This window comes from Fonsecaea nubica, assembly GCF_001646965.1.
Source record: "Fonsecaea nubica strain CBS 269.64 chromosome Unknown Scaff137, whole genome shotgun sequence".
In the NCBI taxonomy this organism is placed as follows: domain Eukaryota; kingdom Fungi; phylum Ascomycota; class Eurotiomycetes; order Chaetothyriales; family Herpotrichiellaceae; genus Fonsecaea; species Fonsecaea nubica.
The window spans coordinates 1-53,082 of NW_019173810.1; the positions used below are offsets into that span (position 1 = coordinate 1).

Here is a 53,082-nt window from a genome sequence, read left to right on the forward strand (position 1 = left end):
TCCCTGCTTCTCCCACGATTAACCACCTTTTCAACCCTCATCTTCGACAAGACAAGCCAAAAAACGGGACTTTCCCCGTCTTACTGTACCTCTCCACCCCTTCTCCCCTCGTTGAATTCTCTTCGCCACCCACGCTATCTTCTTTTTCCCAAAACTGCCAACTCTGTACTACAGGATCCACCAACCTCCCATTCCCAACCCCTTAACTTAGATCCCCCCTCCCTTGGACCGGTCCCTCAACCCCATCTTCCTCCTCCCACCCCCCACCCCCGTCGTCCTCCGGTGAATGGAAATGCAATATAGCCTCTTCTTTCCCTCTTTCCCTTCCTCTTCTCTCTGCACCGTGGTCTCGTAAAGGCATAATATACACAAACCAGTTTCTGAAAAGATGTACAGCATCCGGCGCCCATCGACTGAGAAATACTCCCCACAAAACCCGGATGGCTTCGAGCCAACCCTCTCAGGCAGTCTCGCCTGCGATCTGGCCGTACCATTTCTCATGACACTTCCAGTCCACTAAGCGCACTCTGTCGAGGGTATCCACAAGTCGGTTGACCTCCTCCAGGAACTCGGGCATCCCAGCGCGTGCCAGAACTTCCCCTGCACTCGTCGTACTCCGGGCTCTCTCAGCCGTGCTAGCAGCCGAGAGCCTAGCAAAGACATGTTCTCGCAGTGTCTTTAGAAGGAAACTCGCAATTTGTTCGCTGAACACATCTGCGCTTGTGGTCCCAGTTGGCTCGTCTATTGTTCCGCCATTGACCCCGACCTGCCGTGCTTGCTCTGCTGCCTCGAGGTTTTTGGACGCAGCTGCGGCAGTGGGTAGAACTCGCCCAACGAAGTTGAGCAGTCCTTCTTTGGTTGATTCTGGCATCATGTGGGATGATTCAATGAGGGAGACGATCCGGTTGGCATTGACTTTCGAAAGGTCCAATGCCATCAGACGTTCCGCATCTTTTGCCCACAAAGACTCCCTGTTGCGCCTGAGCCGGATCTTGGTGGTAAGTAGGATTGAGGAAATGGCCACTATTTGGAACACTCGCGCCCGTAATCTGAGCAGGCGTATGTAGTCAAGGTGTAGCGGCTCGGGAATGTCCCGGTTGCTAAGATGTGAGTTGCGCAAGACGAGGTCGGTCAGGCCTCTGGCATATACCGCAGATGCGCTCGCGGATAGAGATCCCACGTTTGACCTCGCATTTATCCACCAGTCCTTGGCTTTTGCGAGTGTATGGACACCTTGCTCGAGGTCCCGTTCAAATGATGCAATTTCGTGTTCGTGGCCGTGTTCAAGCACCGCCTGAGAGGCCAGTCTGAATTGAAAGTTGATGTGATCCAAGCTCATCAAGTCAATAATATTGATGAGTTCAAAAAGACGATCGACTGTGTCGCTGGTCGTATTGCCGCTAAAAGCATTCACGATTTCGTCCCGGCCAGGAGAGCAGATCTGTGCGATCAAGCCCGCGACGGTCCTGAAAAACGAATCATACGAGAACATACCATTTCGGCACTGTTGACTGATCAATACTGGATCCAGAAAGCCGTCCATCCTGCTATGAAGTGGATGCCGTGGGCTGATCAACAGCATCAGCTTCTCTCGGATGAGGACTGCCATGGAGTGAGTCCACCTCGCCGTGGCTTCTCTGTCTCCATTCTGAAGATCTGCGCGCATTCTGTTTCGTAGCGAGTCTGTCAAGCCCTTACGGGCGTCTGTCCAAGGTTGCTGTTGCACCTCAAAGCTACCGCTGACCAGTATTTCGTGCGCAATCTCCCGATTGGTTGGTAGTAGAGTCATCATCTGTGAGAGACTGTCCGTGAAAGACGTTACCCCCGCCACTTGATCTTGTCGATCGGCCCGTGGTGTTGGAGGAGGTGTCATCAGGGTTCCTTCTGTCACATTCGACTCTGTCGCAGCAGGCGTCGAGGCTCGTGGGACTTGCTCTGCTCCATTCTGTCGCTTTTCTGCTGCCCTTTGCTTCCGTGCCTTCCTTACAGCTGTACGAACTCTTGACAAAGCCTCCTCTGGCCCTGCCAGCCGCTTCAGACGAGCCAGTAGCCTGATCTGCTCCTGTCGGACAGCATCAAGATAGTCATCAGCAACGCGGCCCCGATGGTCGTCTTTGGTGGCCTGCAGAATCAAGTCCAGATTAACAAATGAATTGACCATGACATCCACAAGAACACCCAAGTCCTGACTTTTCCACGCCTCAAAAGTCGAGGTAAAGTCGTTGAGGGCAAAGGAAAAGGCTTCGACCTGGGGCTGCGATAAAATCGGCTGCGGCGCAGTTGTCATGGTCTTGATGTTAGACTCGAAGGCCTCAACCAGCGCACGGGATTTCGTCATGAGCTCTTGCTCCTGAGGCTGTCTCCCACCATGGCTGAAAGCTTGCATGGGATGTGTTAGGACAAGGTATGCACTCAGGAACACCCGCACAACGCCCGAATTTTCTTGGCCATTGTCAAGAACGCCCAGGTGTCTGAGAATAGACGTCGTGGCAGCAGTAGTTCGTTGATCCGAAATGAATTGAGTCAATTGCTCGAAAGAGAGCGACTTGGCTCGCTGCAGGTCGAGTCCCAGAGCCGAAAAGTCGGAGAGCACCTTGCTCGCGTGGTAACGTCGCCACGATCGCTGAATGACTTTTGCAGCATAGACGCGATTCGAGCGCTTCAATGCTGCTGGAGCGACCTTTTTCTCCTCGACGGCTGCGAGCGACGTTGTTCGGGATCGTCGCGTGCCTTGTTGGTACATAGACCTGCGTCTATCTGCCTCTGCATACTTCTCCGCCATCTCTTCCTTCAGCCTGGCCAATTCCGCGGCCCTTTTCTCCTTCGTCTCCTCGGCGATCTTTTTGGCTCGTTTTACTTCTTCCTCACAGCGGGCTGCAATTTCAGCGAGCAATTTCTCCCGGGCAGCCTGCGCCGCCAAAGCCTTCTCCTCGCTGTAAGATGCCCTTTGCGCCGCCTTCGCAGCGGCGGCTCGGAGCCTGACCTGTTCAGCATGAGCGGCACGGTCGGCCAGGCGCGCTTTCCGACTCTCAATGATGGATGCTCGTCGAAGGTGTTGTGCAATATGGGTGCTCCGGGGTCCGCCATGACTAGACAGCGCGGAGGAATGGGAATGGATCGACGACAGTGAACTGCGGCGGGACGAGTTCGCAGAGGACTTCCGCCGCACAGAGGACTTGCGGTGAAAGCGATCAGCTATGCGAGCCGGTGGTTCGGTGTACGACTGCGATTCATCGATGCTCAAGTTCATCTCGACATCTTCGAAAGCTGGGGTCGTCGGCGCCATGCTGAACTTCCGGTAGGAATTGGTACGGCTCGAGAGGAGGATCAACTGAGATCAGCGGCTTCTCTGAACTGAAATGAAACAAGGTTGAGGGCTGAACGAAAAGCACTTCTCGGAGTTCAGTCGAGAAGCGCGCAAGGCGTGGTGTAACACCGGCTGACTCTCAAAGCCGCCGGAAACGTCACACGAACGACGCGCAACAAAGAAGGTCTGTACAAGAAGGAAATGTTCGCAAAAGAGAGCGTCGAAACAAGATGAGTCAAGGAAATGCTCAAGAGGGGACGGGGCGGGAGGCTGGGAGGGGGAGAATGGGAAAATTGGAAAGTTTGTGCCATTTGGGAATGACGAAGCCATGGTTGTTGTTTGCCGCAGGCTGTGGCTGCTGGAACCTGCCAGCATCGATGGATCACAGCCACCCGTCAGCCAGTCGGGATTCCGTCGGCACAAGAGCCACTAGTGTCCCAAGAACCCAGGCGCCCACCCAGCGCCTGCCTACCTATCAGCCCCTAAATTCCACCAGCCTCGCCTAAAGGTCTCCGGAGCTCGGCAAGCAGCCACTAAGCAAAACAACACCACCGCACCTGACAAACTGCGGTTCATTGTTCGTTGTACCTCGTGTGCTTGTATATGCTGCGCTCGGATGACACCAGTCAATGTCCCCAACTTCCTCGATGGTCGGAATTTTGCATTGAACTACATCCCTGATATCTCTATCTAGCAGCCTTCTGTTGATGTACGGCTTCTCAACTCGATCGGACTGTATCACACCTCGCTCTAACCGAGACGAACCCTTGCCATGCTTGCTACTTCCAGCCTTCCCCCGATGTCGAAATACCTCAGGCATCCATAGTCTCAGGATTTTCAAGTGTCTCCTACAATACCTGCTCGATAGTGTGCGAGCCACACGGGATATACAGGATCGGCAATTCTAGAAGACGATGCGTGCGTTGATGGTCTTTTCAGACGTGTCCAGAACCAAAAAGAGGCAGGAAGTGCTACTCAGTCACGGCCAGTGTTGCCTGTCTACATGATAATACCCGTGGAATTCTTTTAGTTGGAGGCTGTGGCATTCACGATAAGTCGACGCACCATGTGCCCAAACCAAATTCTCTGTCTGGTGCTTCTCTCGTATGGTTTCCTTGAGCCGAAGTTTCGTCCCCTTATGTGGCCAGGTATCACCGGATTCGCAAGCCTGTGGCCAGCCGAGAACCGGATCCGATGTTGATATACACTCTTGTAAGTTCAGAGCTTGCAGTCCAGGGACGGCTTGATCCGCTACGCGGAGATTTTTTTGTTTGAGAACTGGTAAGGGAAACGACAAGAAACACTTGCAAAAAGGTATTCAACCTGCAATGTCTCCTCGAGGCCTTTACTACATTCCTTCCGCATTTGATGTTGCATACTCTCGCATTGAGAACAAGCAGGCTCAAAAGCGCTATCATCATCGTGCGGTGTGGTAGAAGCCACAACGAACTGATAAAGACATATCCAAAGCCCAGGGCGTGCTGGCTGCTGTCCACGAGAACAGACCGGACGTCAAGTATCAGGTTGGATAGGGAAACACAGCAGCTGGTGAGTAGCCTCAGATGAGGACTAACCATAGATCCTGTGGCAGTTACGACTGAAGTACTCTAAATAGACATCTTAGCACACCAGAGCCTATACGGATGCCAGAACAACTGAGCGAGGCCGTGGGACGTGTCCTCTCAGAAGGTTTGCTTTATTGCAGAGGTCAGTCCCTTTCGGAAGTTGAGGAGAATTTTAGACAGGCCCGAGACCCGACGAAGAGCTCTATTTAGCACTCATCTCCAGGGCAGGAGAGCTCTTGGAGATGCCATTGTGCGCTGTATCAGGCTGTCTTGCTGGTTTCGCAACGCGGTGCGACGAGTGGCATGCCGGGATGATAGCGACATTATCAGGGGAATCTGCTATGATATTGCTTGGTCTGCCCACATATTCCTATCGCAAGAGGTTCCACACGACAAAGCACAAGCAGAGGTAAGTCATAGCATTCCGTGATGGATTTATGCTGACAGCACGAGGCCAAAGACTATGAGAGGAACTGGACTTTTGGGAACAATCAGCCCGAGGCCAGTCGAACAGATGAACTACGAGACAACTTCGTATGCTGCTGCTGGAGCACAAATCGACTGTCTCAAAGACGACAAGGCTTTCCTGCCTCTGTTCACACGATTTGTGCTTGTACGCATTACACTCAATTACAAACAATCATTGGATGGACGGAAACGCCAGCGACACAGTATCTAGGACGCATGAACGCCTAGAATGCAGGCAAACTTCTACATCCAAGGCCTGAGATGTTTCCTGAGCAGTGTCTGCCCTCTGACGAGGTTCTCGCTGTCCAGGCTAGCCACACTGTCACCTTCGTTACAGTCTCTTCCCTGTCAGCGCCGACGGCCGGGTCGGACTGAGCCTACGTTGCGGAATATAGAGTTTCTCATACCCCTCCTGACTGCACGAAGGGACTGCACTATTGCGCCAATGCCGGTGGATGCCAATCAATTTGGCGAAGAGACGATCTTTCTCGACTCTCCCACGTCCAATGCCAATTCTACGATGTATGGGCCCAGCCCTTTTCTTGAGTCCGACATGTCAGAGGGAAAGTTCAGACAGAAAGAACACATGTGATGCTGGGAATGGACCTGACCATGGGTGGACTTGTTGCCAGCTGCTGAATCAAACTTCCTGCTAGTGATGAAAGCATATGACTACAACCAGGTCTGGGGTTCGACCTGCTGAATACGACTTTGGAACTACTTGGGGCCAAAACTTAATCTATCTGCGCTAAGTGCACATCCCATAGCTCCGGCCTCTGCCTCCTTCATCATCAACGATCGACAACTTGTGCTAGCGTGGTGCAGGAGAACTACCCTGGTCGCATTGGGAAGTCTCCTTTTCAGAACACGAGGGTATTGCCTCTCTAAGACGACGGGTCCAAATACCAGATCTCTCATGTTTGCCGCCTTCCCTTTCACGCCAGGGATGTTCCACTCCTACATGCCTTTATTGGACGGGGAAAGAAGCTGTGCTTGACCAGGACACCCCAATCTTGCGCACGGAAAGGTTGTGCTTAACAGATGAGCATGCTGGTCCAGGAGCTCCAGTCCCACTTCCATGCGGCAGGAAACGTCAGCATTGGCTTATTTGGGACAATGAGGCCAAAGACTTGAGTTGATTGTTGGCGGCAAACCACTGACCATGTGCTAGCGCCGGCGTTCGAACTCCTGTGCTTGCGCACAGACCCATTTCTCGACATCCTGGAACCTCCTGATTCACCGTCTCTTCTCTCTCCACTCTTGCTGGTGTCAATCGGGGTCATGGCAGGCGACGGCGGACCCACGTTCACCAGAATCACCCTCGACAATCCATGGCTCTGAGGAGAGAAGCAGTGTCTGGATACGCATTGAGGTTGACTCCCACCTCTTCCCGCCTTGCAGCCGGCACCAATTGCCCTACACCAAAGGTCAACGCAATACGGGACGAAACACCTGCCACCTAGCAAGTGGGGAAATGTCAAAAAGGGATCTCGACGCCTGGCCGTCGGATTTTGACCATCCGCTGATACCATTACTCTCCGCACAAATTTTGACATGGCCCGTGCAGCGATACTGTTAGCTGAACCTGTTAAAGTTTTCCCGTCAATCTCTGGCAAGTGCATTGTCTCGTGCTATCTACACGCCGCCACCAACCAGAAGACTTGCGGCTGGACATTTGGCCGTGCGAGTCACCAGTGCCATTTTCGCGGTGCTTGCATTCCAGCTACATCATCCGACAAGGATTAGCTGAGATCCTGCTGGGAAGAACTCCGATCTTGAGTGATATTCAGATGGGCACGATTTCCACATCTTGTCTGGAGATCGGCCACCTCGATGGGAAGCATCTCGGCAAGTGACGGCGTCCTTGGTCACTAAAGGAGTAACGGCTGCAAATGCCGGACTTGCCCAAATCGCTCTTTGAGATCTCCACAAGACGGGAACAGTGCTGGGAATGAAGAGGCAAAGCTCGATCAAGTCGCCACAGCAGTTTCCAGTTCAACCCGATGCGGCATGGCTTTAGGGGAACAACAAGCGAGATCTCCACGCTCCTGCTTCAATGATCCCCTCCCAGAATATTACCTGTCACATTGAGGTCAGCCTCAGGGAGGAGACCTTCAGACGCCGCTCGTTATTGGCCAGTTATTTTTTGCCAGCTTCAAATTTCCTACATCTTCACGAGTCTGAATTGTTGGATGATCGGCGCCCGTTTGACACCATGGGCCAAGCTTACAGCCTTCCAAGCCTGATCACAGCGAGCATGGCAGACAATACCTTCTCCAAGTGTCTGTACTCCGGGGAAGCTCGAGTTACATCCGCGCGTCAATGAGCGAAGGTCGACCACCCATGCAAAGCTTCGTCCCAAGATTTAGCGTCGTCTCCCTTCGTATCTTGAGCGAAAAGTCCCCCTTGGCCCTGATCAAAACTCACATTGCAAACTATGGGGAAGTCAAGCGGCCGGGGGTTGAGGACGCGAACCCATGTCGACTGGATGGGTCGGTGGCTTTCCTGCAAAACTCCCTCCCTTTTTCCTGTTGTCCATGGTTCCCGCTCTCACGAGACGGTCGGTGGTTGGATCTTCTGGCAGCCTGCCAACAGCCCCCCGCGCCAAGTTGACGCGGACCTTTTGACGAATGATTGAAGCCATACGAGAAGCCACCACCGTTCGAGATCCAACTTGCAGCCGGTTCACCCTTGCCGGCCCCCACGATCCGAGATTTACAGGGCTGTCGTGAGACTAAATGCTCTGCCTCAGTCTTTGAATGAAAAGCGGATACCTTTGACCCTTTAGCGACTCGCCATCGCACTAGGCGGTTCCCTAGTTTCCCTCTGAAAGCGCGTGCTGCCCACCATCACGACCACCAAGCCTAACTTTGGCAATCGGAATGATTGCGTCTGCAGACCTGCCAGGCGGAGACTGACTATTGAACGCCCTCCTGAGATGTTTCTTGGACTCACCATCTGTCTAGTCCTCGTTGCTTTACGGTCAAGCTGTGCTCATCGCGGGGCTCAACCCACTCCTGATTGGCGTAAAGCAATGGCAGGTCCATCCTAGACGTTCGCCTTTGCTCGTCAACGAATCAGAGCTGCGTCCGGGCTAAGCTGGTATACAGCTTGATATGAATTTCGGGTCAGTCTTCATGTCAAGATCGAATTCTCAGGGCAGGTTGTGCTCGAGTGGATCGCACTTGAAATGAACGACGACCATTTCGACGCTGTTATAAACCTTGGTGTGCCCCCGTCCCGTGCTGACTCCTTTCCCCATGCTTTTTCCGTGGTGAGGCTTCCGCTACTGGTTGCTTCCGCCCTCTTCCATGTCACTAATGGCAGCACCTGCCATCCAGTCTTCGGAATACCTCGGAGGTCAAGAGTCGGGAAAGAAAAGAGAGCGCGAGGTCACTGACACCGAAGCTCAACAGGAGACGAAACGAAGGTCTGACAAATCCAGGAAGCAAGTTCACTGGGATCTGGCTCCGATGCCTCCGTCTTCGGCTTATTCGCAACCTCCTTCCTATGTCTATTCTAAACTCCCCAAGTAGGTTTTGTCCACGTCGTTCGACACATGCCACTGACAGAGAGGATCAACAGCTTCATAGAGCCTCGTATCCCAGATGCGTCCTACGATCAAGCTTCTTTCAAATCAGGTAGCTCCCGTGGCACTTGGTCTACGGAAAGCGCCTCAAGCCGCACGGCGCAACCTGTTCATCACCCAGGCGCCCCTTGTCATTGCAGTCATGGTGTCAATACATGGTGGGCAACTTCCACAGGGCCCGTGCCATCAATACCATGGCTCACAACGAGTCTTCCCCAACTTCAACTTGGGAATGTACCAATCATCCCTTTGGAAGTTGCACTGCCAGTCTCTGATAGTGGGGGCCGGTCCAATCCATTTCAACTGGCTCCATTCCTCTGGGCTGGTACCGAAGAACCTCAGAGCTTGAATGTCAATGAGGACGCATCGATTGCACCAAACGGCACTGTACCACGGGCAGAGTGTGCAGACCAATTCCGGCCCGATACCACGGCCAATACCTCGTTCATTGCGCAGGCACTGGAAAGCGCGGACGTGATACCCGCTGGGTGTCCGATTAGCCAAGGTCCGGGATACACTGAGCCCCCATATCCTTCTTACGCTGGGGACAACACGGGCCCAGGTTATACGGCAGCAACTCTACCAACGGACGCTGGGCCCCCACCAATCGCAGTCGACGTGTTCACCAGCAGCACGGTTGACTCAGGTGCAGGATACAGTTTTGCTCCCCCTCCAAATGTCAACCTGGAGGGGAACTACTCTGTTTCCTACTCGGCGACCGGCCCATCCCCCGCCATGGCTTGCCCAGTGATGGCTCCTACGTTCGACAATCAAGCCGTCGAGCAAGTGACGGCCCAGAGCTATTCTCTTCCATCTCCACCAGAGGGCTATATCCCACCTGGGAACACCGCACAACAACCAGCTGTGCGCTGGCTTCCACCACTGACGGGACAGTCCTACAACCTCCCGGTACAGCAAACATCGGTACGTATCTACTCGTCTCTTGGATTGGTGCTCTGAATTGACGACTAACACTCTGCGTGGTACAGGATCCCTTCAACTGGCAGTCTAGCCAGCAGTGGGCGGCGTGGCCAGCAAGCTGCTGATTGGCATTGGCCGAAAGCAGACCTGCCTGAGGAGACGTGCCAGGTACCACGTTGTTCTTCCTCTGGGACGGGAGCGACATTGACAAATGGCGCGTTCCCCTATATCTGCTATATCTGAGACGGGAGATATGACTTTGTGCCTGAAATGCCCGCGCATGAGAGCAACAGGACGGAAGAAGGCGCGGAAGAAAGGAAGTGTTTATCCAAGACCCCCAAAAGTTATATGCCATTGGCATCTGATCTTTGGCACTCGCCCCACTGACACAGAAAGGAGGCATGTGTCCCGAATCCTTATCTTCGTTGTGGCTTTCTACGGTTTTATCCATTTTTCAAACGATACTGAGGACAATAAGAGCTCAACCACTTGCTCCGTCTGACACCATCTTTGGGGTGATATGGTTCTTTCTCACCAGGCACTGCTGCTTGTCGCTCTCCCGGTCTTTCCCCGATTTTAATGATTCATGTTTGCGGTTGTGGTTGTGATTGTGGCTTTTGCGCCGTGCTTACGGCATGGCAATGGTGTTTAGCCGCACAGGGGACCAGAGAGAGAGAGAGAGAATAGCTACTTGGCTGAGTATCTAGATAGCTATGTACCTACAGACAAGGACGGCACAGGCCAAGACTGTCTATGATAATGAGATGAGATGAGATGAGAGATGACGAATGATTCACTATCTGAGTGATTGGCTGACCTAGTCACCTAACTGAGATCTGTATTGATATTTGATATTGATACATGCACGTGTATCGGTTTGGTTCACCCTACTTTCACTCAGTTACTCACTCGCTCATTCAATCATTCATTCATTCATTTTGTCCCAACTTTTGTGTTTATTCTATTCTGCGCTACGAAGCAAATGTCGCAGTTGGGTCGAGGGAGTGGGTGCCTTTCCCCGGAACCTTTCCCTTGGCCTGGCACGTGTGCCTGGCGGCAATGGTTCGTAGTGTCTAGGACGTGCTGCCTGGTGCTTGGTGCTTGGTGCTCGTGTGTACGGGGTAAAGATACTCGATGACTCGATGCTCGATGCTCAAAGACGCGGTTCCGCAAGCGAACGCTTCGATCGTGGCTAGCCGGGTCGGATCAGAGTAGAGCAGAGCAGGGCAGGGCAGAGCAGGCCCCTGATTCCGAATCTGGATTCAAAAGCACAAGCGGAAACGAAAACGAAAACGCAAGTCAAAAAGTTGGGACCCCCCAGTAAAGCCAGGTGTCAGTCAGGAGTCAGCTGCCATGTGCCAGGATGTAAAACCTCGGAGGGACTTGGAGGTAGGTTGGTGGAGGCATGCGGCGTGTATGGAAATGGAAATGGAAATGGGGATTGTTCATATTCCTTGTTTGACCAAGGTAGACAATGCACCGCGCCGCACCCATGTGATGCATGTCATGGCACGGCATGCATGTGCCCTCTCTGAAGCTTGATACGAGCACTCCTTCCAAGTTGAACCTGGCGAGAACCTGGCGTGCCTGGCACTGGCGTTGGCAATGGCAATGGCACTTGCACTGACCGGGTGACAGAGTATCCGCCAATGCTACCCGCCCTCGTATCCTCGTAGAACTCATAGTAGGATCGGCAAAGGGACATGCTCGTTTTGCTTGACCTGTCACGCCTGTGTCCGTCCCCCTTTCTCCTTCCAACCCAGCATCCCGCACCCCCACCGCAAGTTGAGCCTGGGGGGGTGCAAGGAATCCCGTACTGGGGAGCACCAGTAGCTGAATCTTGCTCGGGTTAGAGTGGATGGAGCAAAAGGACAGAGAGACCTAGATCGTGACAATGACACCCTTACACAGCGAGAAAACCAGGGGGGCTGGGAAAGAGGTGTCGTCAGGCTGAGTAGCAGTCGCAGTCGCAGGTTGGTCTCACCGAGGCCGTTCCCCATTCAAAACGAGTTGGTCTCATCTTAGTCGATCCGGCTCTCTCGTCAAGGTCATGCATGAAAGCCATGGGGCTAACAAGGACAGCACAATTGCATTTGTCATTGCTTTCTCGACTCCCCCGCGGGGGGCTCACATCGCACGGTATCGTGAGAAGCAAGATGAAGCGAGAGACAGAGATGGCACATGAGAATGAACTGCATGAATGAATGCATGAGTGCATGAGAGGAGATGAGTTGAGTTTAGAGAGGCCGTGGAAGTGGAAATGGGAATGAAGTGTGGATTGGCTTAGGCCGGTGAATCTATCCCACATCACACCCCATCATCATCATCCTCCTCTTCTCTGGGCCAACCACTGTTGAGGAGTTTGACATCGAGGCATGGTGTGCCACTCTTTCGCCGTCGAATCAGACGCAGGCGCGTTTGCGCTTCCGCCCTTCGGAACGACGGGAGGGGAGCGATGATCGTGGTCCGTTTTTGTTGCTAGTTAGAGCTTCGATGACTTGCCTACTTGGCCCAAAACCTAGCTCAACTGCCTTTACTTGCTTCTTCTGACCATGGTGAAATCTAGAGTTTCAGCGTCGTGCGTGCAGCATGCATGCAGCATGCACCTGAGGCGTGACGCGTTCGACAAAGACCGCTGTGGACATACCTGAGCTGATGTGGCTGGGTCCCCCGGAGCTCCCAGCGCTTGTTTTTAGGTGTGTTACACAAAGAAGTTGACCAGCGCCATCCCCCACTCTGACCGCCTGTGGCATCAGAGAGAGAGGGTCACACGCCTGATTGCACTTGATCTGGGCCCCTCTCTTTCTCTGACTCTTGGAACATCACCAAGGCGGACGGTAGGAGAGATGGACCGAAAGCGAGTGGCAATAATCCGTGCAGTGCTTGGTTCGACGAGGATGGTGATCTCAGGCAGGAAGGGATGGCACAGGGGTTCGCTCCGACCCCTGCTGAAATCTAGCTTTGGATGGGTTGGTCGGTCGGCAGGGAGGGAGGCAGATACCCAGTTGCACTCAGTGGGTCTGTCCTCGGTACACGGTACTCGATGCCCATCTCTCGTGGAACTTGTAATCGATCGGAAAGAGATGATAGAGAGAATCAAGCCAGTCTTGCTTGTCATTTGCCTGACTAGAACTAGATACGGAGTAGTGGTGAATGGGTCGGCGATCGATCGAAGGTAAACGGTTCAGAGACTGTTGGGGGCTGATGCTAGCGAGGTCAAGGAAAAGCGTATTCGGCAGGATGACGCCGGCGATTCAATCGATGGAGGAAAACGTGTCTTCAGTGCACATGCAGGTGTTGCCAAATATTTGCTCAAACTTGCGCGAGGAAAAAAACAACCTTCCACCACCACCACCACCACCCAGCCTGCCACAAGTTTTCAATCCAAGTGCCACTGCCGAGTACAGTCAGTCCTTCGAATTCCTGATCCCCTCCATCCCTCCCTCCATGGCAAAACTCGGCGCCCAGAACAGGACAATATCTTTGCTATAGGTTGGTATCTGGTATCATTGTTGACCTGCGGAATCGCTGCCTCGCCTCCTCATCCTCCAATGTCCTCATCGTGTCTGCTACTGTGTCCGAACCACCATCCACTCGTTCACTCGTCCACTCGTCCAATCGAGCAGAACATGCCCAGGACCACCGGTGTATGCCCAAGAGCCCTCGAACAGCAACTAACCGTGCTGACGGACTCAATCGTTTGTAGTAGCTCTCCCGAACCATCATTCAATTTCCTCAAACAGCCAAATACATATGCGGCGTGGTGACGGCTGGACAGAGGCAATCCAGGGAGTGAAGGGCTAGACTCACACTCCATGCCATGGCTCTCCTACCCTCTCCCCTTCCACAAAATGCCCATTATCGCATTTCTCGAGCCGTCGTGAGATTGCTGAATGCATACTCAGGTTTGTTTAAGCGTGCCATCTCAGTCAGTCAGTCAGTAAGTCGCGGGCGGCGATGGAACGCCCAAGCTGGCCTGACCTAGCCTGGCCATCCATCGTCTACCGTCAGCCTCGTGGCCAGACAGGGAGCAAGGCAGCTAAGACATTCTTCAATCTCCCGGAGGAGGACCCAGTAGAGTCGACGGACGGCTATACTATGCTATGCCAGCCGTGCACTCGATCGACGTTGGCAAGTATGTATGCACATCCCATCCCATCCCATTATCTGTCAATTCATGTCCATGTCCGTGTTCGTGGCCAAGAAGACACTACAGGAGATATGCTCGCCTGCAAGACTTCCCCAGATGGCTGGGATCAATTTAAATTGCAACGAGATTACTTTTGTGTGTATGCGCGTGTGCGCCAGGCACTTAAGTCCATGTTGACATAAAAAAGTCTTCGTCATCATCCGAGTCGTTCATCCGTCCCAAACGGGCACTCTACAACTGGGCAATATCGACACACCAACAACTGTCCAAGCAAGCATTCTCATTTCGTCATTCTCGTCAGACATCCTTTCCAAGTCTATGATATGCGGTAGCGCTGGAAAGAATGCCAGAAAGGTTTTGCATAGACCAAACATCACAGATCGCTCTGTGCAGTTGAATACACCAAATGCTCACAAGGCTGTGAAAATGCCCCATTCATTTCTCATGTCAGCTCCCATATACATGTCTTTCCAAAGCTTCATCGCGCCTCAGACCCAGCTGAGACCCCATCAGGTAAACTCCACGGTTCCTCCAGTTCTGCCTTCCCTGGCTAACCTCGCCTGAGCCCGTTCTGCCCGCCTCCTTCTCCTATTATTAGCATATTCTGTCGCTCCACTTGTCTCCGTCCCAGGCGAAGTGATACCACTTCCACCTGGATACCCCAGGTTGCTAGCTGATCCAGGGATAGGTGGCGGAGGCGGAAGAGGCACTTGGTATGCCTGCGGAGCGCCGGTTTGCACGTTGTGCGGATCGGCTGGAGCAGGATATGGAATCGTCGGAGCAGGGCTAAACCCGGCAACAGACGTTGGTGGTTGAGGAGTCACGGCTGTGGCCGGGTGTGGCATGGCAGCAGCTTGGGCAGCAGCTTCATTCTGAGCAGCCTGTTCGGCTTCCAGAGCTTCAGTGCGCCTCCACCGTCGATCAGCACTAGTTGCCCCCATAGCCTCACTGTCACTCCCGCTGAAACTTGAGCCTCTCCTTGACCTCCTCGCCGCCGCAGAGGCCTGGCGTTCTCTCCTGCGCGCTTCACGCTGTGCCGCGGCCTCTTCCTCAGTCAATCGTCGAAGGGTCACTTGGCGACCATCGTTGTGCATGTTTATCTTGACACTGACAGGTGGGGATTCCATGCTGTCCGTGTTGTTGTTACGGCTGCCTTGTCTTCGCTGACGGTGAGACTCCTCCGCTGCCGCGGCTCCCAGGGCTGCTCCTGCCAGCCCAGCGGCAGCTTCGTCGCGGAGATGATGTCGATGCCGTTGTCGGCCGGATCCAGTGGTGTAAAGTTCGCTGCCTGATGACTCGAGGTGAGGTGGTGGAATAGGGGGTATTTCTGCATGGCTGGGGCCAGGCACAGGATAAGCAGAAGAAGGCGGAACTGGCTGTGCGATGGGAGGATCTTGGCCTATTGGTCTGATCCGATCTCTGTCCGCAAGAGCGCTTGCTGCCGCGGCTCCAACGCCTGCTCCCACTGCTGGTGGGATGGCTCCGCTCATTCCAGGAGGTCCTAAATCGGTCGATATGTCTGAAGCAGTCTGGCTGCCCATCCTGCCGTGGCGAGCTCGTCTGGGGGGTGCATATCCATCACCAGTATACCCGTGAGCCGCGTCCATGCGTGCTCTTCGCTCCTGGTCTATCCTCTCCTTTCTCAGTTGTTCTGCGCGGAGATCTTCTTTGCGTTGCCTGCGGTTTTTGAACAGTTGTCGGATAGCGAACACAGTCCCTCCTGCGACCACGGCATCTCGGAATCCATGCGATCTCCGATCGCGTCGCGATGGGGATCCTGACATATATGAATCGTACGAGTACAACGACTCTGATGGTCGCCGTCCATTTGAGCCTGGTGTCATTGGGGTTTGGGCGAGAGGATGGGTCGGTCGAATGTGGCCCGGACTGACACCGGTTGGTGTCACTGGACGGATGGAGGGTGGCCTGCCTTCTTCGATTCGAGACATCGAGTCTGTCGTCACAGACTGATTGCCGCCGAGAGGTGGTCTGTAGGGGCCAGCATCCGAGTCGTCGTCACGGTCTCTGCGGCCCATCAACTTCTTGACTGCGGCAACAGCCCCTCCAATAGCTGCGACCTGTAACAGGCGGTGTCCAATACCGTGACGAGGCCGATCGGACAGCTTGTCGTCGTCGTAGTAATAAGACGATCCACTTCCAGTCACCTCGGTTCCAGATCCATGCACACGATGAGGCGAATCGTCTCTCCTCGAAGACCGTCTCCTAAACAAGGCTGCGAGACCCACACCAGCAGCTCCCGCCAGTGCCAGTTTCCCCAGCCCAGTGTGTCTGCGGTCATCCACGTCCTCAACAACGTCATGGTGACCGCTACCGCCGCCGGGTCCATAGCGACCTCTTCGTCGCTCAGCCAGATACTGCAGGATGAAGTACAAGGAAAGCATGAAAAAGCCCCATAGTGAAAAAAGAACAAACAAGTAGGCAGGCGATCCATAGAGGGTCAGGCCAAGCGGAACCTGGACGATCCCAAGTAAAGCAATAGCCCGGCCTAGCCAATGATGGAGCATGACACGGAGAGGAATGTGTGCGTGTTTCCTCCCCTTTTCTTTTCGGTGCACCATACAGCCTCCCAACACTTGGACCCAGATCAAGACGTATATTGCGACACCGATCCCATGATGGGGATTGGTCAAGCTTCTATTCGGGCCGACAGCCTGAAAGCCTAGGATGATAACCACCGTGCTCAAGAGCAGAGTGAGGATTTGCAGCCATATGTGCATTCGGAGGGCAAGTCGAGGTTGGCGGCCGTAGAATCGCATCAGGAAGATCGCGAGGGGGACAATTCCAAGGAATGTGATGGCGGCGATGATGCCGTGCGCTTCGACCAGGCTATGGTATCCAGTCAGGGAGAAGAAGCGATTTCCCATTCCTTATTTTCGACCTCGTCAGTTGACCACGTCAATGCAGAACCACGGAACATTTTCTTCTCACCATTGTATCTCATCGTCGCAAAATTTAGTCCCATAAGGTTGGGCAGGAGAAAGTTATCTCTTCCCGCATCCCACGTCCCGTCGCCCACATGCATGGTGTTTGAATCATAGGTGCTGCTCCCTGGAGGGGAGAGTTGCGGTGAGGGCGACATGGCTCGATTGCCGACCTCGTGCCTGCAATCGACAGCTGGAGTTCACTGGAGGCTTCTCCTCCGACAGTCAAGAGCTTGGGACCATCCAAGGATGAGAAAGGCGTGGGGAGATTCTTGGTTCCCGAACTGTAGAAGTTGGGTGGCTTGAGGGTTGATCGATAGCTGTCACTGATCTTCGCTTTGTTTACTGGAGCTCGGCAAGCGGGGTAGATGAGTGGCCGATGCTGCTAAGAGAAGTCGGTTCGAATATAGGGTAGGAAAGGGTGGGAGAGCTGGGACAGAAATGAGACCTTCTCGTAGGTCGATAGGGAAGTATCACAAGAGCAAAAGTCTGTCTTGCACGATGCAATTGTCTGGATGTGGCCGGATTGGGTGGTGAGTTGTCCTCTGTCTTGGATGGAGCCAGAGCGGTAGGATGGGCAACAACAACAAGCCTCCCAAGAGGCGCCCCCCCAGAAAGAACCGTTAAAGACAGCCACTAAGGTGGGCACTGGGCACCAGCGGGTCCCACTGATTTCTTCACTGTCGATTCGCCACGAGATCGCTTCCGCCCGTGGCTACCCGCACACTATCTTCACCCTGGTTCATGTCATCATGATCTTGAAGTGTCCGCCCTTGGCCATCAACCATCCTTTGCCATAAGATAACACAGGGGCACGAGGAAAAGCCAACGATTAACAAGGTCGATGCCACTGCTACCGAGGCCGCCAGATCCATCTCTGACCCGTTTCGATGTCGACGATAAATGATGCAGACGCAGGGGCTCGCTTTGTAAGAGCCGTCTCGAGGTACGAATGTTTTCTTTTATCGATTGTCATCCAGTCTCAGATAAGCTAGACGGAGATCTTGAGCACTAACCGATGTGCTTTCTTCAGGCTGCTGGGATGGGTCTAGTAAGTCCATCCAGAGACTGTAGTCGGATTTGCAAAATGCCTAGTCACTCATCCTCTCGACAGTACATTGTCCTGGAGCGCTTCATTCTATCCTCAACCGTGGCTAAACTGGAAACGTCGATCCACTGAAGGCCTCGCCATTGATTTTCCGGTTCTCAACGTGCTCGGTTTCCTATGCTACAGTGTATCAACCTGCTGTTTCCTGTATTCCCCGACGATCCGAAGACAATATGCAGTGAGGCATCCAGCATCTCCAGAGCCAACTGTTCAACCGAATGATGTTGCCTTTGGAGTACATGCCGTTATCCTCGTCATCTTGACCTACTCGCAATTTTACTCGCGATTATGGGGCTTTCGAGGGTCGGCTCATCAGCGAGTCACTCGCCCAGTGTTGGCCATCGTATGGGGAAGCCTCCTTGCTGTTGCCGGCATGGTCGTATTGATGGCTTATCGCTCAGGTCTGAGGGAGCAGGACCCAATGGATTGGGCATGGATCGATGTGGTGAGATGACTCCCAGTAGCTCTCCGTTGGTGACACGACTGACTGGTGACGGGCAACCACTGCAGCTGTACACCTTGGGGTATATCAAGCTCGTCTGCACCTTTGTTAAGTACATCCCACAAGCTTTTTTCAACTATAAGCGCCAATCGACCGAGGGCTGGAGCATATTGCAAATCTTGTTCGATCTGACGGGAGGGGTGCTGTCTGTAGCCCAGCTGACCATCGATGCGAGCTTTGGGGGTGACTGGAGTGGAATCACCGGGAATCCTCTGAAGCTCGGGCTCGCAAACATTAGCATGGGCTTCGACCTACTTTTTATCGTTCAGCACTTTGTCCTGTACCGGGAACGGGAAGAGATATGCAAGGGCTCGGACGAGGAAAATGACCCAGAACGACCGCTGCTCGGCCGTTGACCGCAGACCCCAGCCATAGCTATCTCGCGACTTCGCCAGGCAAGACCGCCCGTTGCGCAGTCAGTTCGGGTGAGCTCTCGGGAAACGACGAACACCCAGTTCGAAGGTGAACAAGTTATCTTCGAGCCAAAAAGGGTGACCGTTCCCTGTCCGGGGGCCATGCAAGTTCTGCCTCAGCCGCTCGCATGGGTTTCTTAATTTGCACTCCTTTTTGAGGTGCTTTTCGCCCGATCTGGACCAACGGAGATGCGGGCTGGGCAGATGATGCGCCGTTGATTCCTCGCTTAGCCACGCGTTTAGCGACGATTCAGCAGGACTGATGCTGGTGAACGCCCGACGGCCCGTTCACAGAGGGTCTGGGTTCTGGGAACGAAGGCAGGACTTGTTCGACTGGTCAAGTCTTGAAAAGATCAGCACTGGTGGTGCTGGTCCTTGGCGAAGTCACTTCAGCGAATTTGATGTGCCAAAACAGGCAAGCTGACCTATCACTGAGGCTCATCACACTTTCACATAGATATCACAATAGAGAGCAATAATAGACTACGTGAGAGCATGTACTCGTACACCGGTAGTCCGTACGGAGTACTGTGGACTCTGCAATGGTTTGGGATTATGTGCCTCGCCACGACTCCTTCGTGACAACCTGACCGAGTATATTAATAAGGCTTCCACGCTAGGTTTCATGTGTCTCTAACGGTCCGATCACGAGTAATCGTTTGAGTGATTGGCCTTGCGCTCTCTTACTCGCAGTCCATCACCCTCGCCGTCAGCCGGAAATATGCCATAATTCTTGCAGGTTTTTCTTTTTACTATCTTCTGATTTGTGGCCAGATTTGGAAGAGAACGTGCATGGAAAGGTGTTGGCGGGAATAGGTCTCCGACGGTGCTTTTCGACCAGACAGCTTCGCTCCCCGGGGAAGCTTGTGAGCCTAGTTAGCGCTTCCGTTGTCGGGGCTGGGGAGAGAGGCTTTTTTGTCGCTTCGATGGGGATGAGCGGGACTGCTCGAAGACCCGGAAAGGTATGGGAGGGCTACTGGTCCAACATCAAGACTTGCCGTGCAGGCTTGAGGTGATTCCTTTGGCTGTATCTAGCACCTCGTACGAGGGACTCGCAGGTCTTGCATATTTAGGGCCGGCACCCCTGTTGGCCGACAGGTTTTTAAGCGACAGGGCCCGCGAGAGAAATGAAAGAAGTTGCGGACGGGTTTCCAAGCAAAGTTCTTTTGCGGACTGCGGGGCTTGCCAGCGAAGCTAAAAAGAGTAAGACTTTCAGCTAATCAGGTGGATTGAGGCTCTGGAACTGCCCGTTGAGCTGGCAGGACCAAGCTTGTATGGGTGGATTTCTGGTCGTTGACGGGTGTGTGAGTGAAGTTGGGAAGAAATGGTGGCGAGAAGAGGAAAAAACGAGGACAGTGAAAGAGAGAGAGGGTAAAGACGGGAGAAGGTGCAGGACGCGCAGGGACACATCACTCGTCGCAACACGGTTTGGCATCTAGCATAGCCTTTGGGAAGGTGGATGTGGCTCTTGAGGCCCAATCCGTTAGGTGAGGCAAGGCAGAGACACCAATTAAAACCAGTTGCGATGGTGTTGCTGGGCTGCTGGGCCGCTGGGCTGCTGATGCCAGCGAGCGCCCTGCGTGTGCGTGTGGGAATGCCCATTGTAGGGGTTTGTGTTGCTTCTTCGTGCATGGTCTCAGCTGCAATGGGTCACCATGGTGTCTGGCTCTACGACTAAGAACAATTCCTTGGTTGGGTAGTTGGGAGGAGACTCTCTCAACCCTGACCGCGGATGCGTTTCAGGGCGCAGTCTGGCAGTCCAGATGTCTCTCTCTTCATCTTCCCCTTCTCTTCTGTGTGTCTGCCTCGCTCTCTATTGTTGCTCCACTGCTCGTCTCCCTTTCGCCCTACCGACGGCATCTGACATGCTTGTCGGACCGGGATGACGACCTCCGTTTATGCCTTTGCCGTCGCTGTTCCCTACCCAGCATGTGTACAAGTGAGAAGATATTTCCGGCCATCCGGCCTTCTCCAGTCACTTTTCTTTTCCTTCATTCGTTACTCTCTCTCATTGGCAATTCGGCCTTCACTGTGTGGGTCGCTGGGTTCGGGACTTGGGGTTTCATTCTCGCCTATCACAGTGAGGCTTCCAACCCCCCGTAACGCAGTCTGGGATCCGATTGATCTCCTACCATTAATAATTGGCAGCCAGTGTTCAAGTCGCCTAAGGAGGCTTCCTTGCGTTCAGCTTGATTCTTCCACGAGCCTCCCGTGGATCCAGTTGCGTTAGGAGGGGGCCCCCCCATTACCCATTAAATTAGCAGCCTCAATTCCAGACCCGTGCATGGCTCCCCTAATGCAACAGGCAGAAAACTAAGTCTTGATTTAGCTACACAACAACGCACTGCAACTCACCTCTTCATGTAGCCACCAAAACCTTCGAGCTCGCAACATATGTAGCGCAATACAAAGGCCAAGGATCATCCTAACGACCCTGTATTCCCGTTGATATTCCACCTTTTTTGGCCCTGTCTCCCCTTGTAACCCTTTGATCGTCCAAAGTTGGCATTGGCGAGTGGCTGTGCTGGCAACGTGCCCACGCAGCCACGCTAAGCCATCCAAGGCTCCAGCAATTCTTTTTCTGCTCTTCTTCTTCTGTTCAAGGTTGTGGGCAAGATTGGAAAGGAGAACGAGACAAGACGAGCGGGAGAGGTGAAGAGGGAAGAGGGTGACTTTGACTGCGTCTAAATCCTCCATCCCAACCTAAACCACTCCCAACTCGGCTCCGCATCATCCAACAACAGCCTCGCATCTCTCTCTCGTGCACTCTAGTTCCCAAGTCTCTTCTCTTGTCTGCGCCCTTTCTATCACTTGCCCCGTCACCACCAGCAATCCGGAGGATTCCAAACATCCCAAGAGCGTCAGATTCAACCGTGATTCTGTACCTCCCAACCCACGACCCTACAGACCCGGTGCTTTTCTCGCAGCCAATTCCTCAGAGCCTCCAAGAGCCTCATCCCGACCCTGTGTTACAAGATACCCCTCACTTCCAGCCATTTATCAACTGACCGAGTCACACCTTCACCCAACATCGAGCCATTTTTGCTTCCCGGTAAGAGCATCTTACCACCCCTCCACCCATGTTGCTTTCATCTTTGGACCAATGTATTCCCATGCCTCTTCAGCCGCTGTCTGCCCGAATACGCAAGTCACCACGCTTGTCATCCCGCCTGACCATGGTCTGGAACGTTTTTGAGTTCGTCAAAGCCCCTCCCCTTCCCCATCCCCCGCTACTCATTCCCTTGTGATAATGAGTTGGCACATCCTGCGGCCCATCGACAACGGACAATGGCACGTCCTACACGTCCCTATTACTCAATGTCATGCGCTCCGGCTGAGCGTGCCCAACCAGTAAAGTCAGAAGAATTTCACCCACTGACATGGCATATGATGCAGAGACGTCGATATTAGACAATCTTTGCCTCCATAGTCAACAATATCGCTGCCCATCCCAGGGCCGTTCCCTCATCCCTCTTGGATGGTCTGCCATGTGATTTGTCGGGTTCACTCATGTCCCACGATCAAGATTTCTTTATCGACGTCGAGCGGGATATCATCGCACCCCTCCGAAGCCCGGGACTGGAGCCAGTCAACCCGGAGTACGGGCCACGGTCCAGCCCTGCACCTCTTGTACGTGTCGACGAACTATCTTCTGATTCCTCAGAAGCGGAGGATTCGGATACGCTGGGACGGCGGCAGAAGACTATAGCACGGAAGGGTCGAGCAAACCGCACCTTTGCCGATGGCGTACTGATTCTTGCCTTAGATCCCAATCAACGTACACTTGCCAGCCAGGCACGGCGAGAGCCATTAGACTCGAGGAGTCGGTCAGAAGAGGAGGACGAGGAGGACGAGGAGGAAGATGGTGGCAGCGGCGACGAGGATGACCATGACGATGGCGACAACAATAATGCCATCCAAGATGACCCGAGACAGATGAGAGGGTCTAGGAGGGTCGTTCGGATCGGAGCAAACCCGGACTTATCAAAGCAAGGCCGACGCCGCAAACGGCCTTCGTCGTCGATCCTGTTGGCCGTGACGACATTGACGACGACGACGACTTTCCTATGATTGACAGTCCAGCCAGGGTGGCTGAAGAGCATCCGGTACAGTCGCCTCCAGTGCCTCCACAAGCCATCCACAATCCCGAAAGGGAGGCTTCAGCTTCCAATGCCGCGTCGAATCAAGCAGATCTACTGCGAAAGCAGTTCAACACAATCCCACCCCCGAGGACTCGACCACTGTTTCCGAATTTGCGGCTGAATCTTGTTCCGAGCGTTCGCGACGGTGATCAAGATGACGACTCGATACTGAAGTCACCTATTCTCGGCAAGTATGCAATATCGCCCCGGGATGCCCATCCGGATTTCACCTTGCCAGCCATGCAACAGAGGTCCCCTCCACGTTCCTCACCCGCTGGTATACCGGATTATAGGACAACGCTCCCGTCGCTGAAGATCGCCATTGGCGATTTCCCTGAACCAAGCCCAGGGGCATTTGCCTGCCCGTCTCCAGGAATAGGTCGAGCTCTATCCGGCCAGTTTGTTTCCTACGCGTCCCCTGCTTCGTACTCTGCGTATTCTGCCATGTCCCCTCCGGATCCTCCGTCTCATACCAACTGGCGTACAGCGACTGGAAATTCCAATACGTCAACCTTTTCAGATTATACTTCGTCGACTTCCATCTCCGCCTCAACCCCAGCCTCGTCTATCATCACGCCATCCCCGGCAGCCTCAGGCTCTTCGTCGTTGGTCGTTCTCCCTGACAAAACTAATGAGTATCAAGAAGAGCACAGCGGGACGTGGCAAGTCTCCACCATGGAGATCGATCCGACATCTCCAGGTGAGGTTCGATTTGTACCTCAGCCTCAGCCTCAGCATGAAGTGGATTCGAAACCTCAACCTCACCCTGCAGCACAATTGAAGGTCCAATATCAACGCACTACCCGACCGCAATCTCATTCCAAATCTGCAGCTCGAGCCCGACCCCAGGTCCAACTTCAGCCTCCTGCTGCGCCTGAACCACGACCACAACGCCGATCTCAACCCGAATCTCAAACTGAAGCTGAATCCCAGGCTGGGTCCGTGACGGAATCCGAGCTCTCGGAGCTCTCTGATCTTGAATCCGAACCTGATTCAGAGCCCGAGCCTGCACCCAGACGGCAATCTAGATTGCAGCCTAAGCGTACATCCGTGTCTCAACCGATGACCCAACCCGAGGTTGGGCCCAATGCCGTTGCAATAGCTCGCTTTTCACTTGGCCCTTTTAAATGCACTTACGAGGGATGCAATGCCGCACCATTTCAGACCCAGTACTTGTTAAACAGCCATATGAATGTTCATTCTGACACCCGGACTCATTTCTGTCCTGTCAAAGATTGTCCTCGAGGGTACGGTGGCTTGGGCTTCAAGAGGAAGAACGAGATGATCAGGTGAGACGATTCCCGTCCGAGAATGGATTCTTGTTCTCTTGCTGATTACTTCCGTTTCTACCAGACATGGCTTAGTTCACACATCTCCCGGATATATATGTCCTTTTTGCCCCGACCAGCAACACAGGTATCCTCGGCCCGACAACCTACAGCGTCACGTACGACAACATCATTCGGAGGAAGACCGTCACGACCCAAGACTCCGTGAAGTCCTTAACCAGCGCATCGATGGAAACAATAAGGCCGGGAAAAGGCGCATGCGCTTGTTCTGATCGCTGCAAACAAGTGTTTCGGATGCTTCGAGTTTGAAGAGATGCAGACCCACACTTGGATGCTCTGAGCTCGTCACGAAGGAGTTTCTGCAACAGAAACTGCTAATGAGGCTTGGAAACTTGCTAGACCGGATCATTTGCGTTGGATTCTTGTACAGCACATTCTCATCGACTTTCATGACACCAGCTTTTGTACTTCTTTGTGCTTCTAACGACCAACAGCAGCAACATGACAAGAAGATTTCTATCTCGAAGGAACCGGTTTCTCATCGCGAATGCACACGATTAACTTAGAGGTCGAACGTTTGGACCATTGACCCGAGCTTTTGCTGCTCCTGGACAGTTCCTGTTACTGTCTGCCACCTCTCGGCACCCATCGCCTGTGAGTGGAGGGAAAAGAGTGGTCTGACGGTCATGACCCAAATGCTGGGAGACGAGGCGCAAATTTATCGTTGATGAATAAGATTCGAGTTGCACGATGGATTTCGTCGGTACATTATTTACGATGTTATGACTTTGATGACCATAGCCATGCCCTGTTACGTGTCATGCTTTTTGGGAGAGCTGCAGACAACCTGGAATGTCTGCGTAGCTCTAGGACCGAAATGTTGGAGGCGAACGGAGTTGATGGGATACAACTTGACAAGTCACAAGGAAAGAGACACGATGGCGAGGAGAGAAAAGAGAAATGGGGAAATAGGGAGTTGTGGGAATCATTTTGGGACAAACTCGAGCTGTTGGCTCGAAATACGTTTTCTCTTCTCGTCTTCTTGCCTCAGGGGAGGAAAGGGTTGCATTCAGACGCACGTGCGCACATGGAAATCGAAAGGCCAAAGAGTCAGCCCTCCAGGAGCATGACCGCTCAGCAGCTCATCAGCCACTTGCCCCTCCGCCCATCATCCCATCGGCCCATCGGCACACCTACCCGTCAATGCAAGCCCAAGTAACCGCGACCACACTCAAGGATCACCTGCAGAGGACATAGGTACGCAAATGGGAATGAGGAGGGCCGACACGAGAAGAGGAAGAGGCGAGAGACGAGAGACGAGACGGAGAGAGTACCTCCCACGCTACCTAAGCAAATCATTAACGGCGGCAGCCTCCAAACCAGCAAGAGCTTCGAGTTCGAGTACGAGTACAAATACAAGTACAAGTACGTACGACGTATTACATACCTACCTACTAGGTACCTAATGTATGTAATGTACATGCATGCCACACATGCTTGGATTTCTTTTACTACCCATATCATATCCATAACCATACCTATTCTAGACTCATACCGAGTACACACCACTCGACGACCAGACCAGGCTGCGTCGCTCCACGCCAATATCTGTTATAGATACGATCAAGACACATGTTCGAATATTTTTTTCCCCTTGTGCATACTTACATACGTACACGGTACATATACAACCTACATACCTAGGTCCGGTATACACAGTATATACAGGATGTAGATACCAGGCAGGGTGGGTGGTAACATACATACATACATACATACTCGGTACACTCAGTCACTCCCTACAGTACAGTACAGCCAGTATATTTAGTGGAAGCACCACCAAACAAGAAAATGGCCCCATGCCTCTTTCAAGAATTGAAACAGATCACTAACAGGCTCTTGGACAGTATCCTCCTTCTGCTGTGCTGCTGTGCGGGGAACAAACATTCGGTAGAAGTACAAGGCTCTCGTTCCCGCGACTGAAACCGGTGACAGGCGTAGAGAACCAAGCGACGAGGGACTCTGGCTGAGCGCTCTGAACGTCATCTTATATAGGTTGAATTGATCAAGCCGCCTTTATAGTGTCGAGAGGAAAACAATAGTCACAGCAAAGTTTTGCAGGACCAAGACGCACCAGCGGTAGTGTCCCTGTTCAGCGACCGAAAGCGAATCCACTCCGCCACCTTTTGCTGATGATCGAAGTCTTCAAAAAGCCCATGTCATTATTTTCGGAATTGTCCATGATGGTCTGTTCCCCTTTGTTTCAGCAGGTGCAAGAGCTACCACTGCAACCGACGTTGCGAGCCCCATATTTGTCGCAGAATCGCAGCGAAAGAGGCAATTGGTGAGTGAGAATTGTATCGGCCTGGCAGTGGAATGTACTCTTGCTCCGGAGAAACCGACAGATGCACGTATGACCACTGCAACACCAACAATCTGACCCGTCTTGTTCGACTAGGTACCCACGATGCCGGATATTTTGTCCCGTATCCTCTCGGCAAGAGTAGTCCCCGATTCCTGTCCTTTGCCCTCAAGCAAGCCGTCGATCTCCTTTATTGTGGACGGCTCCGTAAGACCCCATAGCTTCCAAGGGCCTTCTTCACCCATGGCAGTCATCTTTTGTATCACCACGTAATCAACGTGCTTTAGCACGGTATCCTTGTCACTGTCGGCGAGCCGATAGTTCTGAATGCTGCTGATGCGCACGATGCACTGTCGGAGAAATGTATCTGGGAATGGCAAAGGGGCGAGCCGATCCGAGACAACCCTGGTGCTTGCCCGGGGCAGAAATACCGCAAGTGGCCACCTCTCAAGCCAAACAGGATATCGAATGCCCGAGTAACTCAAGAGCGACCAAGGTTCTTTCGAGCGGCCCATGGCCTTCCGTTGTTCAATTCGCATTCTTGCCTGCGCCATCAGACCCTCGCAGCAAATGACCTGTAGCCTTTTCATGTCTCCCTCCCCCAAAGCCTCATGAAATTCCCTGTGCAGGCCCCGCGCAATTTGATTTCTCTGGGAAAGTTCCAATGGCTTTCTCAGCTTTTTCCCCGTGAGAGGGTCCCGTTTGACATCCCATTTGAGGAAAACCACCAAACTATGAAGCAAGTCAGCCATGACGCAGATTGCAGAATCGAGTCACATCATTACCTCCACCAATCTTTGACAGCAGTCTTGAATTGTAGCCAATGTATCCTCGTTCTCTTGATGAAAGCTGGGCTCATCCAACCCGGCAGGTCCCTGGTGGCAGGTAGGATGAAGGTCTGGGGTAGTTTTCCCAAATCAGTGCCTATCTGTTGCCTGTTGGCTTTTTTCATCTGACTTTTCATCGACACGTGTTTCGGGAGCTTTGAGTCTATGTTGGGGATGCTATGGGCGACTCCGGCGGCTGCATTTCTGCGTCGAGTGGTCGTGAACTGACGGGTGTAGACTGAAGGTGAACGGTGCGCGCATTGAGGGCAGATCTGGAGGGTTCGACCTGAGGGAGTTAGGGGTAACGATAACTTGAGACCCTTGCTCGAGGCTCTGGCAACAGGATGTGCCATCTTGACCAGGCTCACAGAAAAGATGACTTCGCCTGTTGACGAGCGTCCTTTGCAAGGCCAACAGAGCTCTAGGAAAAGAAAAGAGAGCGGGAGCGCAGTCAGTGTCCGAATGAAGACAAGTAGGACGCCGTCCTATACTTCACCGAGCACCCGCATCTATATTTTTAAAAGCGGCGCTTCTGCTAAGCCGAAAGCCTCGATTCAGCCCACGTGATTTCGCCAGACCTGCTGCTTAAGGCGAGCTCAACCTGTTGGCCGAGTCTCGCTCTCGAAGCTGAGATTCATTTTGTATATGTACACTTGCCTGAAAGGACATTTTGACCTCACCAGACTCCAGCCATGTCTGCTAAAAAGGATATGCGAAGGGCGGACCTTGGTCAGTATCTCGAATCTCTCGAATCGGTCGCATTGAAGAGTGCGCACTCTGACGAATGTCGCTCGCTCAGTCATTCCCTACGTCGAGCCCAAAGATGAGAAGCCCACCGATTTCAGCTCGACTATAACGAGCACCATGCCTATGGCAGCTGTGAGTGGATTGTGCTACTTTTTGTGCTTCCGAATGCTAACGACGAAAGTAGATGTTTACAAGAAATAGGTAAGGGACAGCACCTCTGATACGCATTGTTTATTGCTGATAATGACAATCAGGATGCTTGGCTGGTAAGAGGGATGAACACATGACCGTGGTTTGGACTTGACAGGATCAGGTTTTCTCTATTAACAGCACTCTTGAATTGGTTGGGAGAGACACCAGCCCAGAGACAGAGTCCTAACGGGACGCCCGCATATATGTCCTTTGGCATGGCTGGTGAGTCCAGAACAGTCTTTGCATTCATGGATCTGAGGCTAATGGATCTGAAAGTGCTTGCTGTTGGTGTGGTATGTTGTGTTACTGTTCAAACTTCAGCACTGAGCACCGACTCATACGTTCCAGACATATATGCCCCTGTTTCTACCGCCACCGCCAAACGCAAGAGGACCACCAGCGCCAGCACCCGCCGCTTCAACATAGCGATTGGTCCAAGCAGCATTGGGGGTTTCCACGGGAAGAACGGCCGAGAAATCCTGTATAGATCAATTGGTGGCTTTTGCGACAAGCGTGGCAATGTATGGAAACATTCCCTACACGATTTGTGCTCTGGAGTTTGAGGGCAGCGTGCAATGGCGGCTATGGAATAAAATATTGCAAACGCGAAGCCGGTCAAGTCCAGATCTTGGTCGTGGAAATCAAGTAATTGAATGGGATCAGTTTCTCGATATCGTCACATGCCGTCACCTCTGGTTTCCGGGGATGAGCCTCATGCAGAAAACAAGTCCCCAATCATGGTGCGTGGGACCTAGAAGTTGGAACCTAGAGCCCGCCAATGATTTTTGCCACAGGTTTAGGGAGCGGCCACAACCAGCGTTGCTCCCAGGCCTTGGCGCCCGTAACGCACAGGTGCGGCTTAGGGGAGGGAAGGGCATTGTGTGTCAAAGAGAATGGGGGCAGTGATTCTTTCGGGTTCCTTTCCTCCCTTGCCCAACCAGCCAACCCCACCAAATGGCCTGCACCCAACCAGTCACTGCTGCCTCTTGTGGTTCGCCTCTTGCATCAGCCCTTTTCCTGCCCCCGTTCCCTTTTCTCTCTCCTTCTCAAACAAAACCAACAATCCATCACCACACTCTCCACTCAACAACAACTCTTTCGCTTGCACTCCGGACATTCAATAGTCCTTAACTTCTCATCACCGACACTTTTCTTTCCAATCCAGCCCGTTCCTCGAGACAAACGAGTTTATGTCAACTATCCAAAACCTCAAAACCTTTGGTAAGCCGACCCCTCTTCTCACCCCCTCTCGCCACCTCGCAGCCGACGCTCATCGCCCAAACAACTCGCCTCTATCGTGTGCCTCGACAGCGCCAGATTTTGGGAGTGACTGTTTGAGAGCATGGTTGAAACCCGCTGTCGACTACCACGACCCTTGTGTACAGCAGCAATTGTTTAGAGACCTGTTGCGTGACTCATGGCTCACTAATTTATGTCACAGACCCCTTCGCGGAGGCCGACGACGACACTGGGGAAGCGAAGCAATCCCAGAATTACATCCACATTCGTATCCAGCAGCGCAATGGTCGTAAGACTCTGACCACCGTCCAAGGCCTTCCGAAGAAATTCGACCAGAAGAAGATCCTCAAGGTCATCAAGAAGAAATTCGGTATGTGAAAGAGATAAGGGACTACAAAGGACTATGGCTGACAATGACCCCAGCCTGCAATGGCACAATCGTCACGGACAGCGAGATGGGCGAGGTGATCCAGCTCCAGGGTGACCAGCGCAAAGATGTTCAAGAATTCTTGGTCGCCAAGGACGGCCTCGAGCTCGATGCAAAGACTATCAAGGTAAGGATATCCTTCTGCGCCGTACGCAACGACGCCTGACTAATACTCATCCAGGTCCATGGTTTCTAAACGCCTCAGCCGGTATCCTGTGCTATCATGCTCGGCCTCGAGGACAGATAGAAGTTGTCGATGGAGCTCCAAATCAATCTTCGTTTGAACGATGTCTTCTGGCCTGTTCGTCTTCGCTGGTCGATACAGTGGCATGGTCACGATAGCACCTTTGGGATGCGACAAGGTTACGCGTTTGATGATACCCACGATGGATATTTTGCCTTGGCAGGGAATGGGGGTGGGATCGGACTGTTGCGGCATGGGATAGGAAGCAGCAATACATGGCTATGAAGAAGACACTCACGGCATTCGGCTGGGCAAACATGAGATGGCAGGGTTGGGCTGGTGTCTATCATTGATCCCACCAGACCATGCACGGTAGCTTTGAAATCATTATCGGAGTGTTGGAAACAACGCGTTTCACTTTGGCTGTCTCAATCATTCCATTGTTTTGTTGGAGTTCCCGTTCTACACGACGGGGCTATTCTGGAGTTCAGTCGAGACGCCATCAACGCCCTCTCTGGCTCAACCACTGCGTACATGTACTAACCACTTTGTACCGTGGGTTGAGATCAAGGTACCAGCTGGGGGCTGCTGGACTGGATCTGCCGCCAAGAATCTGGGGTAATTTAAAGCGAGCGGCGAGCGGCCTGTGACTCTTGTGTGGTTTCAGGTGCTGTTCTTATCGTATCTACAAGGACAACTTACAGTCCTATAACTACTGGTCACGCGCCTCTTCCCCCTTACGCCGTTTCCCACCTTTATCTTCACCCTTGTTGACGAATGGCTGTTTCCTCGCCCTGACACGACTTCGGAGTCCTCCTTCACGTTTCTGAAACAGGGAGTTTGAGCTTTGCCTTGGAATTCGAAAGAGATTTACTGTTTTGACTTGGGCTGCAAGGGCGGGACGACCTCACAACACCCTGACCAGGGGCTATGCAGCCGCCATAGCGCTGCAAACCCATTTTCCAACTGGCGAACTCGGGCTATCAGGGCCCACCATCATATGGCGATGCTTTTGTTCCACGCAACGGGAGCCTCCGTTATGCTGCTACTGATCCTACCAATCCGTCCCGCTCTCCTCCGACTGCCCAGCCTGGCCCCGCGCCTGGCGGCGTCGTCGTCGAGAATGCCAACATCGCCAGTGTCGCCATGTCAGCTCGATATCCCCGGGTAGCCGTCCTCCTGGGCGTCCAGCCTCGCTGGCACGTGCCGCTGCTGCTCTGTCGGGCCCTCTCGACCGTGTCGGCCGCGTGGTGGGCTTGCCAGACCTGTTTCAGCATCTATCGACTCATCTCGGTCTACGGCACGACGGGAGCGACAGCGGCGTCCTCCACCTCCTTGTTGTCAGCAGGTGGCAGTGGTGGGACGAGTGTCGGTGGTGGCGGTAGTGCTGGACCTGGACCTGGTGGTTCGCTTTTGGAGAATCGGATCTTCAGGCGCATGGCTGTGGCACAAGTATGCTTGAGCTTTCTCTGGGTATGTCTTGTTCTACCGTCCCTCGTTTCTCTTTTGCGGCGCATCTGAAGTTCTATACCCGTCCATTTTCATCCCGTTTTGCAATGCCCGGGGATGCAGCTTGCAACGACGGTCCACTTTGGAATGCCATACCCTCGGCTCAGCCTCGTCTTCTCTCGTGGAGGCAGCGAAACTCTCTCTCTCTCTCTCCTGCCTCCCCATGTTTCCTTATCTACACAAACCCAAACCAGGCCAGTTCATCGCTAACATGGCCTCTCTTCCCTTTTTGCGACGTCTCCAGGCCGGCGCTGCAGCGTACCTCGCACACATGTTCGCGTCGTCACTGATGTCGCGGTGGCTGCTGCACTACAGCCCCCTGGCGGTGCTGGTGCGGCTGTGCAGCCTTTCGATATTGCTGTCGTTCGGGTGCCTACAGATCTTCCGGGCCACGCAGGCCACGGAGCCGGACCTGCTCCAGCTCAGCCGCAGCCTGCTCGCGTGGATCGCCATCTCGATCGGCCTGATGCTCGCCTACTTCTGCACGCAGCAGGACATATTCTCGGCCGACCACGACGACCGCGACGACCGCCGCCGCCGCCAGATCCTCCGCCTCAAGTGCCTCTACGTCATCTCCGCCTGCAGCCTCTTCAGCCTGCTGGTCCTCGTCGGCATCGTCCAGCTGGACCACGACACCGGAATGTCCCTGAAAGGGATGATTGCCGCCGCTATCGGGAGCGCGAGCGAGGGAGGGGATGGCAGTGCCGGCCGGGGCTGGGGCCTCGCGAGGCCTCTACACGATTGGCTCGTGACTTGCAAGGCGTTGGCGTCTGATCTGTCACAACAATGGCGCAGGTTCGCTTCCGGCGCCGCTAGATTTGGAGCCGAATTGTGACCCCAAGAAGAAGGATGAAAGGACAGCGAAGAACAGCGCAGCGAATCGAAGCGAGTCCCAATTTCACGTTTAGGTTTTTTTATTTTGTTTTTGTAACTCTGTGGTTTTTTTCTTTTTTTTGGTTCAATTGATTCCACTAGAGATGATGTATTAGAGGTATTGAGGTATTGAGGCATTAGAGGGTATTGCGACCATGCGATTGATATACTGAATACTGAATACGGACATGGATACGGGTACGGGTACGGGTACGGGTACGCATGGATGGCTTATGCGTTTAATCAGGAAGCAGGGGCCTTCTTTTCTCTATTTCTCTCTCCTCCCCTAAGCGTGAGCATGAGCATGAGCACGAGTGTGAGCAGTGCTTCTGGGCTTTGAGTAATTGTTGCGTGGCGAGGCGAGGCGAGGAATGGAGTTGAGCCGAGTCGAAGGAAGAGCGGCGAGCGAGAGAGAGGGAGACAGAGAGATAAATGTCTAATGAACTATTTTCTGTCTTTGGGACGACAAACACACAGGACCTAATAAAGGTGATCCTACGTTCCAGATGATACCTTTGCTCGCTCGCTTTTTGGTTTTGATAGAGAGTGAGATGCTGTAATCGTCGACGACGTCTCAAATGACTCTTATATGTGTAGAATCTTCTCCCCTTCTCTTCTCATGTCCTCATCCCTCCGCAACAGGTCTGTTTCTCTTTCGCTGTACTCTCGCCTATCTCCTCTGGGTCTCTTTCTGTCTCTCACTCCCTCGCCCATCTCGTCAGACCGTTCTCCACGGGATCGTTTTCGGGCCATTTGATCGCCCGCAATGTATAGCACTGAGGACCGTAATATGGTCCTCGTGTCACCGCTGCCGTCTCTTTATATCTCCATGTGTATATATCTGAGTGTCTAACTCTTGTAGATCTCTCCATCATTTATCTCATGTGGTGAACCTTCCCCCTTTTTGATTCTAGTCTTTTCTTGTTGTTCTTCCAGGAGGCGAGAGAGGGCTGCTGCTGTACATCTCCAGCCATTCTCCTCCTCTCATCTGTTCAGGGAATTGCGACTTCGTCTCGTCATGCCCACGTCGGGGCGGGCTGTCTCGCCGTGACTTCCGGTGCGCCTCGTTGCGATACTCGCAGTCTCTGGCGATGATCTCTTGTTGGCCAGAACGCTCTGTAATTCGTGGCTCTCGCCTCGCTCCAGCGAATCGTCCACGACGGCGACTTCGTCGGACTCGTCTGGAGGCGATGTTCCTCCGGCGCGTGATGGTGTGCTCTCTCCACTCTCGCCGTACGCGCCGCCCACGCTTTCCATGACAAAGGTGCCAGCAGTGGGTGCGTCCAGGGCCCGGAGTTCTTCGTCCCGGAACCACTTGGGCATCAGCCACGTGCGGAACGGGATCAGGAGGAGGATGATGATGGGAAATCCAATGGCGGCGATGGTCTGGGAGATGGCAAAGGTGGCGCCGAATCCGACCAATTCACACGCCACAAAGACCCAGATGGCGGCGCGACGCTCGATTCGTGCCAGCGGGTCCGTCGCGTCTGTCAACTCTTTGTCCCGCGCCAGGAAAAGCAACTTCTGAGTAATACCATTGCCCTCGAGAGCTTGGACTCCCATGACGAAGAACAGCCCGGCAAGCACACCCTGTGGGATCAGATGTAGCACGACCAGTAGCGGCCCGCTCATCGTGACCAGGAACAAGAGACCCTGCGCAAGGTTGCTGAAGCGCTGCTCAACGACATGATCCGTGACCCGGACGATATGACCCCTCGCCTTCTCGTCGACAACCTGCCTTGTGACGCAAAGAGCGTTAGTATGGAATGGTGCCTGAGGGATGAGGCCGTTTGGGAAAGGGATGCCGAGAATTCCCGCGATGCCGGTGGTGAGACCGAGGAGGAAGATATCCCAATGGAACCCCGGCGGTTTGCGCAGCGGGAATTCTGTCCCTTGTGCAATGAGAGACGACACTAAGGACATTGGTCAGATGAATACCGTTCCAGAGTCAGCTGCGTGGCACATACCGTTGTGATCAAACCAAAACAGGACTGTCAAAAGGATCGCGAAAGGGATTGCCAGGAAGACTTCTCCTACACTGATATCCCAAAAGTGAACGAACCAGCCACGGTCAGCAGTCGGGTGGAACGATTTGCTCGTCGGCAGGGTTTCGAGATGTACATTCCTCATATGGCCGATATGGACGAATCCGGTGAAGAAGACAATTGTCAGCGGAGTGCCGTAGTCCTCGATGAATTTCCGCACATGTCGTTGCAACAGGTTGCTGTTGCCGAGCACACCGCAACCATATGCAAACCCAAGGACCAGCAGACTGACCATGACAGACAGATAGGCACTGGTTTCGCCAGCCAATCCCCACTGTCTGGTGAGGACTTGGATCCCCTTTTGCAGATAGATAAAGGCAACGTAGAACCCAAAGGTGTCACAACTGAAGCGCGTAACGTAGGTCAAGGCGTTGCAACTGTTGGTGATGGCCAGGAGCCAATGCATGAGCAGAGACCAGATGCCGATCCAGGCCATGAAGGCAAAGAAATTGGTGCCATGGGGGACGATGATGTCGTACACCGTATACGAAAAGACGGTGATGGGACCAGTAACGCCTACAATGACAAGAGGCTGCGCGGCGAAAAGAGAAAAGACCACACACGCCATGACCGAGGAGAAAAGGACTTCATTGACGCCGTATGAGTTGTGGGTCTTGGTGAACATGTCGAGGGAGAATGCCAATGCTGGTAAGATGCTGGGATAGCAGTCAGCGGCTGTACATCATAGCAGCATAGAAGTCCATGGGCATTAGCGAAGAGGGAGGACATCAAGGACATAAGGTGTATAAAGTTGGTGCATCCGGTAGATTGTATATGGATTTAGCATACTTTGCAAAGTACATGTACACGGTGGCGGGGATGACTCTATAATCCCAAGCATCCCTCCAATCACTCCAGTAGTACGGTGCCCGTCTCTTGAGGTCGTCAACTATGCCCTTGAACCAACGTATCTTGTACCATTTCGGGGTGCGCCGGTGCGATGACCGAGTGGTCTGTCGCGAAATGTGTTCCGAGAGGCGTTGAATCTCTTCAGGATCAGGACGGGAGTTAGTCGAGTGGAAGGACGGTCGATGATTATGCTGCCATGGCTTTTTCTGAATCGAGTGAGAGGAGGACTGGCGGCGCACGAGGGCAGGAGTCGTGCGCGAGGCCGAGGGTGTGATGACTTCGGTATGAGTCGCCATACTGTCGTCGCACGGTCTACGGACCTATCGTATGGGTGAGATCTGATGAGAGCGTTGTGTGAGCGTCACCCTGCGAGGATGACCTGTGTTGTATGCCGATGAAAAGAATACCCAACGTAAGACACGGGTACAACAGCACGAAGGACGCAAGATAAAAGAAAGACCTAACAAGCGCTCAGCCCATTCCTCGAGCAGGAGACAAGGTCGACCTTGTCAATATCATGGAGCTGTTGAAGCATGCGGTGACGCAGGACGAAAAGGGAAGAAAGGAAGGACGAAAGCGGTAGAGAGGCGACGACGATAATGACGGCAAAGATTGTCATGCTGATCACCGCCTTCTTTGCTTTGGCGCGAGTGGGCGCAGGGAAGGTTTCCTTAGCTGCGCAGTGAACCCCGCATTTTCCACCTCACACATATCCTTCAGTCCCAATGTCAACCTGTGCCTCCGTTCCCAAGTTTCTCTAGCCATACATAACCATGCAGCCAGACGCCAGTCTCATCCAGTTTTCCATATCTTACAGGATTCGTCGACTTCACGGCGATTGCTGCTCGGCAGAGTGTCGGCGCGCAGTTGAGTGACCATCATGTCTTGAACCACACAACTAGTGGAAACCATATAGTCCCAACTCCCTTATCCTATCCCAGCCGGGAACGTTGAGAGATATGTGAGCTGATGATCACCACAGCCGCCAAAACGAGCAGACCAGAGACGATCGATGGTGTCCTACTTTGATTAACAACCCTCCACAGTTCCTATCAAGAGCAGACTCACCGTGACACCTCCAGAGAACTTTTCACCATCTGCTCGCCTTCTTGGGCAGCCTCTTGTGACCAGCCATCATTTGTCGACGGTGAATACTCGGCTATGATCTTGTCGATCTCGTCCACAACCTCGGCGGCACTGCTGTATTGGAAGGACCAGCACTTCCGCATGACAGGTCCCAATATCAGGTTGTCCGTATCGGGAAACTCGCCGGCATCATACCGCGCTTTAATCTCCTTGTCCGTCTTGTCGTGGTAGGGCCGCCACGTTGTCGACATCTCGAAGATGGCACAGCCCAGAGCAAACAGTTCCGTGTGTATGCTTGGCTTAGTGCCTTTTTTAAAAAACAAGTGATACCCCTCACACCCCCCAGGAAGTACGGTAGAGTCCCCTTCGTCTATTGAAGAGCCAGCAAAATCACATAGTTTGACGTTGTCTTGGTTGTCGATCAGAATATTGTGAGTTCCAATGTCAACCTGGAAGACGTTCTTCCCATGTATATATTGTATCCCCTCGCTGACCTGCCTGGACCATTTCAGAATTTGTCCTTTGGTCGGGAGTTCATTTCTCTGCCGTAGTTCAATAAGGCGCTGACGCAGGCAGCATTCGAGCCTTTCGAGGATGATTCCTTTGTGGTGCATGGAAATGCACTTGACGATAGAAGGGTGATGACCGAGGCGCCCGTATATCTCCCGCTCAATGATTTCGTCAAGCTTCCTTTCTTCACCACCAATGAAGTTTTTGAGGACGGTTTTGTCGTCCAAGCCGATCACTGCGCCGGAGACGCCATAGGAAATGAGAGGAAGATTCCCAGTGTAACCCTCAAGTTTATCTGCCCACTCGGCCATTTTCAGTCAAACGAATACGCGGGTTGTATACAAGCAGAGGAGAAAGCAGGAGACCGTTGTCTGAAGAGTAGTATCAGAAGCTCACACCCCTTGTGACAAGCTGGGCGAGTGTGGTAGAAACGGGGACAAAGACATGTCACTCGAATGGACGAATCATATGAGGTATTTGGCTAGTTGGACTCTTGGCTTCTTGGCATTGCGGGTTTCAACCAATCAACATTACTATGTGTTCAGGAGTCGAACTTGAGCTCTTTGACCTTCGACCTCATCCTTCATGTCTTTTGGGTAACATTCTTCTCTGATTGAGCGCCTGGCCAATGCCCAGATATGCTCACGACTTTGAGGTCATGTCATCGCTACCTCCCTTTCTCCATTTCCGTGCTGGCTGCAGTTTCGGTTCGAGGACGACGCAGACTAACGATGACTTTCACACTATCAGCACGTATCAACCCACTGTGCGGGGACCTATTTACCGAGAAAGCCACAGCCTCCTTCTAGCTTGAAGTTCAAGCAGCAGTAACTTCCATCTAAAAAGAACTTCAGCATCAGCAACTCTAGTCTCAAACATGCAAGATAAAACTTACAACTTTCAAAAGCTTGCCATCAGTGCACGCTAAACAACTTCCCGGTACGCGTGTCGATCCCAAAATAGCATCCTGGACAGGGGTGCAGTGATCTGGGGGGCAATAACGGAAGGTTCCATTTGGTCTGGGTTGTGCGCAGAGCCTGATGCGTCTGAATGCCACTACATGCTGTGGATCCTGGGAACACTCCTTGTAGATAACGTGCATATCAAGATATGTGCACATTGTCTTGTTAGGGCTCTTGCTTGGAGTCGCCGAGGTACACGAAAGGGATGCTGTGTAAAATGGTGATGGCGTCAATGTCTGATATTCAGTGGAAGCGATACAAGTGAAGGCGTGGTTCATCTTCGACGAAGCTCATCTTCTGGAGGCGGTGTTGAGGGTTGAGTACAATTTGCTCAGAGCAATTGCTGCCTAACCCGTCCGTGTAACACTGAGTATGTCACGGGACACGCTGCAGCATTGAATTGACATCTGTCACTTTGACGTCTGTCACCGTTCTCTCCTCTCCTCACTGGACCATTCATCGACCCCAAACGCCGAGGGTGCGGTCAATGGAAGACTTGACCGACTCGTTCGCCTCACCGCCGAGCTCTTCGGACGCTTTCACCTCGCAACAAATCAGTCTTGGTCCTTTCGAAGTAAATCTGTACAGTAGGCACGGTCAGATTGTCTATTTGGCAGAGGCATTCGTTCTGCGCTCCGTCTCCTATCACACGACCGGATCCGTCCTCAAAGTCTTCTGCGCACACACCACGGCCACAAACACATTGGTCGGAAAGATCAAGGAGGAAACGGACGGAAGAAAAGATGGCTTAAAAGGCACAGGAGTCTGGAGAAACCGCATTTGCGCAGCTCAAGGAGATAGTCCGCGAAACATTAAGTGTTCAACCTCAGTCTGAATAGGCCAGAGGGCTGCAGATGAGATAACGAGCCACTTGTGGTTGGCCGTCTACAGCGTCTGTTGTGCCAGACTGGGCGGTTCAGTCTCCTTTGTCGACACTCGAAGCTCATTAGAAGTCGGACTTCCCTTTGTCCAGTCTTGAGTCGGATCAAATAATCTCGTTGTCAGTTGAAGGGCATGGTGGTCGTCTGCTCGAGATTTCCACACAAGGCAAGCTCAGGACCCTCAATATTCTTCTCCCGAAAAGAACATCGTTGTGAGGGACTGTTTAGCAGGTGGGAAACAACTGCGAGGTATCCAAAACCTTGAGACTCGATTGAAACAAGGGTATCGCACAACATTCCTGGGTCAGGCACTGACGCACCGGGGACAAGACCGGATTGGAAATCCATGTCCACGTGGGAGATATTCTTGGTAATAGCCGGTGGAACACTTCAAGAGAGCAGAGGATAGAGACAGCAGGAAAGGGAGGGGGAAACAAGTGACGAAATGATTCACTAATCATCCGAGGCTGTGGTTTCATTGTGGGGTCACAGGCTTTGTCAAGCGTGAAGCGTATACGATGGTATCTCCAATACATGTACTCGATAAGGGGAGGTGAGGCTAAGGCGATGGGGTCATGATGTTATTATTGGAGGAAAGGCCAAGCGACTGACTATTAGGGGAGGGAGTGTATATCGACATACATACATACATATACCTCACTACCAACCTCCCTACGAACTTAGGTAGTCAACACCTTAACACCAGCCCAACACTCTAACACCCCCTTATCCCTTTATCACTCTCCCCTCCTCCCTCTTCTCCTTCTACAACCACTACAGAACCAGAACTCCCCCCTCTTCCAAACCATGTCCACCCCCGCCTCCGGCTCCGCCCCAACCGGGCCAAACATCACGCTGTACACGGACTCGACGCCCAACGGGATCAAAATCTCCATCGCGCTCGAAGAGCTCGGCCTTCCCTACCGGACCGAACACATCGACATCTCGACGAACCGGCAAAAGGAGCCGTGGTTCCTCGAAATCAACCCCAACGGGCGCATCCCCGCGCTGACGGACACGTTTCGCCGCGACGGCCAGCGCATCCGGCTGTTCGAGGCCGGCGGGATCCTGCAGTACCTCGTGGACGAGTACGACGCTGAGGCGCACAAGATCAGTTTCCCCCGCGGGACGCGCGAGTACTACGAGATGGTGAATTGGACGTTTTGGCAGAATGCGGGGTTGGGCCCGATGCAGGGCCAGGCGAATCATTTCGTGAGGTGAGTTTTTTTTTTTTCCACTTTCATCCATTCATGCCCATGTCCATTCTACATATACATATCGATGTGTATGTATATATACATCTTTGCCTTGTCAGGAGGGGGTTTGTCAGTTTGCCATTGTCATGTTTGACTCGCGCTCCACTCCAGAAATACAAAGAGGAGGGGGAGGGCAGAGAAAGAAACCGAAGCGGTCCATGATGGGCGGGCCATATTCAGAAAAGAGTGCCCCCATTTGAAAGCCCTTCCCCGTCGCGCTTTACAGGGTAGTTCTTTTTGTAGAGGACGAGAGGACGAGAGGATCACGACGAATTCTCCAATCCTCCCCCACACACACTGTGGCAAACACTGACAAACTGGCCAAAAAAAAAAGATACGCTCCCGAAAAGATCCCCTACGGAATCACCCGCTACGTCAACGAGACGCGCCGACTGTACTCGGTCCTGGACAAACACTTGGCCACCTCGCCCTCGGGCTTCATCGTGGGCGACCACATCTCCGTCGCCGACATCACGACCATTGGCTGGGTCATCTGGGCGGGCTGGGCGGGCGTCGACATCGACGAGTTCCCCCACCTCAAGAAGTGGGAGGAGATGATGTCGGCGCGTCCGGCGGTGCGGAGGGGGTGCGACGTCCCCAAACCCCTGAAAATCAAGGAGCGCATGAAGGACAAGGCGGGCATGGAGGAGTACGCGAAGCAGGCGAGTCGGTGGATCGTCCAGGGTATGAAGGATGATGCGACGAGGAAGGAGTAAGTCTGCGACGACCGCTGGGAGGACTCGATGGAGGAGGGGGAAGAAATGGGAATGGGAAGGGGGATGGAAAAGAAGAGACAATTGCCGTCTTCTAGGCTCGGCGTGAGCAACTAGGCAAGTTAGCATATGATTTTCCATCTCATGTCCATGTCAACATCAACATCATAGGGCCTTGTCGCGGTCACTGCCACAGCCACTGTCCAGCCCATGTATAACCACAGATTCCTCACGAGATCCTCGGAGGCGTCTCGGATTCATTCATCAAGAGAGGAATAATATGCTTCGCACAACCAAGAACATCGAATTATGCACCGACAAGGAAACGAAGAGATGCCCGTACTTTAGCAGTATAACAGTATGTCCTACGGACAGGATGCGTTCAGCGATCCTATCCCAATCACTCATTCCAGGCTCTGTCGAGCCCAATCTCATCCTTCCCTGCCTTGTCCCTGGCGCCCCTCACACGAGTAGGTCCGGTTCGCTTGATCAACGGCCACGCGCACACCCAGACAGGCAAACACACTGTGGTGGGCTATCGGGGGTTCCTCCTCCTCGGCTCCTTCGCGGACGTGGTCGCCCCTTGCATGATTCTCGTCCTTGTCGACGAGAATCTTAGCGGCCTATTGCCGCAGACGCGCCCTGTCACGGTGGTGCAAGGGAGTGCCTGGGCCAAGGGCGACAGTGGGCGCTATCGGCGCTGTGTTTGTGGTTGGAGAGACCAGCGACGCGACACTAACCAAGTACCACATCTCGCATGTCACATCTCCCATGCTGGCTTTGTTGACTTTTCTTCACGTCTCCTTCTCCTGCATGGCATGGACGAAGGGGGGAGAGGCTAAGGGTTTTCTTCGGTTACACTTACATTCGCACATTACATCCGTTTCGTGGCATGAAATGAAACCAAGGGGACTGACTCCCTGGCTCCCTGACTAGCGACTAGCACAAGCAAAGGTGGACAGAGCGTCCTTGGAGTGACAGGGGCGTTGGCTAGCTGGCTAGCTGGCTAGCAGCGATCGTCACCTTTCGAAGCAATCCCGCAGGCTTCCATGAATCTTCTCTTGCATAGGTGCGTCGACTCATCCCCAACCTTGAACCGAGCTACTAGTGTGTCGTGCAGATCGAGGAAGATCCAGGGAGGGTAGCACTCACCACGGTATGCGGCATGGAGCCTGATAACAAAGTACCATCGCGACAGCTCCACAGGCGCCATGAAACCATGTAAAGCAGCGAGAGTCGTTTGATGAGGCTGATATCAGCTACCGTAGATGTAGGCTCTCTGCGTACATGCCAAAGTGGACACAGGACGTTGAGTCCGCGGACAAGGGGTGTCTGTCAACCGGCACGCCATTGCTTCTATGGGTCTTCTCTTGCATGGCGCGTTGAAACTCGCCTGTCCGGGTGATTTTCTCTGGTTTTCAGCCTGTTGGGGTAGCTGGCCCCGCCAAGTTCGACTGTCGCCCAGTTCCGTAGCGTCGGGGTTTGTCTGAGTCGGCAAAAGCATTAGCAACGTCTATCAAGTCCAGCGCCTACCCATTTGGGATCATGTAGAGTGCCCCTAAGCCACGTCAACTCGACGAGCACTCCTAGGAACGTCCTTGGAAAGCAAATGTCGCCAGGCTTCAACGCGCGCTTGGCCATGACGGCATAGTGGACAGGTTGCCAGTTAGCGCTGCGGACTCGCGTATCTGCGTCGATACAAGAGTAGACGAAGGAATGGGAAGCCGCTTCGAAAGGGCGCGGCAGAGGGGCACCCTGTTAATGCGCTTTCTCGAGATGGAAGTCGTGGACCACGGACATGGTATTCTGAGCGGAGCTCCCAGCCTTGTTGGCCCCAGTTAGTGTAACAATGGCAAGGGTCACGGTGGTGATGGTAACGACGGCCTGTCCAACATGGTTTCCAAGGGAGCAAAAGGCAGGGGAGCTTGTGGCATGTGAATAAGAGTGGCCCCAAGAACAAGTAGGGCATAGCACTTTCAACCGTCTCCTGCAGCAACTCGCTTGCTCAGAGCCTCTGCAGTTCATGGTGGATTTGTGGTGCTGACAAGGCAGGATATTCCGTTATAGGAAATGTCCGTCCCATGACCAATGACAATCAAGTCTTCTCAATGGCCCCAACCACGGACGAGTAGCTGCATGACAAAGTAGCTCACTCAGCCAGTTTCGAATGTTTCTGGAAGGCACCCCTGATGGACAAGTAGAGGACATGGCCAAATGATTCGTGCTGGCGGGTAAACTGGCGTGGCATGGCACTCTGTGACGGTGTCTTGTGGACTCGAAGCCGTGTGCGGTGTGGTCCAAACCATGAAGCACTGTGGCAAACAGCCCAATGAATCCAATCAAGATCCCGCCTCAACCGTCACCGGGCAGCCACCATGAGCAAAAGATGTCCGGTCGTGACCGTACACCAGGTTGTTGATAGGGGTTCCCCAGGGTCAAATGCTGTATCATCCACCTCGTTACGACACACAATACTTCCCGCAGAACATTGGCGCAAGGCTTACCGTGTCGAGCACAGAAGAAGGGGCTCGGGTTTTCCTTTCTAGGTAGGTGATGTGGGCCACAAAGAGCTGCTCAGGTAAACCAGATCATTTTCGGATCTCCTGCGTGCTGACTCGAGCCTTGAGAAAATGACCCAGCAGCACGACCCAGCGAAACTGGACGGTCGGCGAGGTAGTGTCTGCCTCTGTGACACGCTGCAGAACTGTTGGTATGACATGTTCCAATGACGAGCGAGGGAGCGACAGGTTGCTGAATGAGGTGCATGGGGGGTGAAAGCCGCCTTATCAAACACATTATTGCACAGCCGAGGAGTTGTCAAAACAGCGGTCACGGGTCCAACGGTTTCGCTCGCATTGGGGGAAGCGTTATGCCGGCGAGATATGAAGGGTTGATTGGTCGAGCAACCTGGCTGCGTTGAGAGCAGGGAAGCCGACTGGAGCCTTTTGGCTGATACAAGGACCGGCCAGTGAAAAGCAAGGCCCAAAAGCTGGCAGTTCTGTTGAGACTGGCGACCAGGACTCCGCTTCGCTCGCTTAGTGGTACGAATGATTTGCGCCGTGGCCCCTCCAGCCGCCATCCGGCCGGTGTCCACCAGATCTGATTACCTGGTGATCACAGGCCAACACTGGAAGCAAGTACCGTGGACTTGTCCTTGTAGAGACATGTATCCGCTTTTCCGGATCGCCGATCTCTTTAGGCTCGTGAGCGTCTCGTCGCTCTTGCTGCTTAGGTCAGGAGGTACAATGCATTGTACTGGTAGGTAGGTAGGCAGATGCAGACAGGGATGAGGGTTGGTGGTGATGGTGTCTTTGCACTTTGGCTGGACGTGCGTCGGCCGGAGCATATTATTCGCCGTGCATGCGAAGCTGGAATTATGCAATTATGCAGCAGCACAAACCCACGCGATTCCCGTATAGGATTGAAGTGGGTGGGCAGATCTCGATCATGAAAAGAAGAAAAAACAGGGTGATTTGTGCGATTCACACCAAAATCTACGATGGCAACTCAGCCGAACATCAGTGGCGCGGCCCAGGTCATCAATCATTGGTCAATGCTTGTACGGTAAATTGTACCGTGTACAGCTGCTGTACGTGAAGCTCAGGCGACCGGATCGACACCCGATTGTAGAGGGCAAACTGTACCAGTGGGTTTAAACGACCTGCGACACACCAAGCTTTGGCGAGGTCCAAGCCTTGAGCGCCGTGCCGAAGACAAGAAAAGGTATACCAAACGAGGCAGGGTCACTTCCGAAAAGGACAGACGAGGTCACCGCAGATCCCTTTACGAGCACAGACCCCAGAAAGGGCCTCCACGGCCTCCCACTGTCCCCAGCTCAGGCGTGCAAACGACCTGAACACCAAAGCAGGGTCTAGCGAACCGATAAGGAGACTGAACCGACTGTCTGGTTCCTCATCCTTCGTATACACCACGTCCGGTTCCATGGACAAAACAACCTCAAAACCCTGAAACCAAGACCAGGCAGGATATACCAAAAGAGCCAGTATCATGAGAATGAGAGCGCGCCTGATCGACAATACCCACTGACCTAATCCGACGCAGAGCACGTGGAAGGCAGAGGATATGTGTCTTTCATTGTGAGATAGAAACCTTGACCGAGTAGAGGGAAGACGATGAATCATCCCGCCTAAGACCTTGTATTTTCAGGGTAAACCCAAAGCCCTTGATGCATCTGATAGGCGATCAAGTCATTGCGATGAAGAATCATAGAATGTTGCCGCCTCGTCTCTGCACTCACAGGCTTACTCAAGCCAACAAATGCTCCATGGTGCTCGGGCTGATGTCAGAGTACCGAGAAGTGGGCAACAATTTTCGTTGGTCGAGCCAGGCCACCAGGAGAACGAACCTCAGCAAACCAGAAAGGGAAACACAAGCATTCCCAGAACAGCTCTCAGGCAAAAGAAAAAAAGGGTGGTTGAGGTCCATCAGGCCAGCGGCAACTCAGTGCGGTGGCCCATGGACATGAATGAAGTAAACAGTTGCTTACGGAAGCCGTCGCCGGTGATTGGCCCATGATGAGAGATTTCCCGAGTCAAATATTTGCAGATTAAAAATTATTGCTTGGTTGCTTGCCTTTGGGTGGAGATACCTAAGAGGCGTGAGAGAAACAGAAAGTGCATTACAGAAACAAACCTTGGAATCAAGGGGGGGCAAACAAACGACGGAAGTTGAAGCGAAAATGCTCCAAGGTACGAGGTACTCGGTACCTACACAGTTTTGAGTCAGATGTCGGACGAGAAGGGAGATTTTTACACGTGGGTCTTTTGTTTGTACTCGGTACGAGTTGAATAAACAATCACGCCGAGGATGAAGCACGAGAAGCAAGATGGGAATGGGTCCTGGATGGGCGTACGGGGAAAGAAGAATAATGAAATGCTGGATTAAATGTGAAGAACCACCACCAACCTAGGCAGCGCCGACTCCTCGAATTTCTGATTTGATTGAGCGAAATTTCCTTTCGGCCCTCGCAGCAATAAAAAAAATTGGCTGACCATCCCGGGTCCGAGAATGGGAGAAGGGAGGAGAATAATCGAATAGTATGGGACCACCCACAAGAACTACAAGTACATAGTTGTACGAGTACGAGTAAGAGTAAGAGCTTGGGGGGGAGGGAAGGTGGTCAGTGGGTGCGCCCACGGATGGTTTCGGCCGCAACTTCAGGCCCTTTGGCTCCGCACATGCGCACGAGAACAGCAAAGCAAAAAGTCAAAAAAAAGTCCCAAAACCCGATTCCGAGTGACTCGAATCAATTTGCCATGATCCGCGGCTTCGGAGAGTTTTCGTTCCAGAGTCCAGCCAGCCAACCAACCCACCATGTTTGCTTCGTCGGTCGGCTTTAGTCTCGGCGCGAAATGACAACCACCACCGCCTCTACAAACTTGAGATGATCGGGAGATCGGAAGTCAATCAAGGACGAGAGGTAGAGTGTGCTCAATCAATGTACTATGTGCAGTGGATGAAACAAAGAGACGGGGAGAGAGGAGCTGGGGTTTGGTTTCAAATGAATTATTGTCATTTGTGTCAGGTGTCTCAACCTCTGATGCTAGCTTGTAGCGAGGGAGAACTATCTGCGGTTGTACATAGAGTAGAGTCATATTGAGAAACCAGAGCCAACAAGCATGAAACCGGTGTCGAAGCCGATGAGGTGTTCTTCCTTCCCCACGTTACTTTCCCAGGCTGGCACAGGCCACGACTACTGGGTTGGCAACGAAGTGTTGGAAGTCCATCTCCCCAACCTCGCACTGCTCACATGTCCCTTGCTCGTGTTCCTCCTAGACTGTCCCAAATTTCCTTTTGAATACATGGGATGCCATTGTTGGATCCTGAAAGCGGAAAATTCCCAAAAACACCATGCTCATAAATAGACGTCAGATGGCGATGTCGCTAGAAACGCTGAGGGTATCACTAAGAGTCGTTTTCAAGGGCGGCCAATCAACCTGCTCAATAGGCAGCGATTATGGTTGGCTGTTGCCTTGAGGGAAGGTAGAAGCCTTCTTCTTCAAAGGCTTCCGACTCTTCGGGTGATAATGAGGCGTTGTCCTTGGCATCGTAGAATGAGGTCGTGGCAATGGCCTGTCTCTGCTTCTCGCTCAGGACTTCAATGCTGGTGGTGGGTGGTGAGGGTGGCATGTGGTCATCTTCCGAGTCTGAATCAGTGTCGAGACTGAGCTCGGGAGGGGAGTGTCGGGAGGCCGTGCGGACCAAAGTCAGGTTCTCGTTCTCCTCGTCGTCATCATCTTCCATATCAGAGTCGACCTCGATGGCGGTGACTTTGGTGTCTGGCTTCTGCTCAGACTCGTCTTCAGACTCCTCTTCGGAGGAGGCGTCTTCTGGCTCCCAGTCGGCCTCGGGCTCCTCCACAATGGTCTCGACATGTCGCTGTTTATCCTCCTCTTCCTCTTCCTGTGCCTGTGATCCGTTGACAATGTTGTTGAACCACCGTTCTTGCTCCTGCTCGGCGTTGGCCAAGTCCAGCATGAGAGAGTCGAGCATGTTGGCATGTCCGACCAGCAGGCGGAGGTCGTGGTCAGGTCGGGCAGCCTCGCGTGAGAGCTTGCCGCGAGCACTGTGGGCGAGGAAGTAGGTCTGAGTGATGCTCATCTTCTGCTTCTTCTGAGGAGGTCGGGAGTAGATGGATTGCCCGGCTGATTTGGTGGTCGCTGTAGAAGCGGAGAAAGTGACTGAGGAAGGCATTTTGATGGTGGTGGTAATTGTTTTGATCGGGATCTCTTTCTGAGTCACCAGTGTGGGTACCCTTATGTTGTGGTAGTCCGGTCGGTTGGTATCTTGTATTGAGCAGTCTGTCTCTCTCAATGCTCAATGTTCACATCAATGTTGTTGTTGTTTGTTGTAATGGTGTTGATGGTGATGGAAAGAAGAAAGGAGGCTGGTTGGAGGGGAGGGTGGACGACTTCTTTTGTAAACTCGCGGGTTGGTAAGAAATGGATGTATGGGGGGCCGATTAACGTTAGGATTATTGAAGGTGCCTGAGTAAGAAACGAGAGCGAAAGAGGGTCGAAGCGTGCGTAAAGACCGAACTCCACCAGGTGACCGGGGTCCCCTGTCCAGGCGTCTAGCCCCCCCTGGCCCTGGTCAGCGATGCACACCAGCAGGGCTGTGACTACTCCCAGAGTCTAAACCCGAGGGCGGTGTTACGTTCTCTCCGAGTGACTCTTGGACTCTTACCTGGAAGGGACCAAGCGGGGCTGCAGGCTGAGAAATCTGAAAATCTGAAAGCAGCATGTCATTGTGTTGTGCTGCAAACTGGCCAATGTCGACTGCATTCGGCCGACTTGTCTGCCTGATCCTCGGACGGTTTGTTGCACCTCGCACATCTCGTTGCTCTTCCCCTTCCCGGCCTCTGGGTCACAATCAGCTCCGAGGCGAGTAATGCCCCCCTCTCAACCGCCTTCGACCGCCCACCATCGTTCATCGTTCTTCGTGAAGCACCTCTACCGGTCTGATCTCACCCCCTTGCCCCCGTTTCTTACGGCATCCCACTTCATCGTTGCTATGCTGTTGCTGTGTGTTTCGTCTCTATTGGTTTCACCACCCCTTCGATAACCGATGTAAACTGGCAAGATTTGGGCTACGTGCTATCTCGTACTATGACGGGCCTTTGGTGTCGTATCTGTGCATCTACTGTGGTGGGAGCATTTCCGGATTACTCTACGTATTTCCGCGTTCCCCCATCAATAATGGCTTTGGGACCAGGTGACAAGGCGACAAAGGCGGCTAGGGGTGGCAGAAAGCTCAATGACAGCATTTCCTGGGGGAGCAACTGCTGAGGGACCTGCTGAGAAATGTCCTGTTGCCCCCTGCTTTGACCTCTTACCCAATGATTGTCCGTCTGCGTCCGCTTGCTCGCTGTGTCTTGGTAAGCCAGTGCACTGTAACGCTGGCCTTGGCTGACGGCTTCTGTGTCTGTCCTTGTCTCCCACCTGGCGGTCAACCGTGTTCTGGACTCTTGGATGTGACCAGCCAGCATTACCATGCTCTCGTAATCCAGTGCAGTGCACCTACCAAGAACTGATTCTCAAATCCCACCCAGGCAAGCCACAAAAGTAACGAGATCTCATTGTAGCATTATACGAGCTGCTCTTCTCAGATTTGATCAACCGTGTTCTTAGGGAGGAATTCGTGTTTGTTGCAAGCCAGCTCCCAAGAACTCTTTCCTAATTCATCCACTTTTTTGGTACTTTCGGGGTTCATTTAGTGGCGTTTCTGGGGGGAGCGATGCCATGAACGACGAGTGTTCACAGCTCTTGTGTCAAACAGGTAACTTGGCATTGAGATTGGTGGACTGACCGTCAGGGTCTGAAGCCCTAACGCGAGCCGAAGGGAGGAGTATAACGAGCCTTCACGTTATCAGGGCGCTGCTATCAGACACTCTAGGGGGCTGGCGGAGGGGGTAGCTCTGAATCTCTGACGCCCAAAGAGATCCCCGGAGATGTGTTTCAGGTAGCCTAACGTGCCCAATGCTGCTCGCTTAGGCTCTCACCCCTCCCCCTCCGCGCCTAGACATCTCTCGCGGAGATGCTGTTCAAGGCCCTAACAAATCCCCGGAGACCTGTGGTCGCTGGCCATCGTTTCCCTCGGGCTTCACCTGATTGATTTGACATTCAACCACCATGGTCAGAACACGTTTCCCGGGAAGCGTATTCGTTATCGCTTGCAGTGGGCTGAGCTTGCATCAAGATTGCTGGCTGCCTGCGATGGAGAGATCTCTACGCCCTGTAATGAGCACACGACAAATACCTTCCCCCCCCTGGTGCTGGGTTAAGTCTACCTGATTGAGACAAGACAGCGAGGTACAGCCACGATAGCCACATGAGCGCCCTGATCGTCAAGTCGTCCATCTCGTGTTTGTGGTAATCAGTCTTCTGCATTGGGTGCTCGCATTCGTATACAAAAGCGTTGTTCAAGTGTCAAGCCACGCCACATGAGCCCCGTATTGGCCGTATTCGGACCAATTTGCGAGCCCGGTTCCCTCACCCAATAATGGTGAGTTGTTGCCTGACGACCGTATTCAGCACAGTTACTTGATACAGAAGGCGTCTCGCGCTGCTTTCAACCCTTGGCGTACTGGCACAAGAATGACACGGGTGTTTGAAAACTCCGGTCGAGGGCTCGGACGCGAACCAGCAAATTTCCTTCCGGGTCCGAATGCCACCGTCGGGCATAAAGCATCATGACGAGCCGCAACCAGGTTATGCCTTAGTCTAGACCCGGAAAGGGCATGGCCTTGACGTTATGCAGCTTCGTCCCCCACCCAAGGGCCGCAGGACAAATTATTCGTCCGAGGTCAGCCATGGACTTGTTTTGTCCTTGCTTCTCGTCTCTGTTTGGCTCGCGCCCTCGGGCTTTCGCAATCTCCATGGACTCCCCCGCTTTGCGACGGTGCACAATTCACCGACTTCGGCCGGTTTGTGCAGGAGATTGGGCGCACTGGTCATCCAGATGCACCTTGCCAGAGCCTATACTTGTACGGGTCGAGGTATATGATTCAGGGCACTTTCCTGGTTTGCCTCGCTTCCCCACCAGTATTATTGTGAAGATGCAGCTCTAAACCCCGACTCCTTCAGCCTCGTGATCGTAAAGGACCGGGAGGTGCGGACGAGAAAATGTGCGCGCTTCCGAAGTCACCATGTTTCCGAAACCTCTTCGTTTGCCATCCAATTTGGCCCTCGTGACCCTTTGTCGCGCGGGGAATGTTTCATGGCTCCGACGAGGGATGGCAATAATTTCCGTTGCGCATAGAGTGCTTTTTGTTTCATCGCCCTTTGTTGTCAGAAATGCACAAAAGCTAAGAAAATACCTCCCGAGGTCAGCGAATCAAATTGACGGCTGCCTGAGGGCAAAAATTAGGCAAAGGGGGAATTTCAGGCATCCTCGTTATTCTCCCAAGACATCACTTGGTATTCACTCCACCGATCAACCGGTTGCCGAATACGGAAGATCCTCGTCAGCAACCCCTGGCATGCGATTTTGGACGGGAGATGCGGTGAGTCACGAGAAATTGGATTTTAGGGATTGTTCTCGTTCGCACATTTGACCTGTTTTGGGAACAAATACACAAATGCCACCTTTTGGTGGGCTTTTGGTGTGCCCGAAGGCGGGCTGGGGAAGACGAATACCAGATTGTGGGTTACAACACTAATGACGGCTGGCTGCCACTAGAGCCGCTACAAGAGCCACTAGTAACTCAGCTAGTGGCTTGGATCCTGGGAGCATTGCGTCCGGTTACCCAATGCGGCAATCTTCTCGAAGGGCGGGCTGATGGTTCTTTGTCATACCTGACGAATGAGAGAGGGGCCATCATGGCTGTGCTTAACAGAAGACGATCGATTGTACTTTTGCATGTATCCAATAAGCTGACTCCCTCCTGGTGCCACCACCAAGGATGGCTGTGCTTATTCTTAGCAGCCCCCAAGCGAGTTAGACCCCTCATCAATACGCTTTCTGATTCCAATTCCCAGTTACCCAAAAGAGAACAACAATATTTTTGTGTTTTTGTGTGAATATGGCCTGATGTCTTGGTTCTGCTACCCTACCACGGTACTTCCCCCGCAAACTCGCTTGGCCATGCTGCCTCTGATATGCTGCCTGCCTGCCTGATAATGGGCTGTGTCTAGACCCCTGTTTTTTCTTGTGGTAAGAGGTCAAGAATCTTCGCCACCTATCTGCCTCGTCTCACAGATTGAGGAAGATATTCACACAACGTACGATGACTGAAAGTCAAAAGGCGCTTCGCCTGGTCCTAGCATGCTGTCATCTCACAGCGGGGTAACATTCAGTCTGCAGCTTGCGGCCGCTGGTGAGTCACGAAAGGGTATCTGGCTGCTTTGATATGAGATATGAGATGAGCCGCCGGGGTGAATTGGGTTCAGTACCCGCCATAGTTCCAGCACATGCCGCGTCCGTGGGGATGGGCGATACTACCTCCTACCACGATATACCATGTGGGAAAAAAAGTATCCGAGTCGAAGATGCCAAGTGGTCCTACCACATGGCCAAAGGACTGAGCGTGTGTGCCGTGTGTGTCTGAGTATGGAATCTGACCGAAGTTTAACTGCGCAATTGCTCAACTGACAAATGCCATTGGACAAAAACATTCCGCGGCTGCTGACTCAACTTTTGGTTCGACGGCACCAACAACGGTAACACCAGGCACGCCAGGCACGCCAGGAAAAGTACACCGGAATCTTTACAACAATCGTTTAAACAATATCTCCCCGAGCGAGGCGGATCGAATTCCGCTTGGTGTCGTTTGTTGGTTTGAACCTTTGGCTGATGTCTTCGTTCAGCCCTATCACAAGGTGAGACGGGGTTGGCACGTCGGGCCTAAGATCCAAGAACCCCAATCTTTCCGGTTTCGCCGTCTTAATGCCGTGCGTGCACCTCTGATTACTCTTTAGTCGGTGTCTGATCGTTTACTACTGGCGCAGCTGCTGACCTATCAGTCTGAGACCAGCGGCTTCGCTGGCGGTCTTCCCCCCAAGTCCCTGGCCTTGTGGTCAATGCACTTCCTCCTCTGTACAAATAGGTACGGGGAGGAAGCTTACTACTCCTTTCGTCTCCCCCAGCAACCAGGGACCAGCAATTCGTCACGGACGAAGCTGACGGATGGAGGGTCTGCCGAGGCGAAGATGTTTGACCCCTTGAGGCAACAAGAGGATGGGCAGCCATCCGTCCGCGCATCCAACCCCCACCACCCCTTCGTATACGAGATCCAATCACTAGCCACCACGAGAAACTTGCTTACCAAACTACTCAGCGAGTGAGTCCCCTGAGCCTGAAGCCTTGTCAGTGGTCGTAGGGAGTTGTCCACGAAAGGCCTGACCGTCAGCACGCGAAGATCCAATCCAATCCATTCCCCCTTACCCAAATCCCAAGCAAGCAATCACCCTCTTGGGAAACCGAGGCTGACCACGAAGGTGTCAAATACGCCCCCCCCCCCCCCCCCCCCCCCCTCCCCTTTTCTTACCCTGCGCCACCTCCACT

The 53,082-nt window shown here is 53.1% G+C and overlaps 11 protein-coding genes across 11 annotated transcripts; 5 read left to right on the top strand and 6 right to left on the bottom strand.

Moving 5' to 3' along the window:
- Positions 1 to 460: 460 nt before the first annotated feature.
- On the bottom strand, positions 461 to 3,286 carry AYO20_11161 (hypothetical protein; the record flags this gene model as incomplete). Its single annotated transcript, XM_022649414.1, has 1 exon — positions 461 to 3,286. The coding sequence occupies one exon, from the start codon at positions 3,284 to 3,286 to the stop codon at positions 461 to 463; it is 2,826 nt and encodes a 941-aa protein (XP_022494601.1).
- Positions 3,287 to 8,660: 5,374 nt separating this feature from the next.
- AYO20_11162 (hypothetical protein) lies at positions 8,661 to 9,975 on the top strand (the record flags this gene model as incomplete). The annotated part of the gene is made up of 3 exons (XM_022649415.1): positions 8,661 to 8,872; positions 9,208 to 9,853; positions 9,919 to 9,975. 3 exons carry the CDS (start codon positions 8,661 to 8,663, stop codon positions 9,973 to 9,975), a joined length of 915 nt encoding a protein of 304 aa, XP_022494602.1.
- A 4,534-nt stretch (positions 9,976 to 14,509) lies between these two features.
- Positions 14,510 to 17,100, bottom strand: AYO20_11163 (hypothetical protein; the record flags this gene model as incomplete). The annotated part of the gene is made up of 2 exons (XM_022649416.1): positions 14,510 to 16,887; positions 16,950 to 17,100. 2 exons carry the CDS (start codon positions 17,098 to 17,100, stop codon positions 14,510 to 14,512), a joined length of 2,529 nt encoding a protein of 842 aa, XP_022494603.1.
- Positions 17,101 to 18,500: 1,400 nt separating this feature from the next.
- On the top strand, positions 18,501 to 18,908 carry AYO20_11164 (hypothetical protein; the record flags this gene model as incomplete). The annotated part of the gene is made up of 1 exon (XM_022649417.1): positions 18,501 to 18,908. The coding sequence occupies one exon, from the start codon at positions 18,501 to 18,503 to the stop codon at positions 18,906 to 18,908; it is 408 nt and encodes a 135-aa protein (XP_022494604.1).
- Positions 18,909 to 22,475: 3,567 nt separating this feature from the next.
- AYO20_11165 (hypothetical protein) lies at positions 22,476 to 24,400 on the top strand (the record flags this gene model as incomplete). Its single annotated transcript, XM_022649418.1, has 2 exons — positions 22,476 to 22,909; positions 22,960 to 24,400. 2 exons carry the CDS (start codon positions 22,476 to 22,478, stop codon positions 24,398 to 24,400), a joined length of 1,875 nt encoding a protein of 624 aa, XP_022494605.1.
- Positions 24,401 to 26,675: 2,275 nt separating this feature from the next.
- Positions 26,676 to 27,938, bottom strand: AYO20_11166 (hypothetical protein; the record flags this gene model as incomplete). Its single annotated transcript, XM_022649419.1, has 3 exons — positions 26,676 to 26,816; positions 26,863 to 27,490; positions 27,544 to 27,938. The coding sequence occupies 3 exons, from the start codon at positions 27,936 to 27,938 to the stop codon at positions 26,676 to 26,678; spliced, it is 1,164 nt and encodes a 387-aa protein (XP_022494606.1).
- Positions 27,939 to 28,277: 339 nt separating this feature from the next.
- AYO20_11167 (hypothetical protein) lies at positions 28,278 to 32,718 on the top strand (the record flags this gene model as incomplete). Its single annotated transcript, XM_022649420.1, has 11 exons — positions 28,278 to 28,314; positions 28,385 to 28,464; positions 28,517 to 28,533; positions 28,587 to 28,598; positions 28,646 to 28,746; positions 28,846 to 29,005; positions 29,690 to 29,901; positions 29,966 to 30,133; positions 30,187 to 30,317; positions 31,362 to 31,847; positions 32,128 to 32,718. The coding sequence occupies 11 exons, from the start codon at positions 28,278 to 28,280 to the stop codon at positions 32,716 to 32,718; spliced, it is 1,995 nt and encodes a 664-aa protein (XP_022494607.1).
- Positions 32,719 to 33,740: 1,022 nt separating this feature from the next.
- AYO20_11168 (hypothetical protein) lies at positions 33,741 to 35,946 on the bottom strand (the record flags this gene model as incomplete). The annotated part of the gene is made up of 3 exons (XM_022649421.1): positions 33,741 to 34,669; positions 34,724 to 35,457; positions 35,591 to 35,946. The coding sequence occupies 3 exons, from the start codon at positions 35,944 to 35,946 to the stop codon at positions 33,741 to 33,743; spliced, it is 2,019 nt and encodes a 672-aa protein (XP_022494608.1).
- Positions 35,947 to 36,714: 768 nt separating this feature from the next.
- On the bottom strand, positions 36,715 to 37,557 carry AYO20_11169 (hypothetical protein; the record flags this gene model as incomplete). Its single annotated transcript, XM_022649422.1, has 1 exon — positions 36,715 to 37,557. The coding sequence occupies one exon, from the start codon at positions 37,555 to 37,557 to the stop codon at positions 36,715 to 36,717; it is 843 nt and encodes a 280-aa protein (XP_022494609.1).
- A 2,339-nt stretch (positions 37,558 to 39,896) lies between these two features.
- AYO20_11170 (hypothetical protein) lies at positions 39,897 to 41,061 on the top strand (the record flags this gene model as incomplete). The annotated part of the gene is made up of 2 exons (XM_022649423.1): positions 39,897 to 40,306; positions 40,680 to 41,061. 2 exons carry the CDS (start codon positions 39,897 to 39,899, stop codon positions 41,059 to 41,061), a joined length of 792 nt encoding a protein of 263 aa, XP_022494610.1.
- Positions 41,062 to 47,019: 5,958 nt separating this feature from the next.
- Positions 47,020 to 47,772, bottom strand: AYO20_11171 (hypothetical protein; the record flags this gene model as incomplete). The annotated part of the gene is made up of 1 exon (XM_022649424.1): positions 47,020 to 47,772. One exon carries the CDS (start codon positions 47,770 to 47,772, stop codon positions 47,020 to 47,022), a length of 753 nt encoding a protein of 250 aa, XP_022494611.1.
- Between the last annotated feature and the right edge of the window lie 5,310 nt (positions 47,773 to 53,082).